The sequence below is a fragment of the Mauremys mutica genome, unplaced genomic scaffold, assembly GCF_020497125.1.
Source record: "Mauremys mutica isolate MM-2020 ecotype Southern unplaced genomic scaffold, ASM2049712v1 Super-Scaffold_277, whole genome shotgun sequence".
Taxonomy (NCBI): domain Eukaryota; kingdom Metazoa; phylum Chordata; order Testudines; family Geoemydidae; genus Mauremys; species Mauremys mutica.
The window spans coordinates 671937-735663 of NW_025423355.1; the positions used below are offsets into that span (position 1 = coordinate 671937).

Genomic DNA, 63727 nt, shown 5'->3' on the forward strand with positions numbered 1-63727 from the left:
ACGAGGGGTCCCTCATTTTCACAGGTCGGTGATTTTTTGGAGGGGGGCTCAGACCCAGGGACACTAGGAAGGGGGAGACTCCCCATCTAGGCAGCCCCCCCCCCATATCACCATGACAGCAGCTGCCCGGAGTGACCAGATTAGCTAAGCTGCTTAAGGGAACAGGAGGCCGGCAGCCGGGGTTGGCTCAGAGCCGGGGGTGGGGTGGGGGGGAGAAGGGGCATCTGCCAGGGGGGGGAGGGGACAGGGCCCTTACACAGTGTGCATGGGGGGCTGGATCACCCTGTGGTGTCTGAGAGGGGAGTGGGGGCTGGTGGGTTAGAGCAGGGGGGTGGTGGGTTAGAGGGGGGAGCGCTGGGAGGGGAGTGGGGGGTCAGAGCAGGGAGGTTGGGAGCCAGGACTCCTGGGTTCTCTCCCCAGCTCTGGGAGGGAAGTGGGGGCTGGGAGGTCAGAGCAGGGAGGGGTTGGGAGCCAGGACTCCTGGGTTCTCTCCCCCACTCTGGCAGAGGAGTGACAGGACAGGTGGTTTCTATCCCCGCTTAGGGCCCGTGAGGACATTACGGGGGAGCAGGGTACCCAGGTCTCATCCCCTGCTATGGCCACGGGTGCCAGCCTGGCTGAGCCCAGCTCCCGGGAGCGGGTCCCATGCCTGGGGCGGGCTGACCCACGGCCCCCGAACGGTTAATGCAGCCGGCCCAGCTGCTCAGATCCCGGTATTTGGGGCTGTCGGGGAATTAAACCACCAGCATCGTGCAAATGCCCAACGCGCCACCTGGCACTGGGCTACCCCCCCCCACGGCAGCGCAAATCCACTCGCACTGGGTGCCCTCTGGAGAGCGGCCATGGAGCCCACAGAGCCGGGGAGGGGGCCCCGGAGTCCTGGCTCCCAGCCCCCCCTGCTCTAACCACCAGCCCCCCACTCCCCTCCCAGAGCTGGGGAGAGAACCCAGGAGTCCTGGCTCCCAGCCCCCCCTGCTCTAACCGCCAGCCCCCACTCCCCTCCCAGAGCCGGGGAGAGAACCCAGGAGTCCTGGCTCCCAGCCCCCCTGCTCTAACCACCAGCCCCCACTCCCCTCCCAGAGCCAGGGAGAGAACCCAGGACTCCTGGCTCCCAGACCCCCCCCCTGCTCTAATCCCCAGCCCCCACTCCCCTCCCAGAGCCAGGGAGAGAACCCAGGAGTCCTGGCTCCCAGCCCCCCCTGCTCTAACCCACCAGCCCCCACTCCCCTCCCAGAGCCGGGGAGAGAACCCAGGAATCCTGGCTCCCAGCCCCCACTCCCCTCCCAGAGCCGGGGAGAGAACCCAGGAGTCCTGGCTCCCAGCCCCCCCTGCTCAAATCCACCAGCCCCCACTCCCCTCCCAGAGCCGGGGAGAGAACCCAGGAGTCCTGGCTCCCAGCCCCCACTCCCCTCCTAGAACTGTGGCGAGAACCCAGGAGTCCTGGCTCCCAGCCCCATGGCTCTGATTGCTAGATCGCACTGAGACTCAGTTTCCCTGTGTTTTGCATTGCTACCCCATGAGGGGGGGGGAAGGGTTACGCCTGCTTTTGGGGCAGCTGCGGCTGCCACCTGGGGGTCTGGGCCACGGCTCGCGAGCCCCCCACCCAGGCACCCTGCAGCCAGCCGGGGGCCTCCCTCTGGCAACTCCCCACTTGCTCCCCCGCCAGCGGGACGCTCCGGGGAAGCCGTGAGGGGGCCCCACACGGAACCACGGCCGCCCTCCCAGCCCGAGTACAGGGGCACCCCCCCCCAATTCTGCCCCCAGCTCCGGGAGGGGGGCGGGGAGCCAGGACTCCTGGGTTCCGCACATGCGGGAACCAGCCGCAGCCCTGCCCCGGCGCTGGTACCGGAGCGTCCCGGCGGGGCATTAGGGGAACTGCCCCATTCCCCGTCCCCCTGAGCCAGCCAGTCCCCGCCCTGGGGCCGGGGGGGAGCCGGCGCCCCCTAGAGGGGACAGGCCCCTGCCCCATTCCCCGCCCCCCTGCCCCAGCCAGTCCCCGCCCTGGGGCCGGGGGGGAGCCGGCGCCCCCTAGAGGGGACAGGCCCCTGCCCCACTCCCCGCCCCCCTGAGCCAGGCAGTCCCCGCCCTGGGGTGGGGTGGGAGCCGGCGCCCCCTAGAGGGGACAGGCCCCTGCCCCATTCCCCGCCCCCCCGAGCCAGCCAGTCCCCGCCCTGGGACCAGATGGGAGCCGGCGCCCCCTAGAGGGGACAGGCCCCTGCCCCATTCCCTGCCCCCCTGAGCCAGCCAGTCCCCGCCCTGGGGTCGGGTGGGAGCCGGCGCCCCCCAGAGGGGACAGGCCCCTGCCCCATTCCCCGCCCCCCTGAGCCAGCCAGTCCCCGCCCTGGGGCCGGGTGGGAGCCGGTGCCCCCCAGAGGGGACAGGGCCCTGCCCCATTCCCCGCCCCCCTGAGCCAGCCAGTCCCTGCCCTGGGGCCGGGGGGGAGCCGGCGCCCCCTAGAGGGGACAGGCCCCTGCCCCATTCCCCGCCCCCCTGAGCCAGCCAGTCCCCGCCCTGCGGCCCGGATGGGCCCACGGCAAGACACTTGCTGCCTGTGCCGACCCCTGTCTGTCCAGCAGCAGCGGGTCGCCCCATTGCCAGGCACGAGCGGGTGCCCTCTGCCCCACGGCTGCCCCCCAGGGGGCCAGAGGCGCCGGCACCGAAGGGAAGGCTGCTGGAATGGGAGACAAACACTTTAATTCACCGAGGAGCCGCCACCATGGAGCTGGGATCTGCCCGGGACAACCTCAGCGTCCGCCCGGCTCATGGAAGGGCTGAACGTGCCCACTAATGTCACACCCCCCTTGGCAAAGGGCTGGGGGCCAGGACTCCTGGGTTCTCTCCCTGGCTCTGGGAGGGGAGTGGGGGCTGGTGGGTTAGAGCAGGGGGGGCTGGGAGCCAGGACTCCTGGGTTCTCTCCCTGGCTCTGGGAGGGGAGTGGGGGCTGGTGGGTTAGAGCAGGGGGGGCTGGGAGCCAGGACTCCTGGGTTCTCTCCCCGGCTCTGGGAGGGGAGTGGGGGCTGGTGGGTTAGAGCAGGGGGTGCTGGGAGCCAGGACTCCTGAGTTCTCTCTCCGGCTCTGGGAGGGGAGTGGGGGCTGGTGGTTAGAGCAGGGGGGCCTGGGAGCCAGGACTCCTGGGTTCTCTCCCTGGCTCTGGGAGGGGAGTGGGGGCTGGTGGGTTAGAGCAGGGGATGCTGGGAGCCAGGACTCCTGGGTTCTCTCTCCAGCTCTGGGAGGGGAGTGGGGGCTGGTGGTTAGAGCGGGGGGGGGCTGGGAGCCAGGACTCCTGGGTTCTATTCCTATGGCTGGACGGGGATTGGGGCCTAGGGCAGCGGAGGATGAATGTCAGGAACCTCCCTCCTGAGCTCCTGCTCTAACCACCAGCCCCTGCTCCCCTCCCAGAGCCAGGGAGAGAACCCAGGAGTCCTGGCTCCCAGCCCCCCAACATCCCTGCTCTACTCACTTAGACCCCACTCCCCTCCCAGACTGAGCAAGCCCCCCCCCAGCTGGACCCCTGGGTGGGTGGGGGGTGCGCCAGCCTGCAGGGAATTGTGGGACGTGGGCTCACCCGGCGGGCCAGCCCGTCTGATCTGTGCAGGGGGCGGGAGGGTGAGCCGGGGGCAGCCCCGTGTCGTGTCCGGAGGGCTGGGGGCGGCGCCGCCGGGTGCCAGCTGGGGGGCCGGGGGGGAGCTCAGCCGGCCCGGGCCGAGAAGAAGGGGAGGCCGCGGATGAAGCCGTCGAGCTTGGCGCGGAAGAGCTCGCTCTGGATGGGTTCGCTCAGGCTGCACAGCGGGTTCTTCACCACGAACTCCACGTAGATCTGTGGGGTGGGGGGGAGGGAGAGCATGGGCGGAGGGAAGAGAACCCAGGAGTCCTGGCTCCCAGCCCCCCCTGCTCTGACCCACCAGCCTCCACTCCCCTCCCAGAGCCGGGGAGAGAACCCAGGAGTCCTGGCTCCCAGCCCCCCCTACTCTGACCCACCAGTCCCCGCTCCCCTCCCAGAGCCAGGGAGAGAACCCAGGAGTCCTGGCTCCCAGCCCCCCCTGCTCTAACCCACCAGCCCCCACTCCCCTCCCAGTGCTGGGGAGAGAACCCAGGCGTCCTGGCTCCCAGTCCCCCCTGCTCTAACCCACCAGCCCCCAACTCACCTCCCAGAGCCGCGGAGAGAACCCAGGAGTCCGGGCTCCCAGCCCCCCTGCTCTAACCACCAGCCCCCACGCCCCTCCCAGAGCCAGGGAGAGAACCCAGGAGTCCTGGCTCCCAGCCCCCCTGCTCTAACCACCAGCCCCCACTCCCCTCCCAGCGCCGGGGAGAGAAGCCAGGAGTCCTGGCTCCCAGCCCCCCCTGCTCTGACCCACTAGCCCCCGCTCCCCTCCCAGAGCCGGGGAGAGAACCCAGGAGTCCTGGCTCCCAGCCCCCTCTGCTCTAACCCACCAGCCCCACTACCCTCCCAGTGCTGGGGAGAGAACCCAGGAGTCCTGGCTCCCAGCCCCCCTGCTCTAACCCACCAGCCCCCACGTCCCTCCCAGAGCCGGGGAGAGAACCCAGGAGTCCTGGCTCCCAGCCCCCCCTGCTCTAACCCACCAGCCCGCACGCCCCTCCCAGCGCCGGGGAGAGAACCCAGGAGTCCGGGCCCCCAGCCCCCCGCCGTGCAGGGCCCAGGCGCCGTGGGGCCAGCCCCAGACTCACGTTGCTGTAGATCTGGTGGAGCACGTCCCGGATGTTCCCCACGCCCAGGTCCGTGTTCATGACGACCTTCAGGCCGCTGGGCGTCTCGTAGTAATGGAGCTTGTACTTGCTGGTCTGGAAGGCCAGGAACCCGTCCTTCCTGCCCCGCGCGGCTAAGGAACGTGAGGGGGGGCTGCCCCCCCCCGGAGAGACCCCCCCAAAACTCCCCACCCGCCCCCAGCTCCGTCCCCCAGCCCGGCACGTGGATCGAGAACCTCCCCCACCCCACACAGCCCATCGCCTGGACTGAGACGCCCCCGACCCTACACAGCCCCCTGCTGGGACCCCCCAGGCCAGCACATGGACCGAGACCCCCCCAGACCAGCACATGGACAGAGACCCCCCAGATCCTACACAGCCCCCGGCTGGGACCCCCCAGGCCAGCACATGGACCGAGACCCCCCCAGATCCTACACAGCCCCCGGCTGGGACCCCCCAGGCCAGCACATGGACCGAGACCCCCCCAGATCCTACACAGCCCCCGGCTGGGACCCCCCAGGCCAGCACATGGACAGAGACGCCCCCGACCCTACACAGCCCCCGGCTGGGACCCCCCAGGCCAGCACATGGACAGAGACCCCCCCAGATCCTACACAGCCCCCGGCTGGGACCCCCCAGGCCAGCACATGGACCGAGACCCCCCCAGATCCTACACAGCCCCCTGCTGGGACCCCCCTGGCCAGCACATGGACAGAGACCCCCCAGATCCTACACAGCCCCTGCTGGGACCCCCCCAGCCCAGCACATGGACAGAGACCCCCCCCAGACCCTACAGAGCTCCCGCCAGTCCCCTGCTGGGCCCCCCCCAGCCCATCGCCTGGACAGAGACCCCCCCAGATCCTACACAGCCCCCTGCTGCCCCCCCCAGCCCAGCACATGGACTGAGACCCCCCAGACCCTATACAGCCCCCTGCTGGTCCCCCAGGCCAGCACATGGACAGACACCCCCCGCAAACCCTACACAGCCCCCCCCAGCCCCCTGCTGCCCCCCCCCAGCCCATCACATGGACAGAGACCCCCCCCCCAGATCCTACACAGCCCCCACCAGCCCCCTGCTGGCCCCCCCGACCCTGCACAGCCCCCGCCCCCCAGCGGAGCCCCCCGGCGGGGCAGAAGGATACATGTCGAGGGGGCTCATCTTGCCGACGAAGGAGCGCATGGAGAAGAGCATGCCGTACATGAGTTTGAACTCCTGGGGGGGGGCAGCGAGAGAGAGGGCAGGGTGAGACCCCCCCCCTCGCCACAGCGGGGCTGGGGCGAGCGGCAGGGCGGGCACCTCCTCCCCCGCAGTGGGGCGGCCGCCGCCAGGGCTAGCTAAGGGCCCCCCCCGTGTCTCTCCTGGCGCCCCACGGGCGCAGCCCCCCAGGCCGAGGTGTGTGTGCGTGGGGGGGGGTCTCACCTCGTCCTTGGAGATGCCGGCCTGTTTCTTGCGGTGCCACTCGCTGTAGTGCAGGCAGATCCCGTTGCGGTCGAAGAGGTACAGGTTGTGCACCGTCATCTGGGGGGACGGGCAACCAAGGGGGCAGGACACGGGGGGGGGGGGGAGAAGGGCAAACAAGGGGGTGGGGGAGCAGAGACCTTAGTTACTGGGCTCATTCGTTTCCTTCTGGTTTTCTCCCTTCCCCCGCCCCTCTCAAGCCCCCCCATGGAGCCCCACGGTCTCTCCCAGCCCCCCCCCTCCGAGCCCACCTTTCCCCCAGCTGCCCCACAACCCACCCCAGCCCCCCAAGGCCCCACCTTCCATTCAACCAACCCCCTGCCCGTCCCCCAACAGCCCCATCCCCCCACCCTCGCCCCCCACCGCCACAACACTGACCCCCCCCCCCTACCGCCCCAACTCTGCCCCTCCCCCCCAACCGCCCCCTTCCCCCAACTCTGCCCCTCCCCCAAACCACCCCCAGCCCCTCCCCCTACCGCCCCAACTCTGCCCCTCCCCCCAACCACCCCCTTCCCCCAACTCTGCCCCTCCCCCAAACCACCCCCAGCCCCACCCCCTTCCCCCAACCGCCCCAATTCTGCCCCTCCCCCCAACCACCCCGAACTCTGCCCCTCCCCCCAACCACCCCCAGCTTGAGCCCCTCCCCCAACCACCCCTTCCCCCAACCGCCCCAACTCTGCCCCTCCCCCCAAACCACCCCCTTCCCCCACCCTCCTCCCCCAGCCACCCCCAGCTCCGCCCCTCCCCCCAACCACCCCCAGCTCCAGCCCCTCCCCCAGCCGCCCCAACTCTGCCCCTCCCCCCAACCGCCCCAACTCTGCCCCTCCCCCAAACCACCCCCTTCCCCCCAACCTCCCCGAACTCTGCCCCTCCCCCAACCACCCCCAGCTTGAGCCCCTCCCCCAACCACCCCTTCCCCCAACCGCCCCAACTCTGCCCCTCCCCCCAAACCACCCCCTTCCCCCAACCTCCTCCCCCAGCCACCCCCAGCTCCGCCCCTCCCCCCAACCCCCCCCAGCTCCAGCCCCTCCCCCAGCCGCCCCAACTCTGCCCCTCCCCCCAACCGCCCCAACTCTGCCCCTCCCCAACCACCCCTTCCCCCCAACCTCCCCGAACTCTGCCCCTCCCCCAACCACCCCAGCTCGTGCCCCTCCCCCACCCGCGCCAACTCTGCCCCTCCCCCCAACCGCCCCAACTCTGCCCCTCCCCCAAACCACCCCCGTCCCCCCAACCTCCCCGAACTCTGCCCCTCCCCCAACCACCCCCAGCTTGAGCCCCTCCCCCAACCGCCCCAACTCTGCCCCTCCCCCCAAACCACCCCCTTCCCCCAACCTCCTCCCCCAGCCACCCCCAGCTCCGGCACCTCCCCCAACCGCCCCCACCCCATCCCCAAATCACCCCTGCCCCCCACCCCCAGCAGCCCCCCGCCCCTGCCCCCCCAAACCACCGCCAGCCCCGCCCCCAAAGGACCTCTGCCCCCCAACCACCCCAACTCTGCCCCACCCCAGCCCCTCCCCCAACCACCCCCCCGCTCCAGCCCCGCCCCCGCCCTCTCTCCCACCCTCTCGCACCTCGGCCCCGGCCGCTCCGCCGCTGCTCGCCCCGCCCCCACCGCCGCCGGCTTCTTCCCTTCCGCCCCGCGCGCCGCCGCTTCCGCTTCCGCCCCGCGCGCCGGCCCTTGCCCCGCACCAAGATGGCGGCGGCCGCCTCGCGCCCAGGTGCCCGGTGGGCGGGGGTGGGGTGGGGTGGGGTGGGGCGCGCGCGCGGGGCAGGTGGCGGGGAGTCGGTTGGGCGGGGCGGGGCGGGGCCGGGCGGCGTGAGGGAAGGGGGCGGGGCTGGAGCGCTGGGGGCGGGGCTGGAGCGCGGCGAGGCAGGGGGCGGGGCAGGAGCGCTGGGGGCGGGGCTGGAGCGTCGCGGGGCAGGGGGCGGGGCTGGAGCGCTGGGGGCGGGGCTGGAGCGTCGCGGGGCAGGGGGCGGGGCTGGAGCGCTGGGGGCGGGGCTGGAGCGCGGCGAGGCAGGGGGCGGGGCTGGAGCGTTGCGGGGCAGGAGCGCTGGGGGCGGGGCTGGAGCTCAGGGAGGCAGGGGGCGGGGCTGGAGCGCTGGGGGCGGGGCTGGAGCGTCGCGGGGCAGGGGGCGGGGCTGGGGCATTGGGGGCGGGGCTTGGAGAGCAGTTGGGGGTGCGGCTGGGCAGCCCCGTGGGGGGAGGGGTTTTTCCCAAGGGGGGAGAGACAGGAGCCCTGTGGGGCTGGAGGGGGGGATGGGCTTGGGGAGACCCCTGTGGGGCTGGAGGGGGGTTGGGCTGGGGGAGACTCCTGTGGGGCTGGAGGGGGGCTGGGCTGGGGCAGATCCCTGTGGGGCTGGAGGGGGGGCTGGGCTGGGGGAGACCCCTGTGGGGCTGGAGAGGAGGAGGGGCTGCGGGAGATCCCTGTGGGGCTGGAGGAGGGGCTGGGCTGGGGGAGATCCCTGTGGGGCTGGAGTGGGGGATGGGCTGGGGGAGACCCCTGTGGGGCTGGAGGGGGGTTGGGCTGGGAAGACTCCTGTGGGGCTGGAGGGGGGGATGGGCTGGGGAGACCCCTGTGGGGCTGGATGAGGGGCTGGGCTGCGGCAGATCCCTGTGGGGTGGAGGGGGGGCTGGGCTGGGGGAGATCCCTGTGGGGCTGGAGGGGGGGCTGGGCTGGGGGAGACCCCTGTGGGGCTGGAGGCGGGGCTGGGCTGGGGGAGATCCCTGTGGGGCTGGAGAGGGGGCTGGGCTGGGGGAGATCCCTGTGGGGCTGGAGGGGGGGCTGGGCTGGGGGAGATCCCTGTGGGGCTGGAGGGGGGCGGGGCTGGGGGAGATCCCTGTGGGGCTGGAGGAGGGGCTGGGCTGGGGGAGATCCCTGTGGGGCTGGAGGGGAGGATGGGCTGGGGAGATCCCTGTGGGGCTGGAGGGGGGTCTGGGCTGGGGGAGATCCCTGTGGGGCTGGAGGGGGGTCTGGGCTGGGGGAGATCCCTGTGGGGCTGGAGGGGGGGATGGGCTGGGGGAGATCCCTGTGGGGCTGGAGGGGGGGATGGGCTGGGGAGATCCCTGTGGGGTTGGAGGGGGGTCTGGGCTGGGGGAGATCCCTGTGGGGTTGGAGGGGGTCTGGGCTGGGGGAGATCCCTGTGGGGCTGGAGGGGGGCTGGGCTGGGGGAGATCCCTGTGGGGCTGGAGGAGGGGCTGGGCTGGGGGACATCCCTGTGGGGCGGGAGGAGGGGCGGGGCTGGGGGAGATCCCTGTGGGGCTGGAGGGGGGGCGGGGCTGGGGGAGATCCCTGGGGGGCTGGAGGGGGGGCGGGGCTGGGGGAGATCCCTGGGGGGCTGGAGGTGGTCGCCCCTTTGGGGGGAGGGGCTAACGGAATCATGGGGGGATGGGGAGACCCTGGTGGTGCTGGTGGCCGGGCTGGGTCCCCCCCTGACTGCTCTGTGCCCCCCTCAATCCCTGCACCCCCAGGGTCCGTGCGGAGCCCCAGCCTGGAGCGCCCCCCGGCCGCTGTGGGCCTGGCGTGAGGGGCCCAGCCCCTCCCCCCCACCTCCGGCAGGTGAGTGCTGCTGTCTGCCCCATAGCAGGGTCCCCCCCTCCCTGGGGGTTGCCCCCCTGGTTGCCCCCCCCCAGGGGGGCTGGAGCAGCTTCTACATCGGCGCTGCCTCCCCCTGGCTGGGTCAGACCCACAGGGCTCAGGGTGCGGGGGCGACCCCAACCTGCCCTGAGTGATGAGGCATGGGGGAGGGTCCAATATGCTCAGGACTCCTGGGTTCTCTCCCCAGCTCTGGGAGGGGAGTGGGGGCTAGTAAAGGGGGGGGGCTGGGAGCCAGGACTCCTGGGTTCTCTCCGTAGCTCTGCGGGGGGAGTGGGGGGCTAGTGGTTAGAATGGGGAGGGGCTTGGAAGCCAGGGCTCCTGGGTTCTCTCCCCGGTCTGGGAGGGGAGTGGGGGCTAGTAGTTAAAGCAGGGAGGGGGCTGGGAGCCAGGACTCCTGGGTTCTCTCCCTAGCTCTGGGGGGGATTGGGGGGCTAGTGGTTAGAATGGGGAGGGGCTTGGAAGCCAGGGCTCCTGGGTTCTATCCTGGCTGTGCGTGTATGTGTGTCAGAGTCCCTCTACTGCTCTCAGCTAGGGAGATTCCTGCTAGTGAGTGACTGTGTGGTGCTATATTGTGTGTGTGTCAGAGCTCCTTTACTGCTCTCAGTGGGGGTGTTTCCTGTGGGTCTGTGGCTGTCTGTGTGTGTCAGAGCCTCTCTACTGCTCACGACCAAGGGGGACTCCCCGGGCGACAAGCCGGCAGTTCCCCAGTCCCTTCGGCGAGCGCACGGCCCCCCCCATGGCGGAGAAAGGCCCCTGCCCCGGGCTGGGCGCCTCCCTGCGCAGCGAGGACCTGCTCAGCGACATGGAGCCGCTGCCCCTCTCGGCCCCGGCCACCCCGGCCCAGCCCTTCGGCTCCGAGGTGACGGCCCAGCTCTACGCCTCCCTGCGCCGGAGCCGTCAGGCCGAGCTGGACGCCTGCTCCCAGCTGCGGCCGCCCGAGCTGGACGCCCTGGCCGAGGAGCTGAGCCGCACGCTCTCGGCCGGGGTGGAGGCTAGCGCCCGTAGGAAGGTAAGGAGAGGGGGGCTGTGGGGCCGGGCGGTGGGGCAGGCGGTGGGGCTGGGCGGCATTGACGGCCGTGTCTGGATCCTCCGGCAGGGCGGCGAGTCGCGGCATGTGGCCGAGATGGAGACCGTGAGGTCGCACCTGAGGACCATGCTGCAGGATTCCCGCGAGCTGCCCCCTGGTGAGTGGGGTGGGGGCAGTCAGGGCTGGAGTGGGAACAGCCGCCCCGCCCCAGAGGTGGCTGCATCTCGGCGCCGGGCGAGGGGTCCCCGGGTAACCGGGTTGGCTCAGCCCCCCGTGAAGCTGCCTGGCCCCTGTGTGAGGGAACAGGGCTGCCCTGCCTGGGGCCTTGGCTAGACCACGGGCTCCCACCCCCCTCCCAGAGCCAGGGAGAGAACCCAGGAGTCCTGGCTCCCAGCCCCCCCCCCCCGCTCTAACCTACCAGCCCCCACTCCCCTCCCAGAGCCGGGGAGAGAACCCAGGAGTCCTGGCTCCCAGCCCCCCCTGCTCTAACCACCAGCCCCCACTCCCCTCCCAGAGCCGGGGAGAGAACCCAGGAGTCCTGGCTCCCAGCCCCCGCTGCTCTAACCCACCAGCCCCCACTCCCCTCCCAGCGCCGGGGAGAGAACCCAGGAGTCCTGGCTCCCAGACCCCCCTGCTCTAACCACCAGCCCCCACTCCCCTCCCAGAGCCGGGGAGAGAACCCAGGAGTCCTGGCTCCCAGCCCCCCCTGCTCTAACCCACCAGCCCCCACTCCCCTCCCAGAGCTGGGGAGAGAACCCAGGAGTCCTGGCTCCCAGGCCCCCTGCTCTAACCACCAGCCCCCACTCCCCTCCCAGAGCCGGGGAGGGAACCCAGGAGTCCTGGCTCCCAGCCCCCCTGCTCTAACCACTAACCCCCATTCCCCTCCCAGAGCCAGGGGGTGGTTGTGTCACAAGGGGAGCGGCACGCGCTGCCCATGGGGTGGGACACGGGGGCCGGAGCTCCCCAGCAGATCTGGAGGACGGTGTCGCTGAGCAGCCGGCCCCTTTCTCCAGCAGGGGGCGCCCTTGGCCTGGGGACGGCAGAGCGGAAGGACGACGACTCCTTTGAGAGCGACAGCACCACTGCCCTCCTCGCGTGAGTGCTGGGCGGGGGCAGGTTAAAATCCCCCACCCAAGAGGTGGGCGCATCTCAGCGCCGGGCGAGGGGTCCCTGGGTAACCGGCCGCCCCGCCCCAGAGGTGGCTGCATCTCAGCGCCGGGCGAGGGGTCCCCGGGTAACCGGCCGCCCCGCCCCAGAGGTGGCTGCATCTCAGCGCCGGGCGAGGGGTCCCTGGGTCACCGGCCGCCCCGCCCCAGAGGTGGCTGCATCTCAGCACCGGGCGAGGGGTCCCCGGGTAACCGGCCGCCCCGCCCCAGAGGTGGCTGCATCTCAGCGCCGGGCGAGGGGTCCCTGGGTCACCGGCCGCCCCGCCCCAGAGGTGGCTGCATCTCAGCGCCGGGCGAGGGGTCCCCGGGTAACCGGCCGCCCCGCCCCAGAGGTGGCTGCATCTCAGCGCCGGGCGAGGGGTCCCTGGGTAACCGGCCGCCCCGCCCCAGAGGTGGCTACATCTCAGCGCCGGGCGAGGGGTCCCTGGGTAACCGGCCGCCCCGCCCCAGAGGTGGCTGCATCTCAGCGCCGGGCGAGGGGTCCCTGGGTAACCGGCCGCCCCGCCCCAGAGGTGGCTGCATCTCCGCGCCGGGCGAGGGGTCCCTGGGTAACTGGCCGCCCCGCCCCAGAGGTGGCTGCATCTCAGCGCCGGGCGAGGGGGCCCTGGGTAACCGGCTGCCCCACCCCAGAGGTGGGCGCATCTCAGCGCCGGGCGAGGGGTCCCCGGGTCACCGGCCGCCCCGCCCCAGAGGTGGCTGCGTCTCGGCATCGGCACCCACAGCCACCCTGGAGAGAGCTGGGGGGAAGGGGGGACTGTGGGTGCCGGCCTGTCCGGGGGCCCCCTAACCCCCTGCCCGATTTCAGCGCCAGGCCCCTGCAGGAGCTCTCCCCGCCCGGCTCGCTGTGCGGCCTGGAGGAGCTGTTTCCCCGCTACGCCAGCCTGCGCCTTGGCACCCCCCCTGAGCCCGCGCCCGCCACGGAGCCCCTGCTGCTGAAGGAGGCGCTGGCCAAGGAGCGGGCCCGCCGGAAGGTGAGGGGCGGGGCCCCGGGCTGGTCTCCCAGGATCCTTTGCGCCCAGCTCCCCCGGTGAATGTATTTCGGGAGCGGTGTACCCCGTACCTGTGTGTACCAGCGGTGTATACGCATGGAGGGGAGGGTGTACAGGGGTGTGTGTAGGTCTGCACCTGGGGGTGTGTATGCCCTGGGGGTGCTCACCTGGTGGGTGTGGAGGGGTGTATACCTGGGGAGGGACGTACCCAGAGTGTGTGTAAACACATGCCAGAGGGGTTGTGGGGGTGTGTTTACAGGTACTGGGGCTGGACGGGTGGGTGTACCTGGGAAGGGGTGTACCTAAGGGGTGTGTGTGTGTGTGTGTGTACAAGTACAGGGGCTGGGCGGCCGGGTGTACTTGGGGAGGGGTGTAGCCAGGGTGGGGGTGTGGGTGTTTACATGTCCAGGGGCTGGGCGGGTGTACCTGGGAAGGGGTGTACCTAAGGGGTGTGTGTGTGTGTGTTTACAAGTACAGGGGCTGGGCGGGCGGGTGTACTTGGGGAGGGGTGTAGCCAGGGTGTGGGTGTGGGTGTTTACAAGTACAGGGGCTGGGCGGGCGGGTGTACCCGGGAAGGGGTGTACCTAAGGGGTGTGGGTGTGTGTTTACAGGTACTGGGGCTGGACGGGTGGGTGTACCTAAGGGGTGTGTGTGTGTGTGTGTGTGTTTACAAGTACAGGGGCTGGGCGGGTGGGTGTACTTGGGGAGGGGTGTACCCAGGGTGGGGGTGTGGGTGTTTACACGTACTGGGGTGGGCAGGTGTGCCCAGGGAGGGGTGTACCTGGGGTGGAGGTGTGTGCTTGGTGGGCGGGTGTACCTGGGGTGGTGTGTAACGAGGCTGTAGGTATGTGTGTGTGTGTGTGTTTACATTACAGGGTGTACCTGGGGCAGGGGAGTGGGTTTTTATGAACCAGTGCTGGGCAGGCGGGTGTACCTGGGGAGGGGTGTACCCAGTGTGTGTGTTGCCACGTAGCGGGGCTGGGCTGGCGGCTGTACTCGGATATACCTGGGGTGGTGTGTGTGTTTACACCTACTGGGGCTGGGTGGGCGGATGTATCTGGGGAGGGGTGTGTGTGTGTGTGTGTGTTTACACCTACCGGGGCTGGGTGGGCGGCTGTACCTGGGGACGGCTGTACCTGGGGTGGTGTGTGTGTTTACACATGCGGGGGCTGGGCAAGTGAGTGTACCTGGGGAGGGGTGTGTGTGTGGGTGTTTACACATACTGGGGCGGGTGGGTGTACCTGGGGAGGGGTGTACCCGGGGTACTGTGTGTGTTTACACCGGGAGGGGCGGGTGGGTGTACCTGGGGAGGGGTGTACCCGGGGTACTGTGTGTGTTTACACCGGGAGGGGCGGGTGGGCGTACCCGGGGTAGTGTGTGTGTTTACACGTGCTGGGTGTACCTGGGGAGGGTGTAGCCAGGCTGTGTGTCTGCTCTGTGTGTGTGTGTGTGTGTGTACTTGGAGGGGTGTGGGGCTGGCTAAGGTGATTCTAACCCATCGCGGGGGGGGAGGCAGGGCTGGATGGGCACATTGGTCTCATCTGGGGTGGGGGTGGGGTGAGAGGGACCCCCAGCTGGGTGGGCCCATTGCACTGCCCGTGGGGGGCGAACTGGAGCTCAGGATCAGCACTCCTGGGTTCTCTCCCCGGCTCTGGGAGGGGTGTGGGGGCTGGTGGGTTAGAGCAGGGGGGGCTGGGAGCCAGGACTCCTGGGTTCTCTCCCCGGCTCTGGGAGGGGTGTAGGGGCTGGTGGGTTAGAGCAGGGGGGGCTGGGAGCCAGGACTCCTGGGTTCTCCCCCCAGCTCTGGGAGGGCAGTGGGGGCTGGTGGGTGAGAGCAGGGGGGGCTGGGAGCCAGGACTCCTGGGTTCTATTCCTGGCTCTGGGAGGGGTGTGGGGGCTGGTGGGTTAGAGCAGGGGGGTTGGGAGCCAGGACTCCTGGGTTCTCTCCCTGGCTCTGGTAGGAGAGTGGGGTTGAGTGGTTAGACTGGGGGCAGGGCAGCGGGAGTCTGGGAACCAGGACTCCTGGGTTCTCCCCCCAGCTCTGGGAGGGGAGTGGGGGCTGGTGGATTAGAGCAGGGGGGGCTGGGAGCCAGGACTCCTGGGTTCTCTCACTGGCTCTGGGAGGAGAGTGGGGGCTGGTGGGTCAGAGCAGGGGGGGCTGGGAGGCAGGACTCCTGGGTTCTCCCCCCCAGCTCTGGGAGGGGAGTGGGGGCTGGCGGGTTAGAGCAGGGGGGGCTGGGAGCCAGGACTCCTCGGTTCTCTCCCCGGCTCTGGGAGGGGCGTGGGGTTGAGTGGTTAGACTGGGGGCGGCGGCAGGCTGGGAGCCAGGACTCCTGGGTTCTCTCTCAGGTCCTCCAGGGGTCCGTGGCTATTCAGTGTGTTTCTCTGCTGCTCTGTGAATCCGGACGGGCTGGATTTCAATGTCTCGTCATTAGTTTTACAAGGTCCCGGGAGTCCCGGCTTCCCCTCGCCCCCACTAGCCCCCTGTGAGGGGGGAGGTGGAATCTGATGGTCCCTGCTGTTGGGGCGAAGAAGGGACCCTTTGTCACCCACTGCCCCTGGATACTAGGTGCATCCTCAGGGCAGGCCACTGTGCCCGGGCAGAAGCCAAGGGGAGCCGGCTCCCGGGGCAGGGAATGGGGCCCCTGCTGGCATCTGCCCCTGCCCTTGTCTAAGGAGTTGCCAGCCAGTCCGGGGGCGGGGAGAGGGGGGTGCTTTGTGGCCCTCACTACCCTGAAGTACTGTCTATGGGATGTGTTTGAGCGCGTGTCATATGCCCCGTACTGCAAGCCAGTTTGGGGATTCCCCGGGCACTGGTGGGTTTGGTGCGGTGGGCCTCGGCTGAGCCGAGAGGCTCTGGCTGAGCCTGTGGCATGGCCCGCAGGGAGCTGGGGGGCGACCCCCCCCGGCCCCGGTACTGACCCCTGCTTTCCTCGCAGCACTGTGAGCGGCACGTGCAGGGTCTGCAGAGCCGGGCCCTGGAGCTGCAGCAGCAGCTGGCCGCAGCCATCTCCGCTGACATGAAGAAGGACAGTATGATCGAGCAGCTGGACAAGGTGAACGGGGGCCGTGGGTCGGGAGTGGGGGGGCACCGGCAGAGCTGCGTGGGGGGCAGGGCTGGGCTGGCAGGGGGGGGTGAGGGGCGCCGGCAGGGCCATGCCCCACGGCGCCCTCCTTTGCCCTCTCCTCTGGCAGACCCTGGCCAAGGTGGTGGAGGGCTGGAACCGGCAGGAGGCGGAGCGGACGGAGCTGCTGCGGGGGCTGCAGGCGGAGAAGGCGGCGGGGCAGCGGGCGCTGAGCGAGCAGCAGGAGGTGAGTGGCGAGCCGGCGGGGGAGCGCGGGGGGGGCGAGCCGGCCGCCCGGCGCCGCCCTGAGCCCCGGTGCGTCTCCCCCCGCAGAGGGCGGCGCAGCTGGAGGCGCGGCTGGAGCAGGCGCTGGAGGCCCTGAGCAGGGAGCAGCAGGCGGCGAGCCAGCAGCGGGAGGAGGCGGCGGCGCTGGTAAGAATCCCCTGCCCGAGCTGAACGGGGCCCAGAGAGCCGAGCGCCGGAGCCCACGGGGACCGCAGCTCCCAGCATGCTCTGCTTCCAGTAGGGCCGGGCGCTGGACCCCCTGGGAACTGCAGATCCCAGCATGCCCTGCTTCCCGTAGGGCCGGGCGCTGGACCCCCTGGGAACCGCAGCTCCCAGCATGCTCTGCTCCTCCTAGAGCCGGGCACCGGAGCCCTTGGGGACCACAGCTCCCAGCATGCTCTGCTTCCATAGGGCCGGGCGCCGGAGCCCACAGGGACCGCAGCTCCCAGCATGCCCTGCTCCCCATAGAGCCGGGCGCTGGAGCCCACGGGGACCGCAGCTCCCAGCATGCTCTGCTCCCCATAGAGCCGGGCGCCGGAGCCCACGGGGACTGCAGCTCCCAGCATGCCCTGCTCCCCATAGAGCCGGGCGCCGGAGCCCACGGGGACCGCAGCTCCCAGCATGCCCTGCTCCCCATAGAGCTGGGTGCCGGAGCCCACGGGTACCACAGCTCCCAGCATGCCCTGCTCCCCATAGGGCCGGGCGCCGGAGCCCACGGGGACCGCAGCTCCCAGCATGCCCTGCTCCCCATAGAGCCGGGCGCCGGAGCCCACGGGTACCGCAGCTCCCAGCATGCCCTGCTCCCCATAGAGCCGGGCGCCGGAGCCCACGGGTACCGCAGCTCCCAGCATGCCCTGCTCCCCATAGAGCCGGGCGCCGGAGCCCTCGGGTACCACAGCTCCCAGCATGCCCTGCTCCCCATAGGGCCGGGTGCCGGAGCCCACGGGGACGGCAGCTCCCAGCATGCTCTGCTCCTCCTAGAGCCGGGCGCCGGAGCCCTTGGGGACCACAGCTCCCAGCATGCCCTGCTCCCCATAGAGCCGGGCGCCGGAGCCCACGGGTACCGCAGCTCCCAGCACGCCCTGCTGCCCCCCTCACCCCTGTGTCCCGTCCCCCACTCTCCCCGCAGCAGGAGGAGAAGGCGGGGCTGCTGCGGAGCCTGGAGGCGGAGCGCCAGCGCGGGCGGGGGCTGCAGGCGGAGCGGGCGCACGGGCAGCGCCAGCTGGAGGCGCTGCGGGCCACGCTGGAGGAGCAGCAGGCGGGCTGGGCGCAGCGGGAGCGCCAGCTGGAGCAGCGCTGCCAGGCGCTGCAGGACGAGAGCGCCGGGCAGCTGGAGCGAGAGAAGGTGAGACCCCCCCCCCCAGCCCTGTGCCCACCTCCTCTCTGCCCCCTGCAGCGGAGTGGGGGCTGGTGGGTCAGAGCAGGGGGGCTGGGAGCCAGGACTCCTGGGTTCTCTCCCCGGCTCTGGGAGGGGAGTGGGGGCTGGTGGGTTGGAGCAGGGGGGGCTGGGAGCCAGGACTCCTGGGTTCTCTCCCCCACTCTGGGAGGGGAGTGGGGGCTGGTGGGTTAGAGCAGGGGGGCTGGGAGCCAGGACTCCTGGGTTCTCTCCCCGGCTCTGGGAGGGGAGTAGGGGCTGGTGGTTAGAGCAGGAGGGGGCGGGAACCAGGACTCCTGGGTTCTCTCCCCGGCTCTGGGAGCGGAGTGGGGGCTGGTGGGTTAGAGCGGGGGGGGGGCTGGGAGCCAGGACTCCTGGGTTCTCTCCCAGGCTCTGGGAGGGGAGTGGGGGCTGGTGGGTCAGAGCAGGGGGGGCTGGGAGCCAGGACTCCTGGGTTCTCTCCCTGGCGCTGGGAGGAGAGTGGGGGCTGGTGGGTTAGAGCAGGGGGGGCTGGGAGCCAGGACTCCTGGGTTCTGTCCCCGGCTCTGGGAGGGGAGTGGGGGCTGGTGGGTTAGAGCAGGGGGGGCTGGGAGCCAGGACTCCTGGGTTCTCTCCCCGGCTCTGGGAGGGGAGTAGGGGCTGGTGGGTTAGAGCATTGGGGGCTGGGAGCCAGGACTCCTGGGTTCTGTCCCCGGCACTGGGAGGGGAGTGGGGGCTGGTGGGTTAGAGCAGGAGGGGCTGGGAGCCAGGACTCCTGGGTTCTCTCCCAGGCTCTGGGAGGGGAGTGGGGGCTGGTGGGTTAGAGCGGGCGGGCTGGGGGCCAGGACTCCTGGGTTCTCTCCCCGGCGCTGGGAGGGGAGTGGGGGCTGGTGGGTTAGAACAGGGGTGCTGGGAGCCAGGACTCCTGGGTTCTCTCCCCGGCTCTGGGAGGGGAATGGGGGCTGGTGGGTTAGAGCGGGCGGGCTGGGGGCCAGGACTCCTGGGTTCTCTCCCCGGCTCTGGGAGGGGAGTGGGGGCTGGTGGGTTAGAACAGGGCGGGCTGGGAGCCAGCACTCCTGGGTTCTCTCCCCGGCTCTGGGAGGGGAGTGGGGGCTGGTGGGTTAGAGCAGGAGGGGGCGGGAACCAGGACTCCTGGGTTCTCTCCCTGGCTCTGGGAGGGGAGTGGGGGCTGGTGGGTTAGAGCAGGGGGGGCTGGGAGCCAGGACTCCTGGGTTCTCTCCCCGGCTCTGGGAGGGGAGTGGGGGCTGGTGGGTTAGAACAGGGGGGCTGGGAGCCAGGACTCCTGGGTTTTCTCCCCGGCTCTGGGAGGGGAGTGGGGGCTGGTGGGTTAGAGCAGGAGGGGGCGGGAACCAGGACTCCTGGGTTCTCTCCCCGGCTCTGGGAGGGGAGTGGGGGCTGGTGGGTTAGAGCGGGGCGGCTGGGTTCTGCCCCGGCTGGAGCCGGGCAGTGCGGGGCAGTGGTCAGCCCCGGGGCTGCCCCTCCGGCTGTCCCTTTGCCAGGCAGCCGTGCAGCGGGAGGCCCAGCGCGCGGCGGACGCCCAGCAGGTCCTGGCCGCGGCGCAGGCCGACGCCCAGCGCCTGGAGAGCGAGCTGGAGGCAGCGCGGAGCGAGCGGGACGGGCTGCAGATGGAGATCAGCCTGGTGAAGGTACTGGGGCCTGTCCCCTCTAGGGGGCGCCGGCTCCCCCCCCGGCTCCAGGGCGGGGACTGGCTGGCTCGGGGGGGCGGGGAATGGGGCAGGGGGGGTGTCCCCGGCTGCCAGCAGAGACCCCCTGTGCCCCCAGGCGCGGTGCGAGGCCCAGAAGGCGAAGCTGGAGGCGGAGCTGAAGGTGGCGCTGGAGCAGCAGGTGACGGAGCGGCTGGCGCGGGTGCACGAGGACAGTTTGCGGCAGACGGGCGCCATGCGGGAGCAGCACAGGTACCCCCCCGACTCCTCGCCCCACGGCCGCCCCCCTCCCAGCCCCTGGGTCCCAGCTCCCCCCCCGCGGGTGGGGCCGGAGGGGGGGCCCCGTGCCCGCTGCTCAGCCCGGCCTTTCTCCCCTCCCGCCTCAGGAAGCAGCTGCTGGAGCTCAGCGGGCACCACGAGCGGGAGCTGGGCAGTCAGCTGGCGCAGTTCCGGGCCGAGCTGGGCGAGCGCGAGGAGCGTCAGCGGCGCCTGGTGGAGGACTATGAGCTGAGGTACCGGGCCGGCCCCGGGGACCCCTCGCCCGGCGCTGAGATGTGGCCACCTCTGGGTCGGGGCGGCCGGTTACCCGGGGACCCCTCGCCCGGCGCTGAGACGCGGCCACCTCTGGGGCGGGGCGGCCGGTTACCCGGGGACCCCTCGCCCGGCGCTGAGATGCGGCCACCTCTGGGGCGGGGCGGCCGGTTACCCGGGGACCCCTTGCCCGGCGCTGAGATGCGGCCACCTCTGGGGTGGGGCGGCCGGTTACCCGGGGACCCCTCGCCCGGCGCCGAGATGCGGCCACCTCTGGGGTGGGGCGGCCGGTTACCCGGGGACCCCTTGCCCGGCGCCGAGATGCGGCCACCTCTGGGGTGGGGCGGCCGGTTACCCGGGGACCCCTTGCCCGGCGCCGAGATGCGGCCACCTCTGGGGCGGGGCGGTCGGTGACCCGGGGACCCCTCGCCCGGCGCTGAGATGCGGCCACCTCTGGGGCGGGGCGGCCGGTTACCCGGGGACTCCTCGCCCGGCGCTGAGATGCGGCCACCTCTGGGGCGGGGCGGTCGGTTACCCGGGGACTCCTCGCCCGGCGCTGAGATGCGGCCACCTCTGGGGTGGGGCGGCCGGTTACCCAGGCCAGGCTGTGCCCCTGGGGCGCCCCCACAGCAGAGCGCCGACAGCCCCCCTTCTCTGCAGGCTGGCCAGGCAGGAGGAGGCGGCGCGGGAGCTGCAGGCCGGGAAGTGGCGGCTGGAGGCCCAGCGAGCGGACATGGTGGCCCGGCTCCAGGCCATGATGCAGTCGCACTGGAACGAGGCCCTGCGGGTGCTGACCGGCGATTCCTCCTCTCAGTCCCCCGCCAAGGGCCCCCGCCAGGTGAGAGCCAGGGGAACCCAGGAGTCCTGGCCCCCCAACCCCCGTGCTCTAACCCACCAGCCCCCACTCCCCTCCCAGAGCCGGGGAGAGAACCCAGGAGTCCTGGCTCCCAGCCCCCCCTGCTCTAACCCACCAGCCCCCACTCCTCTCCCAGAGCCGGGGAGAGAACCCAGGAGTCCTGGCTCCCAGCCCCCCTGCTCTAACCACCAGCCCCCACTCCCCTCCCAGAGCCGGGGAGAGAACCCAGGAGTCCTGGCTCCCAGCCCCCCTGCTCTAACCACCAGCCCCCACTCCTCTCCCAGAGCTGGGGAGAGAACCCAGGAGTCCTGGCTCCCAGCCCCCCCTGCTCTAACCACCAGCCCCCACTCCCCTCCCAGAGCTGGGGAGAGAACCCAGGAGTCCTGGCTCCCAGCGCCCCCTGCTCCAACCACCAGCCCCCACTCCCAGAGCCGGGGAGAGAACCCAGGAGTCCTGTTCTTATCCCCTGCCCTGCCTCTGGTTTCTAACCCCCCCATCTCTGTCCCCCAACAGCCTCCCGTCTCCGCCGCCGCCTCCCTCTCCGAGCCGGAGCGCCTGGGCCAGCCCCCCAGCCCCGCCCCGCCCGGGAAGCCGGACCCCCGCGGCGGCGGCGGCGCCGGGGACGGCGAGGGGGGCGGCTGGGCCTTCGCCCAAGCCGTGCCCCTGCAGCCCGTCACCCAGCGCAGCTCCCTGGCGCCGGCGCGGGGTCCCGAGCGCTTCCCGCCCCTGGCGCCGGGCGGGGGCGTCTCCGCCGAGCTGGCCCAGCTCCTGAACCAGAGCCTCCTGAGCCAGCCGGGCTTCCAGCCGCTGGAGCCGCAGCTCGACGACTCCGCCGGCCCAGGTACGGGGCGCGGGGGGCGCCCCCCAGCCCAGCACCGGCTCCGGGGAAGGGCCAGCCGGGCGGGGGGCTGGGAGCAGCTCCCCCCCCCGGCTGGCCTCACTGGCTGAGATGCAGCTGGCTCTGGGGTGGAGCGCGGGGCTGTTTGTGCGGGGATCACCTGGGCAGCATGAGAGGTGTCCCCCGCTCCCTGCCCCACAGCGCCCCCTAGCGCCGCCCTGGGGCCAGCCATGTCGGCCATGGGAGAGCGCCCCCTGCTGAGCCCCCTGCCCCACAGCGCCCCCTAGCGCCGCCCTGGGGCCAGCCCTACCTGCCAGGGGAGAGTGTCCCCTGCCGAGCCCTCTGCCCCACTCCCTGCCCCACAGCGCCCCCTAGCGCTGCCCTGGGGCCTGCCACGTCGGCCAGGGGAGAGCGCCCCCTGCCCTGCTCCCTGCCCCACAGCGCCCCCTAGCGCTGCCCTGGGGCCAGCCCCCTGCCAGGGGAGAGCGCCCCCTGCTGAGCCCCCCCGTCCTGCTCCCTGCCCCACAGCGCCCCCTAGCGCCGCCCTGGGGCCAACCCTGGCTGCCGGGGGAGAGCGCCCCCTGCTGAGCCCCCCTGCCCCGCTCCCTGCCCCACAGCGCCCCCTAGTGCCAGCCCTGCCTGCCTGGGGAGAGCACCCCCTGCTGCCTCTGCTCTGCTCCCTGCCCCACAGCGCCCCCTAGCGCCGCCCTGGGGCTGGCACCTGAGGTTGGGAGGGAACTGGGTTGTGCTGCCCTGACCCCTTTTTCCTGCCCAGGGCTGAGCTCGCGCCCCCCTCCCCTGGCGGAGCCCCCCTACCCCGAGGACGAGGGGGGGGCCAGCGACGGCGAGACCCCCCCAAGCAGCAGCCTGGAGAGTGGGGGGCGGGTGCCCCCGGAGCTGCAGTATTACATGTCGCTGGTAGGAGCCTGGCCGTGGGGGGGGTTCTGGCCAGGGAGGGTGGGGGGCTGGGGACCGGCTGCGCGTGTGGGGCAGGGGTGGGGGTCAGTGGGGGGGGTACCCGGCTGCTCACGTCTGCCCCCGCCCCCCCCCCCGTCTTTCTCTCAGCTGCTGGAGCAGATGCCGAGTGACGCCCCCAGGCAGGAGGGGCCGGGGGGTGAGAGTCCCCCCCGCCCCACGGGCCAGGCCCAGCCCCACACCCAGCCAGGTAAGGCTGCCCCACCTTAGTCCCCCCCCCCAAGCAGCCCCAGGCCTGCCCCACATGGGTCCCGCCCCAGGCGGATGCCTCCCCTCCAGTGCCCCGGGTCCCGCTCTCCCCCCCACCCGCCCTGGGGCCTGTCCCATGTGGGTCTAGCAGCCCAGGCCCCGCCCCTATGCCCCCCACAGGCCCCGCCCCCGTGGGTCCCGCCCCCCCGGTCACAGCGGTGTGGCATGGCCCGGCCCCCGTGTGATCCCCCCCCCAGCCCGGTCTCCTCTGCCTGCAGGCTCGGCCCGGGACCACCCCCCCTCGCTGTGGGAGCCGCTCCGGCCCCACGGCCCCCCGCGCGCCCCCCCCGCCGCCGCCGCTGTGCAGAAGACCAAGGTGCCGCTCGCCAGAGCCAGCTACGGGCAGCGGAACCTGGAGCCGCCGAGCCCCCCGCAGCGCCCAGCCGGTGAGCCCAGCCCCACTCCCTGCCCCACAGCGCCCCCTAGCGCCGCCCTGGGGCCAGCCCTGCCTGCCAGGGGAGAGCGCCCCCTGCTGAGCCCCTGCCCAGCTCCCTGCCCCACAGCACCCCCTAGCGCCCCCTGGGGCCAGCCCCCTGCCAGGGGAGAGCGCCCCCTGCTGAGTCCCCGCCCAGCTCCCTGCCCCACAGCGCCCCCTAGCTCCGCCCTGGGGCCAGCCCTGCCTGCCAGGGGACAGTGCCCCCTGCTGAGCCCCGCCCAGCTCCCTGCCCCACAGCTCCCCCTAGCACCCCCTGGGGCCAGCCCCCTGCCAGGGGAGAGTGCCCCCTGCTGAGCACCTGCCCTACAGCGCCCCCTAGTGCCCTGGGGCCAGCCCTGCCTTCCGGGGAGAGCACCCCCTGCTGAGCCCCTGCCCCACAGCGCCCCCTAGTGCCCTGGGGCCAGCCCTGTCTGCCGGGGGAGAGCACCCCCTGCTGAGCCCTCTGCCCTGCTCCCTGCCCCACAGTGCCCCCTAGTGCCCTGGGGCCAGCCCTGCTTGCCAGGGGAGAGTGCCCCCTGCTGAGCCCCCTGCTCCCTGCCCCACAGCGCCCCCCTAGCGCTGCCCTGGGGCCAACCCTGCCTGCCAGGGGAGAGCGCCCCCTGCTGAACCCTCTGCCCCGCTCCCTGCCCCACAGCACCCCCTAGTGCCGCCCTGGGGCCAGCTGCCCCTCCCGCTGCCCTGGCTCACCCCGTCTCTCTCGGCAGGGGGCGAGGGGGGCGTCCTGTCCCCCCGGCAGGTGGCCGAGGTCTCCCGCCTGCTGCGGCTGCATCAGGCCAAGGGCCGGGTGGCGCCCTCCTCCGAGGAGCTGCTCGCCTACCTGCGCTCCGGCGACGGCAGCGGGTAAGGCCGGCGCTGCGCCCGCCCCACGGCCTCCGGGCTCCACCCCACTGCTAGGGACCCCGGGGGGCGGGGCTTACACCCCGAGGGGACTACAACTCCCAGAGTGCACGGCTCTGCCCCGCCTTGCATGCTGGGAGGTGTAGTTCCCTAGCGGATGCAGTTAGTCTCCCCATTGACACAGGGACACGAAACTTAGGATATGGGTCCGGGCGTGGGGGGATCCCCCCATCTACACCCCTGTCAGCTCGGTTTAGGACTCCTGGGTTCTCTCCCTGGCTCTGGGAGGGAAGTGGGGCTGGTGGGTCAGAGCGGGGGGAGCTGGGAGCCAGGACTCCTGGGTTCTCTCCCCGGCTCTGGGAGGGAAGTGGGGGCTGGTGGGTGAGAGCAGGGCGGGGCTGAGAGCTAGGACTCCTGGGTTCTCTCCCCGGCTCTGGGAGGGGAGTGGGGGCTGGTGGGTTAGAGCAGGGGGTGGGTTCTCTCCCCGGCTCTGGGAGGGGAGTGGGGGCTGGTGGTTAGAGCAGGGGGGGCTGGGAGCCAGGACTCCTGGGTTCTCTCCCTGGCTCTGGGAAGGCAGTGGGGGCTGGTGGTTAGAGCAGGGGGGGCTGGGAGCCAGGACTCCTGGGTTCTCTCCCCGGCTCTGGGAGGGGAGTGGGGGCTGGTGGTTAGAGCAGGGGGCGCTGGGAGCCAGGACTCCTGGGTTCTCTCCCCGGCTCTGGGAGGGGAGTGGGGGCTGGTGGTTAGAGCAGGGGGGGCTGGGAGCCAGGACTCCTGGGTTCTCTCCCCGACTCTGGGAGGGGAGTGGGGGCTGGTGGTTAGAGCAGGGGGGGCTGGGAGCCAGGACTCCTGGGTTCTCTCCCGGCTCCGGGAGGGGAGTGGGGGCTGCTGGGTCAGAGCAGAGGGGGCTGGGAGCCAGGACTCCTGGGTTCTCTCCCGGCTCTGGGTGGGGAGTTGGGGCTGGTGGGTCAGATCAGGGGGGTTCTGGGAGCCAGGACTCCTGGGTTCTCTCCCCGGCTCTGGGAGGGCAGTGGGGGCTGGTGGTTAGAGCAGGGGGGGCTGGGAGCCAGGACTCCTGGGTTCTCTCGGCCAAGAGTTCCATTCCCGTCTGCTGCTCCCCAGGCCCGACGTGAAGGGCGACGGGAGCCAGGTGAACCCGTCCGCCCGCCGGAACCTCGACCCCAGGCTGCCCGAGGCCGGCAGGAGAGAGGTGAGTCTGCCACGGGCTGGGGGGGATGGGCGCTGTCAGCGTTGGGGGGCTCTGGGGGTGCTGGGCGCCGTGGGGGGCTGTGAGGCTGGGCTCTGGGGGTGATAGGCTCTGGGCGCCGTGGGGATTGCTATGGGGCAGGGCGCCGAGGGGGACGGGCGCCTGGCACCCTGAGGGGCTGCCCCCTTCCCCCGCGGCCTGGGGCTCTGTTTCCGGCCGCTCACCCTCCCCCCCCCCACCGCTCTCCCGCAGGTGGGTCCCCCCCGGCGCCCGTCCGGCCCCCGGCCCGGCCCCGAGAAGACCCACGGCCCTGCCAAGGGCGGGCGGAAGGCGGCCCAGCTCGGCGCCCGGCCCAGCAAGGGGGGCGGCGTGTGGCGATGAAGCGGGGTCCCCGCGGGGCGTCCTGATGCCGGCACCCCCTGGACACAGACCTGCTGCCCGAGGGGCCCCGTTCTCAGCCCCGGTTCGCATGTTGCGGTGGTGCCAGGGTGGCCCGTGGGGCAGCGGGCCTGGGCTGCCCCCTGTTGGCCCCGTGTTGCGTTGCTCTAAGTTATTGCCCCCCCGCGTGGGGGGCGCTGTTGGTTATTTTTCTAAATAAAGAAGAGTTGGGTTTTGCAGCAGATCCGGGGCCGTGATTGGGGGGCCCGGCCCCCCCAGCCCTTCGCTCCCGCGCCCTCCTCCGGGCAGGGCAGCGAGGCTGGGCGTCGCCCAATGGGAGCAGCCCTCCGGGCCCATCTACCCCGGCGTCCCGCCTCCCTGCTGCTCTGCATCAGCCCCCCCGGGCCCATCTACCCCGGCGTCCCGCCTGCTGCTCTGCATCAGCCCCCCGGGCCCATCTACCCCGGCGTCCTGCCTGCTGCTCTGCATCAGCCCCCCCGGGCCCATCTACCCCGGCGTCCCGCCTGCTGCTCTGCATCAGCCCCCCGGGCCCATCTACCCCGGCGTCCTGCCTGCTGCTCTGCGTCAGCCCCCCGGGCCCATCTACCCCGGCGTCCCGCCTGCTGCTCTGCGTCACTTCCACGGGCCCATCTACCCCGGCGTCCCGCCTGCTGCTCTGCATTAGCCCCCCGGGCCCATCTACCCCGGCGTCCCGCCTGCTGCTCTGCATCACTTCCACGGGCCCATCTACCCCGGTGTCCCGCCTCTGCTCTGCGTCACCTCCACGGGCCCATCTACCCTGGCGTCCCGCCTCCTCCCTGCTGCCCAGCTCAGCCCCACGGGCCCATCTACCCTGGTATCCTGCCTCCTCCCTGCTGCTCTGCATCAGCCTCACGGGCCCATCTACCCCAGCGTCCCGCCTCTTCCCTGCTGCTCTGCATCAGCCTCACGGGCCCAGCTACCTCGGCGTCCCGCCTCCTGCCTGCCACCCGGCTCAGCCCCATGGGCCCAGCTACCCCGGTATCCCGCCTCCTGCCTGCCGCCTGCCTCAGCCCCATGGGCCCATCTACCCCGGCGTCCCGCCTCCTGCCTGCTGCTCTGCATCACCTCCACGGGGCCATCTACCCCGGCGTCCCGCCTCCTCCCTGCTGCTCTGCTCAGCCCCATGGACCCATCTACCCTGGTATCCCGCCTCCTCCCTGCTGCTCTGCATCAGCCCCATGGGCCCATCTACCCCGGCGTCCCGCCTCCTGCCTGCCACCCGGCTCAGCCCCATGGGCCCAGCTACCCCGGTATCCCACCTCCTGCCTGCCGCCTGCCTCAGCCCCATGGGCCCATCTACCCCGGCGTCCCGCCTCCTGCCTGCTGCTCTGCATCACCTCCACGGGGCCATCTACCCCGGTGTCCCGCCTCCTCCCTGCTGCTCTGCATCAGCCCCATGGGCCCATCTACCCCGGCGTCCCGCCTCCTCCCTGCCGCCCGGCTCAGCCCCATGGGCCCATCTACCCTGGCATCCCGCCTCTTCCCTGCTGCCCGGCTCAGCCCCACGGGCCCATCTACCCCAGTATCCCGCCTCCTGCCTGCCACCCGGCTCAGCCCCATAGGCCCATCTACCCCGGCGTCCCGCCTCCTCCCTGCTGCTCTGCATCAGCTCCACGGGCCCATCTACCCCGGCGTCCCGCCTCCTGCCTGCCCAGAGTAGCGGAGCCTGTGCAGCGATTGGCAGAGCTGGGTTTGCCGTGGGGAGGGCTCCCTCCGCCCCCCCGTGCCCAGCCCCTCCCCCCAGGCTGGGCACTGCCATCTGCTGCCCCCCCCGCCTCTCCCCCTGGCAGCGCAGGGCGATCAGGCCGCCGTGATTAGCTCTAATCCGCTTTTGTGCGAACGCGGCTTACGCAACCCCCACCCCCCGCGGGTGCCTTGGGGGCCGGCTTTCTCCCCGCCATCCCGTGCCGTGGTCCCTTCCCCCGCGGGGACCCCCCCCCCAAATCGGTGCCTGGGAACTCATGAGAGGGGCCAGGCCGGGATCCGGCCCCCCCTGGGCACGTCCACACGGGGAGAAAGGACCCGCGGCCGGCCCGGGTCAACGGCTCCATCTCCCGGGGCTAAGAACCGGTTTCTTTTATCCCGGTGCGGACGTCCCAGGCCGGACACGGGACCTTGGCAACCGCCCGACCCGTCCCACGCGACCCCCCCCCCCGCCCCCAAAAATCGCTCCCGGAGCAGATGTGGTCGAACCCCCGCCCCCCCGATGGCCTCCCGGTTAACGCCGCTCGCCGGTGAAAACGCCGGTGTCTTTCCGGCGGGGGCTCGTCCTCAGCGCCCGGCCTCTGGGTCGTCTGGTTAGCCGCCGGCAAGGCCGATTTCAGGGTCCCGGCTTCCCAGGACAGAGACCCACCCCGCCCCGGAAATCTGATCCTGGATGGCCGTGTTTACACGGAGCCGGATTAAAATGAATCGTTGCTCCGTCAACCGGCAGTAGTAGGGCATTATCTCCTTGGTGGAGAGGGGTGGCCAGTGCCAGTCACTCCCCGTCCGCTCCCCGGGCTCCTCCGCCAGTCTCTGCCCCTCGGTTCCCAGTCCTGCTCTCCTGCCCCACAGGCTCTGCTCCCTCCGCATCCCCTCTGCCCCACAGGACCCCCCCCACTCACCCAGGCACCCTCGCCTGCCTCGCCTCATTGCCTGGTGTGGGGCTAGCGCCAGGGGCTCCTCCCTGGGGCCGCTCAGCCCGCACCCGGGGTCCTCCGAGCTCCCTCCCAGCCAGCTGTGGTCGACGTGCCCCCCCTGTGCCCCCTTTCCCTGCCAACGGGGGGGGTGGGGGTGGAAGGGAACAGCCAATCCATGGAGATACCCCCTCTCCCCCCCCCAAACACAACCCCCCCCACCTCACACAACCTCTCATACACCTCCTCGCAACCCAGTGCACAGACCGCAACCCCCCCAACCTGACCCACACATGCCGACCCCCCCCATCCCTGCTTGTCTCCTGTACAACAGGCGCCCGCCCGGCCCCCCACAACCACACACAGACCCCCCCAGCACCGGTACACAGAACTCCACAGGCGCATGCACCCTCCCTCTTGCAACACCCCCGAGCTCCCACACCTGGGTCCTGGACACACACACCCTCCCCCCCTTCCCCCGACGTGCACACGGACACTAGTCCTCTACACAATGTAACACATGCGCTCCTACGCACCCCTCAGCCTTTCAACACACCCACACCACACAACACCCCGCAACACACAACCTCCACACACAAATCCCAACACACCCACACAACACCCCCCAACACACAACTTCTACACCCCAATACACAACTTCTACACAGATACCCCAACACAAAACCTGCATACACACCCACACAACACAACACACACACCCCAATACATAACCTACACACACATCCCAACACACCCCCACACCACACTACACCCCCAACACACAACTTCTACACAGATACCCCAACACAAAACCTCCATACACACCCACAACGCACACCCCAACACATAACCTCCACACACACATCCCAACACACAACCTCTACACACCCACACAACCTCAACCTATACACGCACCCCAACACACACAACCTCCATGCACAAATCCCAACACACAACCTCTGCACACACCCTACACTCTCCACAGACACACACATGCAACCGCTACACAAATCCCAACACACACACAATCTCCACATACAAATTCCAACACAAAACCTCTACACATAACCTACACACACACACCCTCCACAGACACCCCCCCTGTACACATCCCAACATGCACCCAAATTCCAACAAACAACCTCCACACACACATCCCAACACACAGCCTCTATATACACACACACACACAACCTCCACATACAAATTCCAGCACACAACCTCTACACATAATGTACACACACACCCTCCATATACATCCCAACATACCACCTCCGTGCAGAAATCCCAGCACACACACACACACACAAATCCCAACACACACCCTCTACACCCCTCCACACACAACCTCTATGCACATACCACACAACCTCTACACACAACCTTCATGCATGTGCATGCACACAACCTCTCCACACACCCACCCCCCACCTGCTCTCCCCCCCCCCATACACAGCTTGCTTTAACACACACCAACACACAACCTGGTCTCCCCACACACAGACCCACGTTCCCCACAACCTGCAAGCCCAGCCGGCCGCACGGCTCCCCGCCAGCACCCTGTGTGTGTGCCCCCCGCTGATCCCCCATCTTCCCGGGCACCCCCATCTCAGCCCCACTGCGCCCGGCACCCCCCGTTCCCTCCTACCGCCCCCATTGCCCCATCTCACCCCCATAGACGCGGGCGCCCCCACATACCCTCAGCACCCCATCTCCCCTCCTGCAACCCATTAGTCACCCTCTCCTCCCCAGCCCCCCATCCACCCCCCCAGGCACCCCCGTCTGCTCGCGCCGCTCCCCTGGCACCGTCTGCCTGGCTCGGCTGGGAACCGGCCACCCCCGTGCTCCTGCCCCCGCCCCCAGCCTGTCCCAGCTCCCCCCCACCCCCAGGCCCCATAAGCTGATTAGCTCAGCAAAGACACAGGGTGAGGATTATGGGTGTTAAACCCCCCCCACCTCCAGCCCCATCCCCAGGTGCTGCCAGCCCTGTCCCCACACACCACGCCGACCTGCCGCTCTTGGGGGGGCCGACCAGCGCAGAGGGACCCCCCGGCCAGAGGCCAGCCCTGCGGGATCCGGAGCTCTGCTGCGTGGGCACCCGCTTTCCCCCACGCAGGATTGGACTGGGATTTCGGCTCCCCCCAACTGCGATTTCTTCACTCACCCCCCCACAGCCCCATCTGGGGCCTGGAATATTTTAGACAGCGGCCGTGGGTCGCCCGGACCGCAGAGCCAGGTAAGAGATTGGGGCAAGGACTCGGGGGGGTGTTGGGTTGGAGCGGGGTGGGGCTGGGAGCCAGGACTCCTGGGTTCTTTCCCCGGCTCCGGGAGGGGAGTGGGGGCTGGTGGGTTAGAGCAGGTGGGGCTGGGAGCCAGGACTCCTGGGTTCTCTCCCCGACTCTGGGGGGGGAATGGGGGCTGGTGGGTTAGAGCAGGGGGGGCTGGGAGCCAGGACTCCTGGGTTCTCTCCCCGGCTCTGGGAGGGGAGCGGGGGCTGGTGGGTTAGAGCAGGGGGGCTGGGAGCCAGCACGCCTGGTTTCTCTCCCCGGCTCTGAAAGGGGAGTGGGGGCTGGTGGGTTAGAGCAGGGGGGGCTGGGAGCCAGGACTCCTGGGTTCTCTCCCCAGCTCTGGGAGAGGAGTGGGGGCTGGTGGGTTAGAGCAGGGGGGGCTGGGAGCCAGGACTCCTGGGTCCTTTTCACTAACATGCTGGGTGAATTCTGGTTGTTCACTGGTTTTCCCAGTTTTTCCCAGTAGAAAACAAGTTTGGGGTTTTTTTTTGGGGGGGGTGTCCCTGCTCCTTGGACCTGTCGAGTGCTCTTGGTACCCACCTGGGCAGAGAGCCCCCCCGACACACCCTGGGGAGGGCACAGTCTAACTCCCCGGCGGGGGGAGGGGGGGAGCGGAGAAGGGACTTGGGGCCAGGAGACAGGGGGGCGCAGTGTGGGGAGCTGTCGGCTCCGGGGGGAGGCCGCAGAGCTGCCGGGGGGGGGGAAATAGAGGGCAGGGGCCGATCCTGCTCTGCCAGTGGGTGGAGGGAGCTGGCTGCCGGGGGTGTGCAGGGGGATTAGGCCGGCTCACACCTGTCCCTCTCGATAAGCGGCTCTGCCGTGTCCCGGGGGGGGCGGGGGGCAGAGTGCGGCCTGGGGAGCGCAGGGTTAAACGCTAAAGCCAATTAATAACACAGCCGGCCTGCCCCACTGGTGGGGAGCTGGGGGCCTGCCCCCGCCTGGGCTGGAGGGAGGGGAGGGGTGGGGTGGGGGCTGCTATTGTAGGGTCTCTGGAGGCGCTGGGGCTGCGTGTGCGGGTGTGTTATTGTGGGGGCGTTGGGGCTGCATGTGCGGGTGTGTTATTGTAGGGTCTCTGGGGGCGCTGGGGCTGTTTTTGTAGGGTCTCTGGAGGCACTGGGGCTCCGTGTGTGGGTGTGTTATTGTAGGGTCTCTAGGGGCGTTGGGGCTGCGTGTGCGGGTGTGTTATTGTAGGGTCTCTGGGGGCGCTGGGGCTGCGTGTGTGGGTGTGTTATTGTAGGGTCTCTGGGGGCGCTGGGGCTGCGTGTGTGGGTGTGTTATTCTGGGGGTGCTGGGGCTGTTATTGTAGGGTCTCTGGAGGCACTGGGGCTGCGTGTGCAGGTGTGTTGTGGGTCTCTAGGGGCGTTGGGGCTGCGTGTGCGGGTGTGTTATTGTAGGGTCTCTGGGGGCGCTGGGGCTGTTATTGTAGGGTCTCTGGGGGCGCTGGGGCTGCGTGTGTGGGTGTGTTATTGTAGGGTCTCTGGGGGCGCTGGGGCTGCGTGTGCGGGTGTGTTATTGTGGGGTCTCTAGGGGCATTGGGGCTGCGTGTGTGGGTGTGTTATTTTAGGGTCTCTGGGGCTGCGTGTGTGGGTGTGTTATTGTAGGGTCTCTGGGGGCGCTGGGGCTGCGTGTGTGGGTGTGTTATTGTAGGGTCTCTGGGGGCGCTGGGGCTGCGTGTGTGGGTGTGTTATTGTAGGGTCTCTGGGGGCGCTGGGGCTGCGTGTGTGGGTGTGTTATTGTAGGGTCTCTGGGGCGCTGGGGCTGCGTGTGTGGGTGTGTTATTGTAGGGTCTCTGGAGGCACTGGGGCTGCGTGTGTGGGTGTGTTATTGTGGGGTCTGGGGGCACTGGGGCTGTTATTGTAGGGTCTCTGGAGGCACTGGGGCTGCGTGTATGGGTGTGTTATTGTAGGGTCTCTGGGGGCACTGGGGCTGCGTGTGTGGGTGTGTTATTGTGGGGTCTCTGGGGGCACTGGGGCTGTGTGTGCGGGTGTGTTATTGTGATGTCTCTAGGGGCGTTGGGGCTGTGTGTGTGGGTGTGTTATTGTGATGTCTCTAGGGGGCACTGGGGCTGCGTGTGCGGGTGTGTTATTGTAGGGTCTCTGGGGGCACTGGGGCTGCGTGTGCGGGTGTGTTATTGTGATGTCTCTAGGGGCGTTGGGGCTGTGTGTGTGGGTGTGTTATTGTGGGGTCTCTGGAGGCGTGTGTGGGTGTGTTATTGTAGGGTCTCTGGGGGCACTGGGGCTGCGTGTGCGGGTGTGTTATTGTAGGGTCTCGGGGGCACTGGGGCTGCGTGCGCGGGTGTGTTATTGTAGGGTCTCTGGGGGCGCTGGTCCCCTTGGTATGAGTTGTACCCCACAGGCCTGCATTGCTCTGGCCTTTGGGGTGCGGGGGAGGATGTGCTAGCCATGGGTCCCAGACCAGAGATGCCGTGTGTGTGTGTGTGTTTGTAGCATCAACCAATTGGCTACCGGAGCACTGTGGGGGTTGTGTGCCGGGGGAAGGAGGGACGGTCCCCTGCATGGGGTGTAGGCTGCAGCGTGTGTGTGTATCCCCGGGGCCAGTGTGGTACCAGTCCCTGATCCTGTGAACTAGAACTGGGTGGATTTTTTTTATTTTTTTTCCCTACCTTTTAACCAGTCACTGAACCCGGAGAGGACCGTCCCTCTTATCCCGTGGCTGTTTACTTTGCTTAAGAGCCTTTGGTGAGGGATCTTGTCGAAGGCTTCCTGAAAATCTAAGTACACTAGATCCACTGGATCCCCCTTGTGCACAGGCTTGTCGACCCCCTCACAGAATTCTAGTAGATTGGCGAGGCGTGATTTTCCCTTGTTCATTTCTGCGTCTGATCATTCAGCTCTTTACTAGCGTTTCACCAATTTCCCTGGGACTGAAATTAGGCTCGTAATAGCCAGGGGCCGCCCTGGCTGACGCCTTTGATCTATTTCCCGGCGGATCATACGCCTCGCAGCCCTTCGAATGAGTGGGGGTGATCTTTTAGCCGCTTGGCGGCAGGAGGCCACGGTGCCTCGTCGGCTCTGGCGGCGTCTTTTGGTCTCGCTGGTGGGTCTGGGGTGTGAATCGTCTGGCCCAGGCGTCGTGAGCAGCGGTGTCTGTGCTATCGGCAGTTTCAGCCGGGATGTGTTTCCGCGCCCTCTGCGCTGGCGCCAACGTTCGGTTTTCGTTTCGCTTGGGTTGAGATTTCGCTTTCTTCCCTTGCGTCAAGCCGAGGGAGCCCTTGCAACCGCCTGCCGCGGCTGCGGCCTGGGTGCTCCGCCTGGGTTCAGAGAGGCGGCCGGGATCAATCCGGGGCTATGAGGGAAGCTGTCAGTCTGGCCTATCTGAGGCAGGACTTCCTGTGCTCCACAAGAACTATGGCGGTGATGCGTTCGGCCCTACCATGGCTGCCGGGTCCCGTGCTCGCATCTTTCCTCTCCGTTATTCGCCCCGAGCGAGTTAGCTCCTCTCTGGGAGAAGAGTCATTCGGGAAGGCCGGGTGGAGGGTGAATTGGTGCCGGGAGACGTTAATGGCGGCCGTTGACGGGTGCTTTGAGCCGTAGACAACTGTAGAGATGCTGGAAGCTGGGGCGGCCGTAACTGGATGCCAGCGGCTTGGCATGTCCCCTGTTTTCCCAGCCTTCCCCCTTCCAATTTCCCCCCAAAATGAGTAGGATTAAGAACATAGGAACGGCCCCATTGGGTCAGACCAAAGGTCCATCTAGCCCAGTGTCCTGTCTGCCGACAGCGGCCAGTGCCGGGTGCCCCAGAGGGAATGAACAGAACAGAGAATCATCAAGTGATCCATCCCCTGTCACCCATTCCCAGCTTCTGGCAATCAGAGGCTACGGACACCATCCCACTCATCCTGGCTAATAGCCATCGATGGACCTATTCTCCATGAATTTATCATGTTCTTTTTTGACCCCTGTTATAGTCTTGGTCTTCACAACATCCTCTGGCAAGGAGTTCCGCAGGTTGACTGTGCGTTGTGTGAAGAAATACGTCCTTTGGTTTCTTTTAAACCTGCTGCCTATTGATTTCATTGGGTGACCCCTAGTTCTTGTGTTATAAGAAGGAGTAAATAACACATCCTTATCTACTTTTTCCACCCCAGTCATGATTTTATAGACCTCTAGCACATCCCCCCTTAGTCATCTCTTTTCCAAGCTGAAAAGTCCCAGTCTTTAATCTCTCCTCATACGGAAGCCGTTCCAGACCCCTCATCATTTTTGTTAACCTTTTCCAATTCTAATATATCTTTTTTTGAGATGGGGCGACCGCATCTGCACGCAGTATTCAAGATGTGGGCGTACCATGGATTTATAGAGAGGCAATCGGATATTTTCTGTCTTATTATCGATCCCTTTCTTAACGATTCTCAGCGTTCTGTTTGCTTTTTTAACTGTCGCTGCGCCTTGAGTGGATGTTTTCAGAGAACTATCCCCAATGACTCCCAAGATCTCTTTCTTGAGTGGTAACAGCTAATTTATACGTATATAATGTTTTCCGGTGGGTGCTGCTTTCCATTGATCAACATTAATTCTGCCCAGGGATGCCTGGAATAGTCCCTGAAATTTTTGAACAGGTTGGGGGTGGCGTTCAGAAGTGGTCGCATCCCACCCCCCCTGGAGAAACGCCGTCCCGTTGAGCGCAAGGCCCGTGGTTAACCCAAGACGCTTGAGTCAGACACCTCGGCAGCTTAGCAACACGCTGGTCAATCCGCTTCTCCGGATACTTGGCCTCGTTGGCAGAGGAGAGACCCGTTGCTCATTGACTTCAAGGCCAAGACGCACGCCGGAGAACAGCCTCCTGCTCTGGGAATTATCGGCGCGTCTAGAAAAAACAGCCAATCTGGATTCAAAACAGTTGCCAATCACGGAGAATCCATGGTGACCCTTGGCAAATTCTCCCCAGTAGTTAATTACTCTGTCACGGTTAAAAATTTGCACCTTATTTCCTGCCTGAATTTGTTTAGCTTCAGCTGTTGGCTCGGTGGTTTGAGCATTGGCCTGCTAAGCCCAGGGTTGTGAGTTCAATCCTTGAGGGGGCCATTTCGGGGATTGGTCCTGCTTTGAGCAGGGGGTTGGACTTAGATGACTTCTTGAGGTCCCTTCCAACCCTAATGATCTATGATTCTATACCAACCTTTCTCGGCTAGATTAAATATTTGTCTCCCACAAACTGGGGTCGAGTCACCCTGCAAAAGTCTCTCTCAGCTAAATAGCTGGAACTCCTGGCGTTTATCACGAATAAGGCCGGTTTCCTAACCCTTGAATCATTCTCGTGGCTCTTCGTCGATCCCCTCGGCAAATTAGCCACGTCCTCCTTGAATTGGGGCCACCAGAACCGGACACAGGATCCCAGCGGCGGCCGCGCCAGGGCCAAATCCGGATGTAAAATCGCCTCACTGCTCCTACTCCAGATTCCCCCCGTTTTATACGCCCCGGGGTCGCGTTAGCTCTTTGGGCCGCAGCGTTGCGCCGGGAGCTTGCGTTCAGCCAGGTCTCTGCCACCGGCCCCTGAATCTTTTCCCGAGTCCCTGCTCCCAAGCCTGGAGATCTGGCCTGCGTTCTCTGTTCCTAGATGTAGTTACACCGGTGGCTCCCAAACTTTAACAACCCGTGAACCCCTTTCACTAAAATGTCAAGTCTCGCGAACCCCCCTCCTAAAAACGAACATTTCCAGGGGTTTTCTCCTTTACCCGAGTATAAATTATAGAAGCAGTGATCTTAGAAATATAAAATTTGCTTTTAGGACATGCTTATTACACATTATTTATGATTATTATTTATCATTTCAGTATTTTTATTATGTTATGAAAACTCTTCCAAGATCTCACCGTCGTCACTTGTATCACTTTGAATAAGCCTGTTATCAGACAAGGCTCCTGTGTTTCATCGGGGAGCATCAGATGTGAAACAGCAGGAAGGGATTTAAGAAGCCAGCTCGGAGTTCCTCCCACGCCAGCATTCAGATCTCGAGCAGTCCAGGCAAACGACGCACGTTACAACCAAGCTTCAACTTGTTCTTCATCATAATTTGAAAAACAAGACTAGCGGCCTGTTTCATTTTAAAAACAGCAAAAAAAATATCCACCTCCCCTTTCCATTTCTTATAAGGAGTCTTGAAGTTTAAAGCTCCTCAGTGGGATAGAGATGCTTGATTTGATCTGCTTTGCTCTTGGAAGTCCAGGGGCTCCACGCTGCCTGGGGTCCCCAGGGACAGCTCTGTCCACTATTAGGGATTTTTTTCCTGAGAACCCCCTGTAAAATTTCGTGAATCCCCAGGGGTTCACGAACCCCAGTTTGGGAATCACTGAATTACACCGAGCTGCTTTCGTGTAAGACACTTATTTATTTTTTATTTTTTTGGTGGGTTGAGACCGTCTCCTCCCGCTCGGCTTATGACTTGGCCGACGCTGTCGGAGCAGCGCCCGGAGCAGCTCCCCGTTCGGCCCGCTCCTTTCCCCGGCACGCGAGAGCCTCCGGACGGGCGAGTCGCTTGCCGTGCGGGGTGCGTCGCCTGGCGCTATGCGGGCGTGTGCAGGCGTCTTGTCTGTTTGCTGGTGCTAGCGGGGAGTTCGTGTGTTCCCTGGATCCGTAGTGGAGGTGTGCACACCCCCGGCTCTGTGTGTGTGTGTGTGTGTGTGTGGGGCTTGGCTCTATAAGGGGGTGTATGTGGCCCCCCCGGCTCTATGGGGGTGTGTTTGTTGGGCCCCTGGCTCTGTAGGGGGCCTACCTATTTAGGGGTGCATGGGAGATCCCTGGCTCTAATGGGGTACACGTGTGACCCCCAGCTCTATGGGGGGTACATATGCCCCCCCAGGCTTTATCGGGTATGTGTGGGGGGCCCCCTGCTTGCTCCATAGGGGGTGCGCGTGGGGGCCCCCAACTGCTCTCTAGGGGGTGTGCACCCTGGGCGGGTGCATGTGGACCCCACAGCTGCAATCTCTCTCCCCTTACCTCTGGGGGTGCCCCCCCTCGCCCCACTGCAGGTGGGGGCAGCCCAGCCCCTATGCGCTGCAGGGTAATTCTGGGCGGCCCCCTCGCCCCACAGGACCCTGCCGGGGGGCACCCTGCCGGGAGGCACCCTGGGGGAGTGAAGGGGCCTGCGCTCGGAGCTGCCTCTGGCTGGGGAGGGGCGGGGCGGCCGAACGGGGCAGTGGGGCTGGGAAGGGGGCCCAGCGGGGAGCAGGGGTCGGAGAGAAGGAGCCGGGGCGGGGGCGACGCGGGCGGCTGTGGGTGTCGGACCAGCGTGAGCCGTGCCCCCGTGGGTCCCGTCCATCCCCATCCATCGCCGTGTAGCCGTCCAGCTGCCCTTTCTCCGTCCATCCCTCCCCCTCACGCCTCTTTCTCCATCCGTCCGCCCGTCCTCCCCCCTCACGCCCCTTTCTCCGTCCGCCCGTCCTCCCCCCTCACGCCCCTTTCTCCGTCCATCCCTCCCCCTCACGTCCCTTTCTCCGTCCGCCCGTCCTCCCCCTCACGCCCCTTTCTCCGTCCATCCCTCCCCCTCACGCCCCTTTCTCCATCCGCCCGTCCTCCCCCCTCACGCCCCTTTCTCCGTCCATCCCTCCCCCTCACGTCCCTTTCTCCGTCCGGCCCTCCTCCCCCCTCACGCCCCTTTCTCCGTCCATCCCTCCCCCTCACGCCCCTTTCTCCGTCCGCCCGTCCTCCCCCCTCACGCCCCTTTCTCCGTCCGCCCGTCCTCCCCCCTCACGCCCCTTTCTCCATCCATCCTCCCCCTCACGCCCTTTCTTTCTCGTCCATCCTCCCCCTCCCGCGCCTTTCTCCGTCCCTCCCTCCCCCCTCACGCCCCTTTCTCTCCATCCATCCCTCCCCCTCACGCCCCTTTCTCCGCCCATCCTCCCCCTCACCCCTTTCTCCGCCCATCCTCCCCTCACGCCCCTTTCTCCGTCCATCCCTCCCCCTCACGTCCCTTTCTCCGTCCGCCCTTCCTCCCCCCTCACGCCCCTTTCTCCGCCCATCCCTCCCCCCCTCACGTCCCTTTCTCCATCCGCCCTCCTCCCCCTCACGCCCCTTTCTCCGTCCGTCCCACCCCCCTGACGCCCCTTTCTCCGTCCATCCCTCCCCCTCACGCCCCTTCTCCGTCCATCCCTCCCCCTCACGCCCCTTTCTCCGTCCATCCCTCCCCTCACGCCCCTTTCTCCGTCCGCCCGTCCTCCCCCCTCACGCCCCTTTCTCCGTCCGCCCGTCCTCCCCCTCACGCCCCTTTCTCCGTCCATCCCTCCCCCTCACGCCCCGTTCTCCGTCCGCCCGTCCTCCCCCCTCACGCCCCTTTCTCCGTCCGCCCGTCCTCCCCCCTCACGCCCCTTTCTCCGTCCGCCCGTCCTCCCCCCTCACGCCCCTTTCTCCATCCATCCTCCCCCTCACGCCCCTTTCTCCGTCCATCCTCCCCCTCACGCCCCTTTCTCCGTCCATCCCTCCCCCCTCACGCCCCTTTCTCCATCCATCCCTCCCCCTCACGCCCCTTCTCCGCCCATCCTCCCCCTCACGCCCCTTTCTCCGTCCATCCGTCCCCCTCACGTCCCTTTCTCCGTCCGCCCTTCCTCCCCCTCACGCCCCTTTCTCCGCCCATCCCTCCCCCTCACGTCCCTTTCTCCATCCGCCCGTCCTCCCCCTCACGCCCCTTTCTCCGTCCGTCCCTCCCCCCTGACGCCCCTTTCTCCGTCCATCCCTCCCCCTCACGCCCCTTTCTCCGTCCATCCCTCCCCCTCACGCCCCTTTCTCCGTCCGCCCTTCCTCCCCCCTCACGCCCCTTTCTCCGTCCATCCTCCCCCTCACGCCCCTTTCTCCGTCCATCCCGCCCCCTCACGCCCCTTTCTCCGTCCATCCTCCCCCTCACGCCCCTTTCTCCGTCCGCCCGTCCTCCCCCCTCACGCCCCTTTCTCCGTCCGCCCGTCCTCCCCCCTCACGCCCCTTTCTCCGTCCATCCCTCCCCCTCACGCCCCTTTCTCCGTCCGCCCGTCCTCCCCCCTCACGCCCCTTTCTCCGCCCGTCCTCCCCCCTCACGCCCCTTTCTCCGTCCATCCCTCCCCCTCCCGCCCCTTTCTCCGTCCATCCCTCCCCCTCACGCCCCTTTCTCCGTCCATCCCTCCCCCCTCACGCCCCTTTCTCCGTCCATCCCTCCCCCCTCACGCCCCTTTCTCCGTCCATCCCTCCCCCCCTCACGCCCCTTTCTCCGTCCATCCCTCCCCCCTCACGCCCCTTTCTCCGTCCATCCCTCCCCCGCACGCCCCTTCTCCGTCCATCCCTCCCCCCTCCCGCCCCCTCCTCCGCCCGCCCGTCCTCCCCCCTCACGCCCCTTTCTCCGTCCGCCCGTCCTCCCCCCTCCCGCCCCGTTCTCTGTCTGTCCATCCCTCCCCCCCTCACGTCCCTTTCTCCGTCTGTCCATCCCTCCCCCAATCACGTCCCATTCTCGGTCTGTCCATCCCTCCCCCACTCACGTCCCTTTCTCTGTCCATCCCTCCCCCCCTCACGCCACTTTCTCCATCTGTCTGCCCATCCTCCCCCCTCCCCCCTTCGTCTGTCCGTCCATGCCTTCACACGCCCCTTTCTCCATCCGTCTGTCCGTCCCTCCTCCCCCACGCCCCTTTCTCTGCCTGCCCATCCCTCCATCCCCGTTTCTCCGTCCGCCCGTCCCCCTGACTCCCCTTTCTCCGTCCGTCCACAATGGGGTGAAGCCGGATATTTAAAAGACCCTGCTGCCCTTGGGGCTCCACCCAAGCAAAGTCTCCCACCGAGAGGGACGTCCTGTGTTTGTCACTGTGGCTGCCAGCGTCGAGATCTCCTGGTTGTGGTGTTGAACCTCGAGTTTGCCAATCCCCCCCCCCGCGCCCAATGTTCGGCGCTTCTGCTGCTCTGTTGCTAGGGAGGGAAGAGTTAATAGTCCCTGAATGGCAGAGACCCATTCCCAGTGAAATGGGGAGCTCGGGATCGGCTTTCAAACGTTGTACAGTCCATATCGGCACAGTAAACTTAATATCCCAACTAACAATGGTGGTTACATTACAGAAACTGATTAACGCAAAGCACCGTGGGGTGAATCCAGCCTCCGTTAATCGATACACGATTGCATCTTGTCCTCACGCACATGCTTTACCGACATAGACAATAACAGCCCCCTCTTCCTGGATACCATCAAAGGAAGAGGGGAGACGTATTCCCAGGTTGTGGGCAGACGCGTTCAGCATGTTCTTCCAATGCTTGGTCTTCACCGACAGAGCCCAGAGCTGCTTTTCTCCTACGCCCCTTTACATGTACTGGTTTCAGAGTAGCAGCCGTGTTCGTCTGTATCTGCAAAAAGAACAGGGGTCCTTGTGGCTCCTTAGAAACGACCAAATTTATTTGAGCATAAGCTACAGCCCACTTCATCGGATGCATAGACTGGAACGCACAGCAAGAAGATATTTATACATACAGAGAACATGAAATGGTGGGAGTGGCCATACCAACTGGAAGAGGCTGAACAATTGAGAGGAGCTATCATCAGCAGGAGGAAAAAAAAACCTTTGATGTGATAATCGAGATGACCCATAGAAGGCGTGAGGCTACTTAACGTGGGGAAATACATTTCCTGTGTTCCACATGTTTATCTTTCTGCCAGGCCCAGATGTTGGGATCTCAGGAGTATGTTACTGAATTATCATGAATCCAACTGGGTGGATTACTCTAATCATGGAATCTCAGGGTTGGAAGGGACCTGAGGAGGTATCTAGTCCAACCCCCTGCTCAAAGCAGGACCAAACCCAACTAAATCATCCCAGCCAGGGCTTTGTCAAGCCTGACCTTAAAAACCTCTAAGGAAGGAGATTCCACCACCTCCCTAGGGAACCCATTCCAGTTCTTCACCACCCTACTAGTGAAAAAGTTTTTCCTAATGTCCAACCTAAACCTCCCCCTCTGCAACTTGAGACCATTACTCCTTGTTCTGTCATCTTCTACCACTGAGAACAGTCTAGATCCATCCTCTTTGGAACCCCCTTTCAGGTAGTTGAAAGCAGCTATCAAATCCCCCCTCATTCTTCTCTTCTGCAGACTAAACAATCCCAGTTCCCTCAGCCTCTCCTCATAAGTCATGTGCTCCAGCCCCCTAATCATTTTTGTTGCCCTCCGCTGGACTCTCTCCAATTTATCCACATCCTTCTTGTAGTGTGGGGCCCAAAACTGGACACAGTACTCCAAATGAGGCCTCACCAGTGCTGAATAGAGGGGAATGATCACATCCCTTGATCTGCTGGAAATGCCCCTACTTATACAACCCAAAATGCCATTAGCCTTCTTGGCAACAAGGGCACACTGTTGACTCATATCCAGCTTTTCGTCCACCGTAACCCCTAGGTCCTTTTCTGCAGAACTGCTGCCCAGCCATTCAGTCCCTAGTCTGTAGCAGTGCATGGGATTCTTCCGTCCTAAGTGCAGGACTCTGCACTTGTCCTTGTTGAACCTCATCAGATTTCTTTTGGCCCAATCCTCTAATTTGTCTAGGTCCCTCTGTATCCTATCCCTACCCTCCAGCGTATCAACCACTCCTCCCAGTTTAGTGTCATCTGCAAACTTGCTAAGGGTGCAGTCCACGCCATCCTCCAGATCGTTAATGAAAATATTGACCGACCCTTGGGGCACCCCACTTGATACCGGCTGCCAACTAGACATGGAGCCGTTGATCACTACCCGTTGAGCCCGACCTTCTAGCCAGTTTTCTATCCACCTTACCGTCCATTCATCCAGCCCAGACTTCTTTAACTTGCTGGCAAGAATACTGTGGGAGACCGTATCAAAAGCTTTGCTAAAGTACAGAAATAGCACATCCACTGCTTTCCCCTCATCCACAGAGCCGGTTATCTCCTCATAGAAGGCAATCAGGTTGGTCAGGCATGACGTGCCCTTGGTGAATCCATGCTGACTGTTCCTGATCACTTTCCCCTCCTTTAAGTGGTTCAGAATTGATTCCTTGAGGACCTGCTCCATGATTTTTCCAGGGACTGAGGTGAGGCTGACTGGCCTGTAGTTCCCCGGATCCTCCTCCTTCCCTTTTTTAAAGATGGGCACTACACTAGCCTTTTTCCAGTCATCCGGAACCTTCCCCGATCGCCATAATGTCTTTGCCTGCCACAGTTAGGAGGAATAACTGCAAGCGTTGATTGGACGAAGCGTTAACTAGTCTCCACCAGGGCCGGAGGACTCATTCTTCCTTCGTTCCATGGGCCCCCAATCGAGTTGATTGCCTCCGTGGGAATTTGTCCGGCTAAATCCTTCCCATGATGATGCCTTTTGTGAGAGCCTGCGCTTGCTTTCATGCGGAGGTCAATGAGACATTATTCTGGTGGGACTGTTTTGCCATAGATTCACAGAGGATCAGGGTTGGAAGGGACCTCAGGAGGTATCTAAGTCCCACCCCTGCTCAAAGCAAGACCAATCCCCAGACATCTTTTTTTACCCTAGTTTCCTAAATGGCCCCCTCAAGGATTGAACTCACAACCCTGGGTTTAGCAGGCCAATGCTCAAACCACTAGAGCTGCCAGGCAGCATTAACTCTTTCATCTTTTTCTGTGAGTCTTCCCCACCCAGGAAATACCTTACTTAGCAACTGCTCGTCCTCACTTAACTCTTTCAAAGATGCTGCTAATGGGGTTCTCATCTTCCCGATATTTTCGGTGGCATATGCTAATGTATTAGCCAGAACGTCTATGTTGGCGGCATCAACTGAAGAGATTCCTGTTCCTACCGGTGCCATCCAATCGCATAATTCCCTTTTTTACTCTATTTACATGGTCGGCCACATTTTTACCCATTCATCCCAACCCGTAAGGCAAGTTCCAATCGAGGGAGCGCATACAGGTGCAATGTGAGAGAGACTCATGCCTTCTAAGTGGATTTGAACCTCCTTCAGAGAAATCTGACGTTGCAAGAACCGAATCTTCTTGTTGATCCAGTTTTAACCCACGGGGTCCTGAAATCGGGGCTCGTAAACGTCGGAGGGGAGCGAGGTTTGTGATCAGAGGGTGCTCCCATGCCCGTAGAATCCATGCGTGTGGCCCAGCAATTTTACTTCCTGGACTCCAGCTGGCAAGCGCCTCCAGGGATTCAGAAGGATCGCAGGTTCAGCGGAGAGCCGGGACAGCATCAGACTCCAGACGTTTCTGAACAGCGAGGGGCTGGGACGACGGTGGGATGTCATGGCTCGTGATCCTTAGGAATGAACAAACTCCCCGCACTCCATGCGCTGGGAGAATCTGGGACCAATATTGCAGGGTGAACATGAAGCAGTGACCTACGTGAGGATGGCCAGACTCAATCAAGGACTTCTCTGGCCTTTTCCTGCCTCCACAGCGGGGTAGGCACTGACAAGCCCACCCAACGCGGAGTTTCCAATGGCCTCAAGCCGTTCCTTCTTGCTAGCCGAGAAGGGTGGCTGGCAGGACGGAGGAAACAGTTATGCTCTTCCTTGAGGGTCAGGTGTTTTACCCTTCCATCCGTGGAGCTGTGAGGAATGAAACCATTTCCGCCAGGGTTTCCCATTGTTTCCATTCAGGATTTCTACCTGATCAACCCGGGGGCTGGCCCGATTCACGATAAAGCAGGGGCCATCCCAGGTGTGCGTCCAAGTACTCCTTCGCGGAAAACCTTCCGGGCATCACTGCTTGGTCTAATTCCCGTATGAAAGGAGGTTTTTCCCAGCCTGTTTTTTTTCCTCTGTGTTTTGCTGTACCGTGCCTAGTCGTGTTGCCGCTCGCTCATGTAACGCGGCTGTCGTCTCCGCTAAGGTTTGTACCCATTCCCACCTTCTCTTCCCAGGCGGTGGGCAGTTTCACTCCTGACCACCAACTTCCAGGCAGGGGCATTTGGCTTTCTGAGGGAGGGATAACTCAATGGTTTGCACGTTGGCCTGCTAAACCCGGGGTTGTGAGTTCAATCCTTGAGGGGGCCATTTGGGGATTTTTTTTTTAAAAAGTCATAGCTTCAAAGGGAGTGTACCCTGGATCGCCTTCAAGCCATTAAGATGATTGGTAACTTCTCATCCCCATCCCTCCCTGAGCTCTTGTTGTTTCAAAGCTTCCTTTAACGAGCAATTGGTTCATTCAACTTGGCCAGAGGACTCCAGGGGTCCAGCTTCCTGGGAACAGGGCTTAATGCCCAAAGCCGTACCTAGCTCTTGCATAACATCTCCCCCAAACTAGGATCCTAAATCTGAATCAATGACTTGAGAAAACCACGTTAAAGAGCTGCGTAGCAGTGACCCAGGCCATGTTGGTTTGAGTAGGGGGGGCTTCCGCCTATTTGGAGAAGGAATCTACTCTTACCCGGCCGTATTTATTCCCTCTGCTGGTGGTGGGTAAAGGGCCTATGTTAATCTGTCTGAATCCGGGACCAGGGACCCTCTATTCTTTGGCGTTTTTTCAAGCCTGGCGCTCAGCATTAACCATGGCGCACTGCAGACAATTATCACCCCACCGATCTATAGCCGCTGTCATGCCTGGCCACCGCCCTGTATCTTTAACCCTATTTAAAGTATCCTGGTTTCCTCTGTGCCCTTGTTCATGCACAAACTGAATCAGGTCCCCCCCCCCCCATACCTGGCTGGAGACTATCCAGGGCCTTTGCTCACCTGCCTCCACTGCCCACCAGACATCTCCAACCTGCTCAATCCTGTCTTTTTCTGTGGGATCGTTCCCTGTCCTGCCTACGGACCGGATTTCTGTATCTTAAGCCCAAGGGATCTGTTCCTTTGCCTAAAGTTTTTCCCCAGGTAGCTACTGCCTCTGTTTGTTTCACCTGGCCTGCGTCTCTAGCATGGTTACCAGGAGCAGGAGCGTTGGATAAGGCGTCTTCTGAGTGATTTTTCTGATGTCCTTGGGTCACCCAGATGTCCGCAGTTCTTTCCTTGATAACCCGGAGAGCCGGCGGCGGCTTTGAATGTTTCCTGATGCTCCGCTGTCCACGCGCAATTGGGCAAATATCCCCATAGCCCTCACAGTGGGTGTCCCCCGTACGTCGCACTGAAGTCTTACGATCAGCTGGGGAGGCCGGCGGGGAACCGGGCACCCCTACTGCTCGGCCGACTCCCTCGAGAGCCTCCGCTCGGCAGAGGGGGCAGGGATCTGGTTTTGACAGGGAGTGGGCGTGGGGGACGCGCTCCGTACCGGGGCAGTGGGCCGAGGAGGGAGGCTTCCTTGCATTAACTCTGTCCTCCGTGTGACCTGGGACAAAGCATTAACCAGGATGCTGAGGGGCTGGTGATCATTTTTTCCCATATCCTCCCCTAAATTCACCGGCTCCTTCCAAATCCTTGGGTCGGCGCTGCCCAGGGTTGTGGGAGGCAGGGGGGTTATAATTGGGAGGGCGACTGGCAGGGTGAGGACCATCATTCACAGATGTGATAGCCTGCATGGGCTCTGAGGTAGTCTTTTTGCTGATTTATCTTTTTAAGACGCCCGCCTCTCACGGCAAATCCCCTGCCTGTTGGGTTTTTGCAGCTAGTTCATTCCAGGTTAAATGTTCTCTACCCACAGCCCCCAGGGTTATTTTGGTCTGACAATTCAGTCTATTCGGGTCCCCGATAATGGGAAGTGATAATCCCATTCTCTTCTGGCTGGGGCCACAAACCACAGAGAGCTGCCAGCATCTTTTTTCGAAGTAGGTAAGCTTCGGGGGCCTCGCCTGGTTTCTGCTTTTCCATTATCTGTAAATTCCTGAGGGGAGAAGCGGGCAGGAATATTTTGAGGGCACTTCTCATCCATTCCCAGGGTCCAGCGGCTGTCCGCTCGCTCCCGAGAGCTCCATAGCATCTGTAGCACAAGGAGAGGCATCTGCTAACAATTCACACCCGTCGGCCTCACATTTGTTCAAACGCCGTTGTAACTGCGTTTGCTCCCGCTCCTGTTCCCGCCTTCCCTTTACCATTTCAGCCATGTCCGGACATGCATAAAATAATGCCCGTGCAGCAGCCGCATCCTTTGCGCTACCCCGTGCCTTGGAAGTTGTGCGATATTGTTCAAAGCTCAGACTCGCTTCCATCAGGGGATTGTCAGCCTTAAACCATTCCCCCTTCTTCATTGCCCATCTCGCTAACCTGTTGGTTTTCTCCTGTCTCAAGCGAGCAGTCCAGGTTTTTTTTTTCCCCAGCCATATCGACTTTCCTTATCTCACCGATGATCCGCCCCAAAAGCCCTTTCACGCAGCCACAGTATTGCTTTAAAATTGTTACTTTTAAAGAACGACTCTTTAGCTCCTGATTGCATGGTCCTGCTGTTATTCCCAGCACGATTCCCAACTTAAAAGTTACAGAATGTCACCAAATATTCTGCGACCTCACTGAAGGAGCTTAGTCTGAAAAAGGAAGAAGGCAGTTTGCTCAGGCCTGTGCCTCTGTTTCTCCACTCCGCAGCAACTACTCAACAAACGCCACGTGATTAGGGTCACGCGCTGCCCGCATTCTCCACCAATTTGTTACCAGCTTTGCCGCTTACTTTGCGGTATGCTCATTTATTAGGAAAAAGAACGAGGCGTACTTATGGCACCTTAGAGACTAACAAATTTATTTGGGCATAAGCTTTCGTGGACTAAAATCCGCTTCGTCGGATGCTTGCAGTGGAAAATACAGTAGGAAGCGATATACACACAGAGAACATGAAAAAATGGATGTTGCCGTGCCAAGTATAACGAGATTCATCAACTATTATCAGCAGGAGGAAAAAAAAATTTGTAGTGATAATCAGGATGGCCCGTTTCCAACAGATGGCAAGAAGGTGTGAGTAACAGCAGGGGGGAAAATTAGCATGGGGAAATAGTTTTTACTTTGTGTAACGACCCATCCACTCCCCGTTTTTATTCAAGCCTAATTTAATGGTGTCCAGTTTGCAAATGAATTCCAATTCTGCAGTTGCTCGTTGGAGTCTGGTTTTGACATTTTTTGTTGTTGGAGTATTGCGACTTTTAGGTCTGTAAGCGAGTGACCAGCGAGGCTGAAGTGTTCTCCGACTGGTTTTTGAATGTTATAATTCTTGACGTCTGATTTGTGTCCATTTATTCTTGTGCGTAGAGACTGTCCGGTTTGGCCAACGTCCATGGCAGAGGAGCATGTATCACATTGGTAGATGTGCAGGTGAACGAGCCTCTGATGCTGGGGGTGTGTGGGGGGTGGTTCTGTACTTCTATCTACGTACGGCTTGTGTCACGTGTGTTTTCATAAGGATCTCTACTTCTCCCTTCTGCAAGTGCCCTCCCAATGGAGCTACCCTGCAGGCCGTAGGTTCCCCAGGGCTGGGTTCTTCCAGCCCCAGAATCAGACGAACACCCACACACATTAACAGAGAGGACCGGGTTAATCAGCACTCCCAAGCTGACCCCTTATATGTTCCTGGACTCAGTAGGTTGGGTCGAACAGCACCTCCAAGCTCTCACCTTCCTATGCCTTGGGCACCGCACCGGAATAGCGCACGCTGGAGCAGGCTGGGTCGTGCAGCACTTCGAAGCTGCCACCCTCGTGTGTCCCCGGTTCGGCACGTCCCTATCCCCACTTCCATGTTCTGGTAGTGACCCACTCGATGAGCAAACCCCGCCGGATTTTTGAGCACCGCAGGGGCCTTTTAACTGAGGTACGAGGAGCGTTGCCGCAGAGCGAATGAGGAAACCAAAAAACACCCCCGCGGGGGGGAAAAGAGAGAGAGAAGCAACCAGCTTAATCATGGAAGTTATTTATTGCTGGGTAATAACCATAAGGGGTTATAATATTAAATGTAACTTAAACTTGATTTTAAAAGTCAGGGTTAGAAAACTATCACTGATCACACCAGTCAGGGGCAGGAGGCTTTACCAAGAGAGAGTGAGAGTCGGGTTCCCACCACTTCGTGAAGCTTGAAGCGATCGGAGGTCCCAGGTGATGGTGGTAGCTGAGAGTCTGGAGTGCGGGAGACAGGCAGAGCCCCCGGCACGATCAGTCAGGAGACGATGAAGTCCCAACGGAACTGATGCAGATTTTGGATCCAGGCATCGGAGCACTTCCTTGAGCGTGGGTCGGGGTTTTTCTAGCGAAACAACAATGGTTCAGGGGAGAACCTGAGATTTGTTTATGGGCAAACTCAAAAGGGTTTTCTTTAGGCTAGACAATAGGAGCTGATCACTCTTAGCGATGGGCGGCGTTCCTTCCAGGGAGCTCACAATGCAGTTAGGCCGCTTCAGTATTTTGGATGCCAATCAAGGATTCATTACTAGAATTGGTCTGAGCTGGGTGTGTGCCGGCGGGTTCATTAACATCTGGAGCAGAGATCCCCCATGATGCACTGCGTCCCTGCTTTTCTGGTCCCAGAGTTCAGTGCGGTTCTTGCCTTGGAACCGCTGTTCTCCATTCTGTAGGCTAATGGAGATGCCTCCTTGTCCCGTCTCTGATGCAAATGAGGCCTGGGGAGTGGCCTTAATCCCGTCACCCTTGTCCGAAGGGGGTTGGGAGTGTCTCCCGTCACCTTTTCGTTGTTTTTTTTGTAAGTCTTTCTTCTGATCGGTTTTGGTTCAAGCAGAGGCTGGGGTTGGGGAAGGTCTTTGGTGAGTCAGACAGGCTGGGTACTGCACCCTGGTTCCTTAAGAACACCGAGCTGCTAGGTAACAATCCCCCGCACTCCCCTTTCTCTGTCCGTCCCCCTCACTCCCCTTTCTCCATCCATCCGTCCCCCCCTGTGATGTTCCCTTCTGTGTTATCGGGACCGGTGATCTGCTAGGCCTCTGCAATCCTCGACTCTGGGAGCCAGCCTCACCCTGCTCTGCTGTGAGAGCCCCCGCTCCGGGGCTGTTCACGCACGGCCTCTGGCATGTTAGCTGCTCCCAGGTACTTGCAACCAAATGACACTAGCCAATATCTCCGGTCACAGACACAACCCTAGGATCTCCGTCTTGCAGTGTCCAGTTATGCCCGCTGGACGCTGCAAGTTTATAGGAGTTCATCAGTTTAACAAAGAAATTGATATGTGCCAGGCTTGTTATCCCAAGGGGAGTCTCTGACATAGATTCATAGGCTCTAGGACTGGAAGGGACCTGGAGAGGTCATCGGGTCCAGTCCGCTGCCCTCATACTGCAAACCCAACGCCCTGCGTCAGGTAGAATAAACAAACAGATTTATCAACTGTAAAGACAGATTTTAAGTGATAATAAGTCAAAGCACAAGAAGTCAGATTTGGTCAAATGAAATACGAGCAAAACGCAGTCTAAGCTGCTCTTAACACGTTCGGTGCCCTTACAAACGTAGATGCTTCTCACCCCAGGCTGGCTGGTTGCCCTTCAGCCAGGCTGTCCCCTTTGATCAGCGCTTCAGTCGCTTCATGGTGGTGGCGGTAGATGTAGGTGGAAGAGAGAGGAAGAGCCTGGTAAACGTCTCTCCCTTTTATCATGTTCTCTCTTCCCTCCCATGGCTTTGACCCCCCCGCTTCAGAGTCAGCATCACCTCATCGTAGTGCCAAACGGACCAAGGTAAGAGGGGTGACTCACTCGAGAATCCAACAGATCCCTTGTTACTGCCTAGGCCAGCGTCCTTTGTTCCCGTGAGGCTGGGCTGGGCTTGTCTCATACCTGCCCTGATGAGGTGTGAACTCCCCCTCTGTTCCGGGAGAGTTTTGCCTGTGTCCACGAGGACACATTTTCAGCCTCATAGCTATATGTATGAAATTGCAACCTATACCATCCCCATATCAACAGTGCTCAGACACCCGACATGACAAACTCTGCCCTGGATACCACACAATCGATGCACACGGGGGTGCAGAGTGTTCCAACGGGGTGCAGAGTGTCACACCTGCCCCCTTCGTTCACTGCAAGAGGGTTAGTCACTGACTCGCTCGAAGGCAGTTTGTGTTATAGTTCTCTTGGCATCCAGCCATTAAGGCCATGAGGCGTCCCCCTTGCCCAGCAAACCAGGTTTGTTACGGTTTCTCCGCTGTGGTCAGCTTTAAGGCTGTTTACAGGTCTGAATTGAAAAGTAGCATTATCATAAGGTGTAACATCCCTGTCAAAATTCTGATCCCCACAACTTAACATTAATACCAACGTTTGTATCACAGAGGGGCGTTTTCAAGTATCTCTGTGTACCACGCCCCCGGTTCAGATAGTGTGGTTGGAGGTTAGTTTGTTCATTACTCTCTCCCGTGTAATCAATCACCGGCTTTTCCTTCCCTCCAGTGTTCCCGTCTGTGTGGGCTCTTAATTTAATCATGTTTCTGGCATTTTGTTGCCTCAGGGTCTGGCAAGATAGGGGTTCAGGGGGGTCTCCCAACCCTAGGACTGTTCATGTGCAGAAAATCCAGCTCCCTTTTGGGGGTTACCCTGCTGGTTTCCCCCTCCCAGCACTGAGTCCTCTCCTGCCCTCTTTTCCTAGAGGACCGTGATCTGTGCTCTGTGGGCCAGGTGTCTTTAGCCTTCGATCAGCGGCACCTTTTCCAAGCGGCTTTCCCGTAACTGCTTCCTGGGTCTCACCTCCTTCTCTGTCAGTCGGGCCATTTTCTGTTCTCACAAGCTACCACTTGGCAATTTCTTGGTCTCAACTTCCCTGCTGTCCCAGGCGTTGGAGCTGCATCTGGGTGAAAAAGAGACACAGTCACTTTCCATAAACTTTTCAGAAATAGCATCCTGGAAAACCGGGACCTGGACCTGTCCCCGAGAAGTCAGCCGCGTGACCGCTCCCCTCCAGGAGGCCGGCCACCCAGTCCCCCTCTCCAAACCTGGGTCACCGGCTGAGTGCCGGGGTGCACAGATCCTGACTCAGCCGTTCTGTCCCGGGCAGCCTCTCCCAAATGACCAGCGAGGAGACATCCCTGTGTCCCCACTATTCCTTCCCCAGTTTCCTCCTCTGGGCCACCTCAAAAGACACGTTTCTCTGGGCTCCCTAGGAAGGGCTCGATCCCGTGTTTATTTGCAACGCTCTGCCAGCTAACAACTGGGAAAGTTTCCTTAATCACTGACCCCACCTCTCCTGCCCCCGCGCCTGAGGGCACGTTGCCTTCTGCTGGGAAGGAGCTCGTCTCAGCCCCTCTCATACGTGGAAGCACCCTGCTTCCCTGTGTTAGAGTCACAGGAATCCTCACCCACCTCTGTGGTTTCTGAGATCCCATCACCCTTCTCTGGGCTCTCCTCTGGGACACGTTTCTCTCTGCTCCCTAGAGCCGGGTTTGTCTCTGGTTCAGCTGCGACCTGCTGGCAGCTAACCACCTGGACAGGTCTCTCCCTGGCCGGCATCGCACCCCCCATCCCTTCCTGATGTGGTGTTGCCTCCAGCTGCAGGGCAGGCGCTGGTCTCAACCACCCTCCCACCTGGAAGCACGCGGCTTCCCCCTGCTGCAGAAGAATCAAGGAGACTCTCGCCCCTTCTCTCAGCAGTTCCTGAGACCTGACTCTTTCCCTCGGGAGGTCCCAGCATAAAACTCCCTCCTGCTGCAGGCAAATATTTTAACCTGAGCTACACGGAAAAAAATCATTACCAGGGAGCAGGTCGAATAGGAGGTGATCCATTACCCCCACAGTCAAATCACTTCCAAACCGTCCCCCACCACATGGATTTTAGCTAGTGGTACGAGGAATCGGCTTTCACCCACCCCCACAATCTCTGCCATTTGGCTAGGCGGCATACTGGCCTTTGGGACCACACTCTGCTTAACCAAAGAGATCTGGGCCCCTGTATCCCTCTGCCCCAAGCCTTCCCTGCCATCAGTTTGGACAGCCTTAACGTGCTCCATATCTGGTTCTCCAGAGGCTAACCTCACAGAGCCAATATGATAGGTTTCAATTGCTTGGGAGGTTTCTCTGTTGAGGACAGCAGAACTAACAGAGAATCATCGAATCATAGACTATCAGGGTTGGAAGGGACCTCAGGAGGTATCTAGTCCAACCCCCTGCTCAAAGCAAGACCAACCCAACTAAATAATCCCAGCCAGGGCTTTGTCAAGCCTGACCTTAAAAACCTCTAAGGAAGGAGATTCCACCACCTCCCTAGGGAACCCATTCCAGTTCTTCACCACCCTACTAGTGAAAAAGTTTTTCCTAATATCCAACCTAAACCTCCCCCTCTGCAACTTGAGACCATTGCTCCTTGTTCTGTCATCTGCCACCACTGAGAACAGCCGAGCTCCATCCTCTCTGGATCCCCCCTTCAGGTAGTTGAAAGCAGCTATCAAATCCCCCCTCACTCGTCTCTTCTGCAGACTAAACAATCCCAGTTCCCTCAGCCTCTCCTCATAAGTCATGTGCCCCAGCCCCCTAATCATTTTTGTTGCCCTCTGCTGGACTCTTTCCAATTTTTCCACATCCTTCTTGTAGTGTGGGGCCCAAAACTGGACACAGTGCTCCAGATGAGGCCTCACCAATGTCGAATAGAGGGGAATGGTCACGTCCCTCGATCTGCTGGCAATGCCCCTACTTATACAGCCCAAAATGCCGTTAGCCTTCTTGGCAACAAGGGCACACTGTCGACGCATATCCAGCTTCTCGTCCACTGTGACCCCTAAGCCCTTTTCTGCAGAACTGCTGCTTAGCCATTTGTGATTAGTTGCCTGCTTCCTCCTAGCATGGGGCATGTATTCCTCAGGTGATCAGTGAAATTATACTGATAGCACATGTGACGGAGTGGGGCGGAGGGGGTTCTTGGTTTTTTTTCCGTGTTTTCCAGTGGGTTGCATGCACAGGGGATGGGACTCAGTGTCCCCGGGTGTTACGGGTTTAACGAGGGGAGGGGAGAGGGAGTTTGTTGGGACACAGGACCGGAGAGGGAACGTGGGACCCCGGCCGATGGCCTGGAGGATGGAGACCCCAGCGACTGGTGCCCTGACGACCCGGAGACCCAGCGCAGGATTCGCAGCCGGTTCTGGCCAGTGGGGGGACAATGGGCTGCGGGGAGAGGACCCCGGTGACCGGACCAGCCGGTTCCAGCCAGAGGGGGGCTGAGGGGAGAGGAGGCCCAGGCCACCCTGTTTCCCAGGAGAGAAGACAATGGACAGAGACGGGGCTTGGGGCCGGGGGTATCAGATGCTCAGCTGGGAAGCCGGGGGGCTGGAGAAGGGGCGCAGACAGAGCCCACCTGGGTGCAGGGAGACTGGGACGTGCTGGGCTGAGGGAGGCCAGGCCTGAGGCCGGAGAGTTTCCTGCGCTGGGTTCAACTCTCAATAAACCCTCCTGTGAGAGTCGCTCCGGGCTAGAGAACAGGGGGGCATTGTCCCCTTTGGGGGTGGAGGCCCGGCGGGTTCGGAGCGAGGGGACTCCCTGGGGGGGGGCCCACGGCAGAGCCAGACGTGCTGAGGCTCAGAGAGGGGCGGCTCCAGGAGGTGGAGGGGCCTGACCCTGGGAGAGAGCGGACCCCCGAGAAGGGCTGTCGCCCTGAAAGGGGCACCCCCTACGGACCGCACGGGGCCGAGAGTGGGCACGAGCTGGGAATCCGTGACAGCTCCTTTTGGGCTCTTCTGTTTTCACAGGCGATTTGGGATGAGGGTTAGAAGAAAGTTTTTGGGCAAGAGACCCCCTTCTCTCTTCCCAGGGGCAAAATGGGATCCTCCCTTCCCACCAGTTTTCAAACCCTCTTTCTGTGGCCTGCCCTCAATAGATGCCTGATTCTGTTTGAAGGCATCAGCTTAAGACGTCACTTCATCCGCAGGCTTGACATCTTTGTCCCATAGACATTGCTTTACATCAGCCTTACGTACGCTTAGGAAATGCTCTTGAGCAACACGATGAAGCATTCCTTCAAAACGTGCCACCTCTCGGCCCCTCACCCGTTTCCCCAACAAATCTTTCGTTGGGTTCACGTATTCCCCATGACTCGTCCCAATCTCCCGTTTTGAGATTCCTCCGTTTAATTCTGTGTGTTTCGGGGGTAGCCTGAAATCTTTGCAAAGTGGTATTTTTAAATTTACAATAGTCTAAAGCAGTGGTCCCCAACCTTTTTCGTCTGGCGGGCGCCGGACGACGAGCCACGGAGGACCGTGGCGGCGGACGAGCATCCGCCGAAATTCCACTGAATTCCAACGTCACTAGGCGTCACCGCCGAAATGCCGCCGACAAGCAGCGTCATCCAGAGGGCGTCGCCGCCGAAATACTGCCGAAAATCAGCAGCATTTAGGCGGCGACGCCCTCTGGATGATACAGCTTGCCGGCGGCATTTCGGCGGATGCTCGTCTGCCGGCCAGTACGCGGGCGCGCTTAGACGCCCCGGCGGGCGCCATGGCACCCGCGGGCACCGCGTTGGGGACCCCTATTAAGTATCGTCAATAGGCATTCCATTGAATCCATTTCGAGCGTTGCCAGTTAATTTCGCAATCAGGGTAGGAACTCTCTTCTCATCAGGGATTTCGTGTATGACACACAGCCTTTCGAAGGTAGTCAGATATTCAGCAATATCACTGTCTGCAGGACATACGTGTTCCCACTTGTGGATGTTCGGAGCGATGGGAATCGTTGGGGTCCGATGCCTCTGGTTCTGCTTCTCTAGCGGGTCCAGCTGGTGTTTTCTCTCTTTTTCGTCTCTCTCTCTTTTTCTTTTATCTCCAGTTCTTTCAGTTGCAATAATCTCTGGTGCTCCCTCTCCTTTTCTGCAGCCCACGGAGCTCCAACTTCACAATCGCTTCACAGCTATCACTCATTTTCCTGAAATCAGCAAACAGAAAACAACAAAACCGTGACCTTCTCCTGACTGTTCCTAGCCGCTGCACTTAAGACTCACTTAAAATCACAAAACGCTATTTCCCTAGGAGGGTGGTGAAGCCCTGGAATGGGTTCCCTAGGGAGGTGGTGGAATCTCCTTCCTTAGAGGTTTTTAAGGCCCGGCTTGACAAAGCCCTGGGTGGGATGATTTAGTTGGGGATTGGTCCTGCTTTGAGCAGGGGGTTGGACTAGATACCTCCTGAGGTCCCTTCCGACTCTGATCTTCTATGAGTCTATGATCTCTCCAGTCCCAGACACAACCCTAAGAACCTCTGTCTTGCAGTGGCCAGTTACGCCCGCTGGACGCTGCAAGCTTTTATGAGCTCATCAATTTAACAAAAGAATTGATATGTACCAGGCTTGTTATCCCAAGGGGAGTCTCTGACACGCTTCAAACGAAACGCACTGCTTCAGGTAGAATAAACTAATGTATTAACTACAAAAGATAGATTTTAAGCGATTATACGTCAAAGCACAAGTCAGATTTGGTCAAATGGAATACGAGCAAAACGCAGTCTAAGCTGATCTTAACACTTTCGGTGCCCTTACAAATGTAGATGTTCCTCACCCCAGGCTGGCTGGTTGCTCTTCAGCCAGGCTCTCCCCTTTGATCAGCGCTTCAGTCGCTTGGTGGTGGTGGTCTGTAGATGAAGGTGGAAGAGAGCGAGCCTGGCAAATGTCTCTCCCTTTTATCGTGTTCTTTCTTCCCTCTTGGCTTTGTCCTCCACCCCCTTCGGAGTCAGGTGAGCGTTACCTCATCGCAGTCCCAAACTGCCCAAAGGAAGGGGGGTGACTCACTCAGAGTCTAACAGATCCCTTGTTACTGCCTAGGCCAGCGTCCTTTGTTCCTGTGAGGCTGGGATGGGTTTGTCCCATACCTGCCCTGATGAGGTGTGAACTGGAGAGTTTTTTTGCCTGGGTTTGTTTTAAGCCATGAGGACACATTTTCAGCTTCATAACTATGAACATGAAATTATAACCTATAACATCACTGTAACATCCCTATAACAACAATGCTCAGTGCATCATGAGCCTTCTGAAGACATGGGAAAACTTTGCATTAGATACCACAAAATCATATTATAAGGATGAACATGGGGGTGCAGGGTGTTCCCCCCAAGGTACAGAGCGTCACACCCTCACTCCCCTTTCTCTGTCTCTCTGTCCCCCTCACTTCCCTCTCCCCATCCATCGCCTTCACGCCCCTTTCTCCTTCCATCCATCCATCCATCCATCCCCCTCACTCCCCTTTCTCCTTCCATCCATCCATCCATCCATCCATCCCCCTCACTCCCCTTTCTCCTTCCATCCATCCCCCTCACTCCCCTTTCTCCTTCCATCCATCCATCCATCCCCCTCACTCCCCTTTCTCCTTCCATCCATCCATCCATCCCCCTCACTCCCCTTTCTCCTTCCATCCATCCATCCATCCATCCCCCTCACTCCCCTTTCTCCTTCCATCCATCCCCCTCACTCCCCTTTCTCCTTCCATCCATCCATCCATCCCCCTCACTCCCCTTTCTCCTTCCATCCATCCATCCATCCCCCTCACTCCCCTTTCTCCTTCCATCCATCCATCCATCCCCCTCACTCCCCTTTCTCCTTCCATCCATCCATCCATTCCCCTCACTCCCCTTTCTCCTTCCATCCATCCATCCATCCCCTCACTCCCCTTTCTCCTTCCATCCATCCATCCATCCCCCTCACTCCCCTTTCTCCTTCCATCCATCCATCCATCCATCCATCCATCCATCCATCCATCCATCCCCCTCACTCCCCTTTCTCCTTCCATCCATCCCCCTCACTCCCCTTTCTCCTTCCATCCATCCCCCTCACTCCCCTTTCTCCTTCCATCCATCCATCCATCCCCCTCACTCCCCTTTCTCCTTCCATCCATCCATCCATCCCCCTCACTCCCCTTTCTCCTTCCATCCATCCATCCATTCCCCTCACTCCCCTTTCTCCTTCCATCCATCCATCCATCCCCCTCACTCCTCTTTCTCCTTCCATCCATCCATCCATCCCCCTCACTCCCCTTTCTCCTTCCATCCATCCATCCATTGCCTTCACTCCCCTTTCTCCTTCCATCCATCCACCCATCCCTCTCACTCCACTTTCTCTGTCTGTCCGTCCCCCTCACTCCCCTTTCTCCATCCGTCCATCCGTCCATCCATCAATATCACTACCCTTACTCCATCCATCCATATCACACCCCTTTCTCCGTCTTTCTCCCACACTCCCCTTTCTCCGTCATCCCTCCCCTTTCTCCATCCATTTGTCCATCCCCCCTCACTCCCCTTTCTCTGTCCATCCCCCTCACTCCCCTTTCTCCATTCATACATCTGTCCGTCCCCCTCACTCCCCTTTCTCCATCTGTCTGTGATAGAATCATAGAAGATCAGGGTTGGAAGGGACCTCAGGAGGGATCTAGTCCAACCCCCTGCTCAAAGCAGGACCAACCCCCAACTAAATCATCCCAGCCAGGGCTTTGTCAAGCCTGACCTTAAAAACCTCTAAGGAAGGAGATTCCACCACCTCCCTAGGGAACCCATTCCAGTGCTTCACCACCCTCCTAGGGAAATGGTGTTTCCTAATATCCAACCTAAACCTCCCCCGCTGCAACTTGAGACTATTGCTCCTTGTTCTGTCATCTGCCACCACTGAGACCAGCCGAGCTCCATCCTCTTTGGAACCCCCTGCAGGTAGTTGAAAGCAGCTATCAAATCCCCCCTCACTCTTCTCTTCTGCAGACTAAACAATCCCAGTTCCCTCAGCCTCTCCTCATAAGTCATGTGCTCCAGCCCCCTCATCATTTTTGTTGCCCTCCGCTGGACTCTTTCCAATTTTTCCACATCCTTCTTGTAGTGTGGGGCCCAAAACTGGACACAGTACTCCAGATGAGGCCTCACCAGTGCTGAGTAGAGGGGAATGATCACGTCTCTCAATCTGCTGGCAATGCGCCTACTAATGCAGCCCAAAATGCCGTTGGCCTTCTTGGCAACAAGGGCGCCCTGCTGACTCATATCCAGCTTCTCGTCCACTGTAATCCCCAGGTCCTTTTCTGCAGAACTGCCGCTTAGCCAGTCGGTCCCTAGTCTGTAGCGGTGCCTGGGATTCTTCCGTCCTAAGTGCAGGAGTCTGCTCTTGTCCTTGTTGAACCTCATCAGATTTCTTTTGGCCCAATCCTCCAATTTGTCTAGGTCACTCTGGACCCTATCCCTACCCTCCAGCGTATCTACCTCTCCCCCCATCTTAGAGTCATCTGCAAACTTGCTGAGGGTGCAATTACTCCCATCCTCCAGATCATTAATGAAGATGTTGAACAAAACCAGCCCCAGCACCGACCCCTGGGGCACTCCGCTTGATACCGGCTGCCAGCTAGACATGGAGCCGTTGATCACTACCCGTTGAGCCCGACGATCTAGCCAGCTTTCTGTCCACCTTATAGTCCATTCATCCAGCCCATACTTCTTTAACTTGCTGGGAAGAATACTGTGGGAGACTGTATCAAAAGCTTTGCTAAAGTACAGAAATAGCACATCCACCGCTTTCCCCTCATCCACAGAGCCGGTTATCTCCTCGTAGAGGGCAATTAGGTTAGTCAGGCATGACTTGCCCTTGGTGAATCCATGCTGACTGTTCCTGATCACTTTCCTCTCCTCTAAGTGCTTCAAAATGGTTTCCTTGAGGACCTGCTCCATGATTTTCCCAGGGACTGAGGTGAGGCTGACTGGCCTGTAGTTCTCCAGGTTCTCCTTCTTCCCTTTTTTAAAGATGGGCACCACAGTAGCCTTTTTCCAATCATCCAGGACCTCCCCTGATCACCACGAGTTTTCAAAGTTAATGGCCAATGACTCTGCAATCACATCAGTCAACTCCCTCAGCACCCTCAGATGCATCAGATCCGGCCCCATGGACGTGTTGCATGTCCAGCTTTTCTAAATAGTCCTTCATCACTGAGGGCTGGTCACCTCCTCCCCATACTGTGCTGCCCAGAGCAGCAGTCTGGGAGCTGCCCTTGTCTGTGAAGACCGAGGCCAAAAGAGCATTGAGCACTTCAGCTTTTTCCACATTATCTGTCACTAGGTGGCCTCCCCCATTCGGAAAGGGGCCCATACTTTCCCTGATCACCTTCTTGTTGCTAATGTACCTGTAGAAACCCTTCTTGTTACTCTTCACATCCCTGGCTAGCTGCAACTCCAGATGTGCTTTGGCCTTCCTGATGCTTGAGCAATATTTTTATACTCCTCCCTAGTCATGTGTCCAAGTTTCCACTTCTTGTAAGCTTCCTTTTTTGTGTTTAAGCTCACCAAACATTTCTTTGTTAAGCCAAGCTGGTCGCCTGCCATATTTATTGTTCTTTCTGCACATCGGCATGGTTTGTTCCTGCGTCCTCGATAAGGCTTCTTTAAAATACACCCAGCTCTCCCGGACTCCTTTTCCCCTCATGTTATTCTCCCAGGGGATCCTGCTCATCAGTTCCCTGAGGCCTTGTCTACACTACAAGACTATTTCGAATCAACTTAGTTCGAATTTGTGGATTTGACCGTATGAAGTCGAATTTGTGTATCCATACTAAATACACTAATTCGAATTTCTGAGTCCACATTCACGGGGCCAGCGTCGACTTTGGAAGCGGTGCACTGTGGGAAGCTATCCCACAGTTCCCGCAGTCCCCGCTGCCCATTGGAATGCTGGGTAGAGCCCCCAATGCCTGCTGGGGGGAGAAATGTGTCGAGGGTGGTTTTGGGTAAGTATCGTCATTGAACCGTCAATCACAACCTCCCTCCCTCCCTCCTTGAAAGCGCCTGCGGGCAATCTGTTCGTGCACTTTTCTGGTCAGTGACAGCGCGGACGCCACAGCACTGCAAGCACGGAGCCCGCTGCGATCATCGCCATTTTCTCCTCCTCGCACTTTATCGTCCACCTCTTCCACAGTCAGCTGATGAGAAATTGGGCTACTTTTCAATGGTGCTGCAAGCACTGGGGGACCATAGGGGACGTTTTGCAAACATCAACGTCGGGTGGCCGGGCAAGGTTCATGACGCGTGTGTTTTCAGGAACTGTGGGCTGCTCAGACGCCTGCAGGAAGGTAGTTTCTTCCCGGACCACGAAATAACTGTTGTGGATGAGCAGATTCCTAAAGTCATCCTCGGGGACCCAGCCTGCCCGCTAATGCACTTGCTCATGAAGCCCTATACAGGCGCCTGGGACAGCGACAAGGAACTCTTCAAATACCAGCGAGCAGCGTGACCTGTGACTGTTCATTTTCTTTACAGAGAAGCTGAACCTGCCCCTGTTTCTTTACCCACTGACTGTTGACTCTCCTCTTCGGTTACATACCCCGTTCACCCCGTTTCCCCCACTTCCAACACACGTGTAAAAATAAAATACATGTCCCATTGTTACTGAAGAAAGGTTTCTTTATTCATGACTTTGCGTTAAAGGGTTGAAACTGGGAGGCAGACTGTGCTGGGTAGGGTGTGCGGTGATGTAAAGACCGCCTCTAAACTCAAGGAATGACAGGCTCCTGCTCCTAGAGCGGTCCGCAGTGCTTCTTTCAACGGAGCCTGCCATCCCTCTTTTTCGAATTCTGTGTGCGGGGGGATATGTGACCTTGTGGCGGAGGAGTACGGATACAGATTCCTCTGCTGCGTGACTCAGCGGTCCAGGACAAGGACCGCTGTATAAGATCTGTAACCGCCCTCCCCCGCTGCAAAGTCACATCTCCCCTGCCCACACAGAACCTGGAAACCACCTCCAAAAACCGACCATGGTGCCTACTGACTGCACTGTGTGTGTGACCCGCTGCTGATCCGGCCCCCGTGTCTGTACCCTGGGAAAGGTGACTGTCCTATGCAATTAACAACCCCCTTCCCCACGCCCCCCATTCAAACACAGTCTTCTTTGAAAAAACATAACGGAAACAGTAATTAACAGCAAAGTATTTTTATTACTTAAGTAGACACTTAGGGGATGGAACTGGGATTGGGACTTGTGTGAGTCCGGAAGGGAACGACTTCTGCAAATGTAGGGTATGAGAGCTTTTGGGTACTTGAGCACTCTGCTGGGGTGCAGTGACAGTTTACATGGCCTCTGGTGCCCCTCCTTCTGGTTATTTTGGGAGAGGGGGGTATGGGACTTTGTGGCGGGGGAGGGCGGTTGCAGATACACTGCAGGGGGGCTCTGTCCTCCTGCGGTCCTGCAGAACATCCACAAGGCGCCTGAGCGTGTCCGTTTGCTCCCTCACTAGTCCAAACATTGTTTCAGTCGCCTGCTTGTCTTCCTCACGCCACCTCTCCTCCCGTTCGCTGTGTGAGCGCTGGTACAGAGAGACGGTCTCCCTCCACTGGCTCTGCTGGTCCGCCTCGGCTAGGTAGCAGCCCATACGTTCATCGAACATCTTGTCCCTTGTCTTTTTCTTTCGCCGCCTAATCTTTGCCAGCCTCTGCGAGGGGGATGCTGTGGCAGGTCTGGAGACAGTGGAAGCTGTGAGATGGGAAACAGGGAGTGAATTCCTTGCAAAGATACATTTTTGCGAACAATTAACTGAGTCTAGGCTGTCTCTGTGAATTCTGGGTTGAGACCCCTGTGCCTGCTGGGGCACAAATAATTTTCGCGGTGGATTCTGGGTAAATGTCGCCAGTCATTCCTTCCTCCGGGAAAGCAACGGCAGACAATCATTTCAAGCCCGTTTTCCCAGAATTGCCCTGGCATACGCCATAGCGTGGCAACCATGGACACTGTTTTGCCTTTTGTGTATGTCACCGTATGTGTACTAGATGCCGCTGACAGAGGCGGTCCAGCAGCGCTACACAGCAGCATGCTTTTGCTTTTGCATGACAGCAGAGATGGTTACCAGCCATATTGTACCATCTACCATACCATAAATTGGTAATAAGATGGTAATAAGATGGGCATGGTTACCTGTCCTTTTGCACTGCACCATTTGGTGCTGTCATAAGTGCCCCTGGCCGAGCAGCCAGGGGCGCAAAAGCAAAAATTGGGAATGACTCCCTGAGTCAATCCCTCCTTTTTGGTATCTAAAAATAGAATCAGTCCTGCCTAGATTATGGGCAAGTGTACTAGAGAACCACTGTATCAGAGAACCAGAGAGCACAGCTGCTCTGTGTCCGATCCTGCATAAATTATGAGCTGTATGCTATTCACAGGGGGTGCTCCTGCAACACCACCACCTGTTCATTCTGTTCTTACCACAGCCTTCCTGGGCTACCATACCATTGTCCCCCCACTTGTGTGATGAAGTAATAAAGAATGCAGGAATAAGACACAGTGACTTGCTTGTGAGAAATGAGTGGAAGGAAGCCTCCAGCTGCAATGATAGTCCAGGCAGGACATTAATTACTGTGGATGAAGGAGCCCATCATCCCTCTGCTAGTCCAGGGGCAATTCAATCTTTTCTTTACACAGGAAGGGTGGGGGCTGATGGAGCTCAGCCCCCTGTTGCAATGATGAGGACGGTTACCAGCCATACTGCACCATCTACCATGAAAAATTAGGGCCAGGCGCCCTTGATCGACCTCACAGATGCTAGTACGCATGGTTACCAGTCCTTTTGCACTGCCCCATGTGCCAATAGGCTGATGATGAGGACGGATACCAGCCATATTGCACCATCAGCCATCCATAGCATGGGGAGAGCAAGGATGTTGGTGTTGAGTGCTGCACCATCGCGTCTATCTGCAGCATTCAGTAAAGATAGGGTGACATGTAAAAGAGTCAACAGAGGATTGTTTTCCCTTTCACTTCTGGTGGTGGGTGGGGTGTGTGCGCAAATTGCCGAACTATGCCCTGACCCACCGCAGACACTGCGTTTGGCCCTAGAAGCATTTGGAGCTCATCCAAGAATGCAAATACTTTTCGGAGACAGCAGGAACTGTGGGATACCTTGCGTCCTCATTCCCCCCTCCCTCCATGAGCGTCCATTATATTCTTTGGCTTTCCGTTACGCTCGTCACGCAGCTGCTTGCTGAGTCTGTGCTATGCCGTCTGTCCGTGGATTTATTAAAAATACTTTGGACCAGGCGCACCATAACAGTAATTCCACTACTTAGATGCATGAGTCTCCTAGCGAGATCACCGTGAGGACGGGCACTGAAGGAGATAGAGAGCGTATGCTGCGTGAAATCTATCACGAACCACGGACCGATGCAGCCGTGCTCGGGGAGGCAATGCTCCCTGAATACCGCATGAAAGCCTCGCGCGGAAAAGGGTGCTATCACGGAGCACCCAATAAGGCAGCTCTCCCCAGGAACCTCCTGCTGATGCTTATCGATTAACGGAAGGAGAGCTTCATGGAGATCTCCCAGGAGGATTTCTGTTCTATCACCATATATAGAGAGACCTCCTTCTCACACACTTCAGATTCCTGTTATATTAAGAATAAAAGTTAACATGGTTAAAGCACTTACCGACTGCTCCTTCCCCTGATTCAGGATCCGGGTTCA

At 62.3% G+C, this 63727-nt stretch overlaps 2 protein-coding genes across 5 annotated transcripts; one reads left to right on the forward strand and one right to left on the reverse strand.

Annotated features, from left to right (window-relative positions):
- Positions 1-3214: 3214 nt before the first annotated feature.
- TRAPPC1 (trafficking protein particle complex subunit 1) lies at positions 3215-7864 on the reverse strand. Of its 2 annotated transcripts, none has more exons than XM_045001526.1 (5): positions 7735-7864; positions 6125-6223; positions 5847-5863; positions 4687-4825; positions 3215-3817 (listed from the first exon to the last, which is right to left on the reverse strand). In XM_045001526.1, exons 2-5 carry the CDS (start codon positions 6221-6223, stop codon positions 3689-3691), a joined length of 384 nt encoding a protein of 127 aa, XP_044857461.1. In that variant the 5' UTR covers positions 7735-7864; the 3' UTR covers positions 3215-3688. The 2 variants fall into 2 exon arrangements, with proteins under 2 accessions (XP_044857461.1, XP_044857460.1); XM_045001525.1 differs by having other exon boundaries at positions 3456-3817; positions 5847-5917.
- CNTROB (centrobin, centriole duplication and spindle assembly protein) lies at positions 7839-26038 on the forward strand. Of its 3 annotated transcripts, none has more exons than XM_045001522.1 (21): positions 7839-7881; positions 9633-9720; positions 10432-10768; positions 10856-10943; positions 11800-11881; positions 12758-12923; positions 15881-15997; positions 16137-16253; positions 16340-16438; positions 17424-17636; positions 19166-19312; positions 19449-19582; positions 19717-19842; positions 20522-20699; positions 21228-21558; positions 22331-22473; positions 22621-22720; positions 22998-23165; positions 23920-24055; positions 25172-25259; positions 25509-26038. In XM_045001522.1, the coding sequence occupies exons 3-21, from the start codon at positions 10496-10498 to the stop codon at positions 25635-25637; spliced, it is 2835 nt and encodes a 944-aa protein (XP_044857457.1). In that variant the 5' UTR covers positions 7839-7881; positions 9633-9720; positions 10432-10495; the 3' UTR covers positions 25638-26038. The 3 variants fall into 3 exon arrangements, with proteins under 3 accessions (XP_044857457.1, XP_044857458.1, XP_044857456.1); XM_045001523.1 differs by having other exon boundaries at positions 11803-11881; positions 17421-17636; XM_045001521.1 differs by having other exon boundaries at positions 17421-17636; positions 21231-21558; positions 25509-26037.
- The last annotated feature ends 37689 nt before the right edge of the window (positions 26039-63727 follow it).

Excerpts from the sequence above, each read along its gene's own strand:
- CNTROB (XM_045001522.1), top strand. The coding sequence starts at position 10,496 with ATGGCGGAGAAAGGCCCCTGCCCCGGGCTGGGCGCCTCCCTGCGCAGC. Across the intron at positions 11,882-12,757 it reads AGCACCACTGCCCTCCTCGC|CGCCAGGCCCCTGCAGGAGC; the intron begins GTGAGTGCTGGG and ends GCCCGATTTCAG. Across the intron at positions 12,924-15,880 it reads AGGAGCGGGCCCGCCGGAAG|CACTGTGAGCGGCACGTGCA; the intron begins GTGAGGGGCGGG and ends CTTTCCTCGCAG.
- TRAPPC1 (XM_045001525.1), bottom strand. The coding sequence starts at position 6,223 with ATGACGGTGCACAACCTGTACCTCTTCGACCGCAACGGGATCTGCCTG. Across the intron at positions 5,918-6,124 it reads CCGGCATCTCCAAGGACGAG|GAGTTCAAACTCATGTACGG; the intron begins GTGAGACCCCCC and ends GCCCCCCCCCAG. Across the intron at positions 3,818-4,686 it reads TCCACCAGATCTACAGCAAC|ATCTACGTGGAGTTCGTGGT; the intron begins GTGAGTCTGGGG and ends CCCACCCCACAG.